Genomic DNA, 72,089 nt, shown 5'->3' on the forward strand with positions numbered 1-72,089 from the left:
TTTGTTTTGTTATTTTCAAAGCTCACAACTTATTCACGCATTCATTAAACCATGCAAATCGAGTCAAGGACGTTGAAAGGCAACAGTAGTATACCGCTGTTCGATTGAGAAAAATACAAATCCGGGTTACAAACTAAAACTGAGGGAAACACATCAAATATAAGAGAACTACGACACAACAGAAACACAACATTATAATGTAACACACACAGAAACGAACTTTAATATATAACAATGGCCATTTTCCTGACTTGGTACAGGACATTTTAACCAAAAAAAATGGTGGGTTGAACCTGGTTTTGTGGCATGCCAAACCACCCGCTTTTATGGCAATGTTAAATATAACATTAAAATGACAAGATTACATGAAAGGACTACAATACAAATAAATGGGAGAACATCTAGGTCAGAGAAACACACGAATAATGGCTAACAAAAGGTGCCAGGTTTAAAATTGTATACACCAGACGCGCGTTTCGTCCACACAAGACTAACCTGTGACGCTCTGGTGAAAAAAGTTCGAAAGCCAAAAAATTAAAAAAATATACAAAAAATTACAAAGTTGAAGAGCATTGAGGACCAAAAGTTCCAAAACGTTGTGCCCAATACGGCTAGGGTTTTCTGCCTGGAATAATAACATCCTTATTATTTAGAATAATTCAAACTTTTGCAAACAGTATTTTTTTTTTATAAAATGACTATATAATAGATATAAATGATAAAACCGGCGACTAACTACAAAATAAAAACGGATAGATAAATAACCTAAACCAGCATATAAAAATTCACAGCCGCCTTAGCCAAATCGATAAACGCACAAATTTAAGTGACGTCAAATATGAATGTCTAAAAATTTCCCAAAAATAGGATAGATTTCAAGATTAGGTTTGTAATGTTGATATAACATTTATTAATAACAATGAAAATTACAATACTAATTAATATCAAATTGTGGTAGTAATTAGATAATTAATTTATTATTTATCTATGCCGATATTTCTTCTAAATCAAACTGTAAACCAAGTATATCGTATAAATTTAGCTGAACGAAACTAAAATCTAATAAATGAACTGGATGATAAATTATCTTTACCATAACACACGAATACAACAGTAAAAATTAAGTTTATCAACTACAAACGATAAGACATTTGACAAAATCCGATGAGAATAACAAACATTACATCAAAACTAAATAGTTTTTTTACATGAATTTCGGATAGAAAAGTACCATGATGAATTCGAATTCACACTCGGCAAAACAGTCACAATCGGGAATAAGTCACGTTTGGTAATTAAAAGATCAGACGACGTAATGACAAATCACTATCTAACACGTTGTAAAAAAAGGTCCTTAGTTAGTTTGGACAAAGACACATCGTATGGATCAACCAATTCGTGATGGTGCTCGTAAAATTTACGGAGTGTCATTTTTAATCTGTCTTCCTCATACCTTTATTGGAGCGGTTTCTGCGTTAGGAGCACACTCCTGTATATGAAGTCCGCATAGTGTGAACATGCACGAGCATAACGTATCAATTGAGATATGTAGACACCATACAAAGGGACAGATGGTATGTTACTGCTGAGAAATGAGAAATTGATAATTGGCCATGGGAAGTTGAAATCGTCTCGTTTACCATAGATTTTCGTGTGAAGTCGTCCATCTGTGTCAATATTGAGGAAAAGATCAAGGTATGAAGCAGTCCTTCTGGTATCAGTAGTATCCTTAATTTCAAGTTCACTAGGATATATGAGATGTAAGTGTTGGCTGAAATAAGGGTTATTCAATGATAGGACATCATCATTATATCGGAAAGTAAAAATTAAAGAATTTCGCAAGATGCTTTTTCTTTTTTAGAAGGTTCTGAATGAATTCTGCTTCATCATTGTTCATACGAATACAAAAACAAATCAGCCAGAAGAGCTGCACAATTAGTACCCATTGGAATATCGACTGTCTGTTGAAATATAAATCCTCCAAACTCAACAAATATATTGTCGATTAAAAAGTCCAGCATTTTGATATCATCTTCAGTATATTTTCTGGTAGATTCAGTGTGGTTCTTCACAAAATATGAATCATTGTAACCCAAAACAAGAAATTTGTATCTACGATTCCAATTTTTATGGAAAAGCTCTGTGTAATGACATGTTGAAGTCGATCTTTCAACTGAGCATGGGGAATAGTAGTGTAAAGCGTAGAAAAATCAAGTCTTTATGTTGCTGCAAAATTGCAAAGATTGTGATTAAAGATTAAGCAGTGGATCTTTCGAATTTTTGAGAATCCACATCTGGTTAACACCACTGGTAGAATACATCTCATTACAATATTTTTGAAGCCCATCTTTAAGAATAGTAGTCAGTACTTTAGAAAGATGTTTAGTCGAACATTTTGATGACCCAGCTATGTATCGTTTTTAATATGGAGTATTGTGAAGTTTTGGTATCTAGTATAATGATGGTAAATTTTCTTCGTTTTCTTTGATGTTAATACCAAAAAGAAATGTATGACAGAAGAAACTTCGCAAGTAATCTGAATATGAAATATGGATTACCAAACTTTTGTTCCTTTAGAAATATAACGTTTTCTCTTTCTCTGGAAACCTTATAAACAATGCAATATTATCTGTTCCTGTGTGAACACATATTCTATAACCTTTATTCCGTTAGGAATAAATACCGGCATACTTGTTCCATTAGAAATAATAATACGGAATATTTCAATTTGGAACTTATATTTCGTGACAGACTGAGAGACCTGACTAAAAGCAGTTTGTACTTACATAAGCAACATGTGTGAAGCAGGATCTGCGTACCCTTCCACCTCATCCCAGGTTTTTGGTGGGGTTCGTGTTTCTATGTTTCGTTTGGTCTGTTGTTGTTTGTCTTTGGTTTTTTTTTCAATTTTGTTAGGCTATTTTCAATTTCCCTGATATATTTCACCTCCATTTAACACAAATAGTTAACTCTGTTCCTACCTTATTAGCCTTATGAACCTTGCATTCTCCAACATTTGCCAGACAAAACATGACGAGACTGAACTTAAAAGTAAATCAGTAGTTTTCATAGATTTTTCTTGAAATTTTAAAATGTCCTGTACCAAGTCATGAAAGTTGCAGTTGTTTTCCGAGTCAATTTCTGTGCATGTTGTTGTGTTTTATATTGTTGCAGTTCGGTGTTTCTATTGTTCAATTGTTTCGTAAATAAACTCATCATAGATACCAGGACTAAATTTTATATATACGCCAGACGCGCATTTCGTCTACAAAAGACTCATCAGTGACGCTCGAATCCAAAAAAGTTTAGATCAAAAAGCCAAATAAAGTACGAAGTTGAAGAGCTTATAGTTGATGTATTTCCCTTGTTTTTAATTTGTAACTTGGATTTGTTTTCTCTTAATCAATGTATGACCTTTGAACAGCAGCTGCAGTATACTACTGTTGCATTTATTAAACCATTTAGATTATCTATCAAAGATTCACTCTTCCACAAACTCTAAACAAAATTCTTTATTTCAACTCTTTTGACCTTTATAACACACCAAGAAAACTTCCTAAACCTTATGTTAAGGTGAAGAATTGAAAATTTTACAAAGCACACCATATCTTTTTCATTAAGGAAGCTACTTTTGAAGACTACAGAAATGAAAAAGCAATAATAGTTATCAAAAGTACCAGGCTTATAATTTGATTCATCTGCATAAGACTCATCAGTAACACTCAGACCAAAATTATTAAAAAGCCAATCAAGTATAAAGTTGAAGAGCATTGAAGACCAAAAATTCCAAAAAGTTGTGATCTCAGGATAGTTTGTGTCACCATAACATATTAATTGGTATACAGTATACAAAACATCACCAAAAAAACTAAAGACTGGGCAACAAAAAGCTGACAAAAGCCAGTTTCTAGAACAGTTATAAATTAGGAACAGAGATTCTGAAATTTAATTAAATCGAGTTGTCTTTCGTAACGTCAAACAAGACTTGCAATTCAGAAGGATTTTATATTGGGTATCAATTGGATTTCGTAGAGAAATAATGAAATCAAAAAGTATAAGCACTGCTTGATTTAATATCTAATAACAATAAATTTTATAAGCTTACAAGCATTTTCAATAAATTTAAGATAAGAAAATGTCCAGCAAGATATAACTATATCCTCAGTAGTTCTAAAGTAGACTACCATCATGCAAATTGGAAGAACTTAATTTGGACAATATAAATTCTCACTTGTAACAAACTTTGAAGGTAAAAAATGTAGAAAATTTTCAGTACAGGTAGTCATTTTGAGTATTTAAATTCTTGGATGAGAAATGAAGGCTTCAAGCTTTTTTTTCAAGATGATTTCAAACTGATGTCAAAATATTTTGAAAGAAAATTCATTCATGTACAACAGAAAAATGCAGAGCTTTAAGCCTGCATAACTTCTGTGTACAAATGAAAACAAAATTTGTTCTCTGGTAATTAAAATGTTTGTTCTAACCAATATACCCACAAACTCATTAACAATTAGTCATTGCATATTGTCCCATAATTAATTAACACTAAAATAACCTCAATAACAAAAATATGTGTATGCACCATCTTTATAACAGCCATTTATCATCACAACTTCTTTACAAATCAATACTGTTCCAATACACCTCAAACTTATTATGTGTTAACTTTTTATAGGTTCAAATCTTTTAGATAGAAATAACCACAATAATACTAAATACTAATTTGTTTGTCTATTGCACTCTTCATTCCAAAAAATATGAAAATTTTAGTTATGAGATATAAATCTGAAATGAAGCCTTTAACATGAACTGTTAAGACATTTTAGTAACATAATGAACTATCATGTCTTGATTCAATAAATCGAATTTCAGGCCAAGTACCAGGAATATGAAATGAGTCTACAAAATGCATTGCCATTGTTTTCAATGAATAAGCTTATTTGTTTTTTAAATCACAAGAAAACTTTCTCATTAAAGTAGTTTGAACTAAAAATATTTCATTGAATTTAATGCCCAATTTATATCTTACTTGAAATATGACAAACCATTATAGGATGGACTCAAAATCTACTATTAAAAGGAAAAATCCAATCAAAACATCTTCGTTATGTCTAGACAGAAATCAATTTTAATTCATTTAATAATTTTCTTTCTAATTAACCAGCAATTAGAAAAAAATCTGAATACAAACTTGAATTCTTCACTTTCTCTTAAATTAAAAATAAGAAAACAAACACTATTCAATTTAAAAAAAAAAAAGGTTATAGAACAGTCATGATTTAGGAACAGAGATTCTGCTTTAAATACTAAGAGGTCAGAAGAGGCAGATGAGACCTTACACATGTAACAATACACATATCTGGCAAAGGCACAACAAAGAACAAATAAAAATCATGTGCTCTACAGTATCAATAATATATAAACCTAATGCCTATCACAGAAAAACTAAAAGCAAATGTTGCATATAAAATAAAAATTGCAGCTACTTTATAATGTGTGATAAGTTTCAAAGGGATATGAAATTTGAATGTTTCTTTATCAATAAGATGATGTCATGAGCTGGTTACACTGAACTATGCAAATATAAATAAAATGATTAGCTTTCAATAACAAACCAAAACTAACTTTATCTTACAGACTACCATTTGACTTCAACTGACTCACAGTCACTTGAATGTTTGATGTTTATATCATGTCACTTTGGAACATATCACTAATTAAAAGAATTAGAAATGCATGATACACAAATTGGTTAAGTTAAATGTTATATTCAAGCAAGGTAGCATAATTTGTTTTATCTCCACCATAATTAGCGTTAACTGTGACCTTGACTCCTCGACCGTAGTGCTTATCCAGTGGCACTTTACCTTCCCAGACACCCGGTGTTGACGACTGTAGATGATTCCAGTCACTATCAGCTACAACAGCCACGGCTTCTGCCTTTGGTATTCCAATTCTGAAGTTGACAGTTGCAGAAGTGGTATCTTTGTGAAGTGTCAAAGGCTCCCACATGTAACATCCTTCCTTCCACTGGGCATACTGTTTGGGGAAAGGTACAGCTGGACGAGTGGCTTTCTGACAGTTGATCAAATAGTTGTATACCCCTGGAAGCTGTTGGCTGGGATCACGTGCTGGTATGGCATACAGTTGTAGTTTGTAGAAGCCTGTTGCTGGCATGTGGATAACAAAACTCACAATAGATCCTTGTGTTTGTGTGAAGACCAGATCTGGGTGTTCTTTCTCATCCTCGACTCCAATTAAATTGGCAGTCACTCTCATTTCTTGAGCAGTTGCAAATTGGATTTCTACAGAATTTGTTTCTAAATGAATGACAGAATCATGATGACTAAGAGTGTTCAAACCGAATTCATTAAATTTTGGTTGTGGCCCTAGATAACCATGTGGCAATTTTGGTAGTGGCACGGTTTTCACGTCTTCGTGACATTCGATCATATATTGGGCTACATGATACAAGGTTTGGCCTTCCATTGAAGGATCATTGGCGTAGATTTCCAATCCAAATTCTCCTCTGCATGGTGCCGTGATATTGAAGTATGCAGTATTGCCTACAACACGATTCATTATGTAACCTTCAAGTTCAGAGTCACTCATTTCATTATGCTTTAATTTTGCCATAAATTGCATTTGTTTAGGTATCCTAATTTGTAATTCTACTTTGCCTTCTCTCGTTAAGATTGTAGCTGTTGTCTGGTATGTCTGAAGACCATATTTGAAGAATGCAGTGCCAGGTCCCCAATTTAAATATGCACATGGTGGGAATGGTTGTGGAGGTGGTGATGTCACTTCCTCTTGAACGATCTTAAATTCACACACCTGTGCATAAACATTGTCCTTGTTTTCTTGTGTATCTTCTTTGGCATATATGTATATTATGTATGATCCTTTCTCAGGTAGCCGTAACCTAAATGAGGCAATTCCACCAACACTTTCTTGCATTCCGTATTTATTTAATTTAGTTCCCATAAATTCTTCTCTTCCATCTTCATATTGAATAGTGAAATTAAATGCCACTACAATTCTGTGTGCTGGATACCTCAAGCGGATATTACACTCTCCTCTTCCGTAAATCACTGCTGTACGATGGCTAACAAATTCTAAACCATACTTGAAGAACTGAGGTTTCATATGAGGCATACTTTCAAATTCCTCTAATGAAACTTGCCTCTCTAATAACTGCCACTTTGTGTCTTCTGGGAAATGAGTGTAGATGAGTTGATGAGGGTCTGGCAGGAAGAAATACTCATCAAGTTGGTAATGGAATTCTTCATGAGTTGTTTGTTTTCCAATGATGCGTCTGGCTGCCCAATGACAATCGATCAGACACCATGTACCATAGATGTAGACAGCATTCCATGAATGTTGATTGGTTCCAGGTGTAAAACTCTGACCAGGTTTGTAATCTGCTCCTTTGGCATATCCACTGATGATCTTGGAATGGAGACCTGCATAACTGAAATTATGAAATGATATTTTTAATAATTACACTAATGAAGATGAATTTAATATAATTTTAATATGCTGATTAAATGGTGAATAGATTTATATAAATAGAATGTTTTATGGATGTTGTGCTTTTATTTTCATTTCAGCTTTCAGATAACAAATTATATCAAATTAGCATCATGTTAGTTTTCTGACAAAAGTCTCAAAATGGAAGAATTTTCCCCCCATATCTGATTAGTTTTCTGACAAAAGTCTCAAAATGGAAGTATTTTCCCCCCATATCTGATTAGTTTTCTGACAAAAGTCTCAAAATAGAAGTATTTTCCCCCCATATCTGACTATATTTTGCTGCTTACAAATAAGTTTACCAGCTCAACAAACAAAATGCCATTTATGTAATTTGTAACTAGAAATAACTGCAAGCAAAAGACTAATACAATTGTCACCCTTTATCTATTTATTTCATCAATGTCTTAAATTCGTTCTTTTCAAATATGATTAACAACATATACAATGTATGTGTATTTTTTGTTGTATACATGCCACTTATGTGTTTGCAATATTAAGATATATAAATTTTATGCTCTTTTTCTCAATTTACTTCATTTAATTCTGGAACAGGATGCAAAAAATTGTGTCATTTTTAAAAGCTGTATAATGTTTGAAATTTGCAAGTCCTTTGTAAGGTTTTTTAAACAGCAGAAATTTTATGCTAAGTTTCAACTTCACTTATCTCCCTTTGTAAGGAAAACATTTTTCTTGATTTCCCTTTAATTATCTCCCTTTACAGTTTTACAGTTTTGTAAGTTTTTATCTGTTTTTGAATTTGAGATCTTTTTATCAAGTTTTTTTGTCGGGTATGTTTTCATATTTATTTGAATGCTTTGCTTTACTCCTACATACTTGCACATAGTGTCAAAAACCATAGCATATGTTGTCTTTCCAGTCTTTAATCCCAACAGTACTTCTTCTGGACTGCCTTTTTCTACATTGTCAAAATGCATTTCTTTCAGATTCTTGGTGGCTAACCATCTAAAGATAACTCTGTAAAAGTATAAAGTCAAACAAATTCTTATATATATAACCTATGTTTTCACTTTATATCTAATAAACTTATGTAAGGCATTGTTTCAAAAATTTACTGAACAAGTACACAATCATAGCACCTATTGGTGTATTTTTAATTGACATCTTTCTTATACTTCCTGTCCCTCATTACAATTTGATAATCAAATAGGGTTTAACTTAATTTTTATTATACATATCTATACTATTTTTTTGGTGATACATTAACTGAATAACTGTAAAATGTTCATAATAATTTTTCTTGTAAAAAAAAATGATCATCTGTATTTCTATTAAATAGATGTGTTGCAAATGTCTTTGGCAAATTTCATTTAGTCACCTATTTTTAAATGTTAAGATTTTAACTGCAAAGTTTAAGGAAGAATTACCTGACTTTTTCAATTTCATTTGTGATACTCTTTGAATAGATCAAATCCCAAACCAAATCTCTGAAACTTGAATGTTCGCTCTTGGATACCTGTAATAGAAAAACAAAAACTATTGGTGTGTAATTTTTCCAAGTATACCAAAAATGAAGTCCAACCTAATTTAAATATACATTTCTATTAATCTCAAGAATGTTATGAATTATTAAGATATGATTCAGTTTGTCTTGTCAAAATCCATTGGTCTCTATAATCTACTCCTTTCAAGTACTTAGTATTACCAATTGAAAAAATGAATGCAATTTCATTTTATTACTTGAAATGTTCCCCCACAATGAAAGAATATCAAATTTCTACCAATTTAAGAAAATAAGAATATTTAACATCATACCTGTATAGCATGGTCATCAACTGTATGTAGAACATTTCTGTCAATGGCATCTAATGTTGGTTTCTGTTTAGTGGCTGGACCTGGAGCTGGAGCAGCAGTTTTCTCTGCAGTGACTGGTTGGAGCTTGAACTCACTAGGTGGTGCTGGTGGCTCCTGACCAACAGCTCTCTTCTCAACTTGGATTGGTTTACTGCTGGGAGGAATGTTACTGACACCAGCTTGCTGTTGTTGAGGAACAATAACATTACCTGCCCCTGGGGTAAATTCAGGTGTACCCTGTCCCTGCTGGGATCCCAGACCTCCATACACACCCTGCTGTCTACTATCAGGTACTGTACCATATAGATACTGCTGTTGAAGCATCTCTGGAGGAGGTGGTGGGAGGTTTTCTAGATCAACAAAATCTTGGTCTCCAACATTCATGTTATTCATTCCTTGTGTTACCTGTAACAAATAAAATGAAAATTTGAAAATTAAGGTGATACATAACACTACAGGAAGTTAACTCTGTAAAAATCAGCTGAACCTTTTAATCACATTCTATTGTTAAGGAAATATAAAGCTTCTCAATGATCAAAATTTGTTTTTTGTTAACTGCCAAATATCAAATGATTTTTTTTACAATAAAGTGTGTGGTTCAAATTTCTTGATTTTTTTTTATATTTTTGTCAAAGGGTCAAAGCAACTATTGTCAAAATTTTATGAAAATTAAACGAGACAAATTAATTTTCATAAATTATATATTTTTTTTTAAATCATACATTTTTTTCTCTCAAAAAGATAGCAATTTTTTGTTTACCCCTAAAGAAAATATCACATTTGAGAATATAGAATGTTTTATACCATGCTATACTTTATTTACTTCAAGAATTATGTGTTTGTCTCATTTAAAAAGATCCCATGTTAGGTGGCTAACAGAGAGAATAAATTTCAGAAGCATACATGGTAAATCCGATTTTCTGTGAATCAGCCTCAGGAAATGTGTCTCCGTATTTAATACAACAACCTAATGCATGACATGACTTACCCCAGCAGTGCCTCCAGGATATCCCACCTGGCTAATAGTAGCTTGTTGTGCTGGTGCCACAGTACGCCTCTGTGGTGCCTCTTGATAAAATGCCTTATTCTGTTCATCAGGAGGAGCATAGTGAACAAAGTATTGACAGATATGTGTATAGGTGTCACCATCTTTAGCTGGATCATTCCCGTAGATTTCCAGTCCGTATTCACCCTTGGCTGGTAGTTGAGCTGTAACAAGCACCTTGTCCCCTTGGTCTGTTTCACTGACACATTTCTCCAATTCGTCATCTTTCATACCTGGTTTTCGTAGTTTGCAGAGAATATAAGATGGTCTTGTTTTCTTGAACTCCAAGCTGACCTTTCCATCACTTGTTGGTATGACAGCATCTTTAACACTGGGTTCCAGTCCCATCTGGTCTACTGGTATCCCTGGACCCCAGTTACTATCTGAACAGTTAGGAAGGGGAACAGCATCGGAAGAAGCCTTGTCAGCATTGACTTTATATTCTGCTGATGCTGTGAAGACATTCTTTATTCCAATATCTCCTGTTAAGAGCTGGGCAAAAATAGTAAAGTAATAAGAACCAGGTTTTGGAGCTCTGAGGATAAATGTGGCTTGGTTGTGCGAAGTTTCTTGCATGGCAAAGCTCTTCAGTTTCTGTCCCTTGTGAGTTTCTTCATTGGATCCACAGACAGTGATTTTGTAGGTGAAGTTTGTAGGTTTTACAAAGCCAACTGTTAGTGCTATTCTACCATTCTCTGTGCCTACAACCCCTTTCTGGTGGGAGATGAAGTACATTCCACATTTAAAGAAGTAAGATTTGACGAGAGGCAAGTCTTCAAATTCAGGCAAGGATAAAGGTCTGGTCAGAAGTTGCCACTTATCATTTTTGGCCCAATGACTGTAGATGAGTTGTTCTGGATCTGTCATGAAGTAAAAGTCATCATATTCATATACCTGAAAAAAAGAATAGATAATTAAGTCATAATCCAGAAGCATGGGTTCCTCAAAATTCTTTGGATGCATTAAAAAAAATCTATAACCTTTTCTCTATAACTTCAATTATTTTCTACATGAAGATGGCTTACAAACTTCAAAAGTGTTTATTAAGTCAGGGGGCCAACACTATGAAAAAAAGGGGGAATTTTCAGGGGATAAAGTTACTAAATTTCAACATTCATATGGTTCTATCTCTCTTTTTGTTAAAGGTTATTACATTATTTTTAGAAACGCTATACATAATTAAGAGGTTTTTTAAAACATTTTTTGGGAAATTTTGCATGCATTTTGAACTGAACCTATATATATCAAGAATTAATATGTTGCATCTATTACAGATAAAATCAATAAAATTGTGAAATAGAAGTACAAATGTATAAATGTATACTAGAACCCAGTGGTATTAATTGGTTTAAATTTATATTAATTATATACTAATTATATAAATATTATATTTTCTTTCTTCAATCATTTAAGGTATTACAACTTTAAAAAAGTGATGTAAACAAAAAACAATTAACAGTTTTAGTAATATTATGCTTTGGAAAGAATAAGGCTTGTTACTGGACAAAAAATTTCAATCAGGAACATTCAATTCTGTTTGCAAAGGTTAAATATTGACCATTAGTTTTAAGGATATGATAAAAATTTATGGCTGTTGTTCAATTTAATGATTTCAACCCATGTTTCTTCATCGTAGCTGGACCCCTGCATACATTGTGCACCTCATAGTCTAGAAGGCATTTGAATTATAATGAAATAAAAATGAATAAAATGATGAACCATTTCAATAATGTGAAAGTTCCAATCCAAGTTAGTTGCTTTCACCATTTTAACAAAAGAATGTGATTAACTGCTGACAAGCTAGTTTTTTTTTTTACTGAAACTTCAATTCAACCAATTTCTTTGTCGTTTACTGTTTAATGAATTGTCATCCATATTTTACAATGTTATTTGGTATTGGATAAAGCAGGGATTATATGTCCTTCCCATGAAGGGAAAGAGCCCATAAAAATAGTGCCCCATCTGCAGTTTTGATAGTGGAAATATTTGTCCTTTGAAGAGGGTATGACCAAAAATGAAGGTGCTATCAATGTGACAACAAAATGACCACTAACAAATATCTGACTGACCAAAAGGTCAAAACATTTAACTCTTAAGTTATTACATTGCCTAAGGTATAAAAGGGGTAGAAAAGCATCTTTCTTTGATAGTAAAGGTGATTTTATACAAAATCAAACTCAATTTAGGGAATAACTTAAAGTTTTTTTTTGAATTTCTCTTCTAATCATTTTTGTCATGGTTGAATCCTTCACAAAGTGGTTTAAGAAGCCTATGGTTAGCTGATATGATGATGAAAAAAAAAACTTACATTGTTCTTCATCTTATCAATAGCATTGGAAATTATGGATGACATTTTCTTTATAGACATTTATATGACATACATTTGGTTAGAAAAATATACAAATGAACATGTAAGCAGTTAATACCATGCTGTGTCAGTTACTGAACCAGCCAAAATAATTCTAATTCCATTTTTTTACTACTGTTGAAACTTCAATAACACCAAGTTTGGAAAACAAGAACTTTCCTCATGCAAAAGCTGCAGTATAGTTATCAACAATACTCTGATGTAGATTCATAATTTGGGAAGTAAGAATATATTAGTAGAAAGTAAATTGAGACCAATGATACAATGTGATAAAATTAGATATTATTTTTTTTCAGTTTTTACCTTGTGTAGACATTCCTGTACATAAAATGTTTTTGAGATGATTATACATGACAAACTTCAGTAAAGGCTTATAATTTTGCTCATTCAGGCTTCCATAGAAGAATTGGGCTGATATACTGATTAGACCCCTGTGCTCATGCTGTAATGTATTTGGTCCAGACTTTCAGGTTTGGAAGTTGAATGAACAAGAAATACAGTTAGTACATGTACAACATATTTCCTTATTACAAGCTTCACCTTAGAGAGATCCAAATTAAACTGTACCATCGCCAATTACAAATGCACTATCTGTATGTCCAGCATATGTAGTGGCTCTGAAACTTTTATCAGTAGACCTAAGGTCCCTTGTCTGCACACCCTCTCTTAATCTTTACACTTAAAACTTTCATAATAGTCGTTGAATCAATGGCGCTCAATTTTAAACATTTTGAAATGAAATAGGTTGTTATTATATATCCAATCAAATAGAAGTGACCATGTCTAACCGTATTTCTATGTCTAAAACAGAACTTTCCAACTTGTCTGAAGTTTTAGAGTTATTTCCCCTACTTTGTTAAAGAGTTAATATACTACTGAGCTATTCATGACAAACTCTGAACAGGATTTTATTATGATGAATGAGATGCAATCAAGGCATGCAAAACATAATTTGTTTGGAACATGGAAAATAAAAATTTTCCAAAAGAATTCATTCAGGTATAAAATGTGACCTAGTTGTCAAGGCGATAACTTACCTGTACTCGACGGCCCTAAAAGTAGCATGGGCAAATCAAATAATGGAAATGGACAAATCAAACAAGGGCAATTCAAACCAAACAATTCATTTGAACCAATCGAAGAAAATAGAAAATAATACAGGCAAATTAAAAATAACTGGTTTTTAAAAATAAAAAAAAAAAAGTATTCAAACACTTTTACCGTTTTGCGACCACACTGAAAGATGTTGATAAAAAAACAATACTAAACTAGGTGCTCCGCAGGGCGCAGCTTTATACGACCGCAGAGGTCGAACCCTGAACAGTTGGGGCAAGTATGGACAAAACATTCAAGCATGATACAGCTCTGAATTTGGATTGTGATCAAATTTTTGACATTACATGCGTTTTTTTTACACAAAACAAATGCCAAGATTTTACAAATCAATTAAAGATTTCTTCTTCAAACTTTTTAAATCTAAAATTAAATAGTTGACACAGCATAGGTTTCTGACACAGAATGAATGTGGTCTAATGAACTTAAAAGGTTTTTTTTGCCTTTGAGCAAATCACTATGCTGTTGAATATTAATCCTCTCAAAAAAATGTTTGAAGAAATTTTCTTTTTATTTATGAAATCTGAAATGAGAAAAATTTAACCCCCCCCTTTTTTTTCACATCCCCGTTTCCCTTTTTCAAAACTGATATCAATTCAAATTTCTAATGGAGTTTGCAACAATAACTACTCATTTAAATACATCATAAAATATTAAGATGTAAAAAAACTGCTTGTTATCACTGAATGGTAAAGATTATTTTAATTTATCAGTTGGTAGTAAAAAGTGTATATACATTATATATTGTATATAACAAAGATTTAAGTTGATTCTGGACAAAGAAAGATAACTCTAATTAAAAAAAATTCTTGCTATTGCACAATATTGTGCAATAGGATATTTCTTGCTTGCTATTCTGGACAAAGAAAGATAACTCTAATTAAAAAAAAATTAGCTATTTCACAATATTGTGCAATTAGATATTTCTTGCCATTGCACAATACTGTGCAATTGAAAAGACTTGCTATTGCACAATACTTAATATAATAATTTTAGATCCTGATTTGGACCAACTTGAAAAATGGGCCCATAATCAAAAATCTAAGTACATGTTTAGATTCAGCATATCAAAGAGGCCCAAGAATTCAATTTTTGTTAAAATCAAACTTAGTTTAATTTTGGACCCTTTGGACTTTAATGTAGAATTTGAAATTTGAAAACAGGACCAAAAATGAAGAATCTACATACACAGTTAGATTTGGCATATCAAAGAACCCCAAGGATTCAATTCTTGATGAAATCAAACAAAGTTTAATTTTGGACCCTTTGGACCTTAATGTAGACCAATTTGAAAACTGGACCAAAAAACTTCAATAATCAAGAATCTAAGTACATTTTTAGATTCAACATATCAAAGAACCCAACCGATTCATTTTTTGTCAAAATCAAACTAAGTTTAATTTTGGACCCTTTGGACCTTAATGTAGACCAATTTGAAAACGGGACCAAAAGTTGAGAATCTACATATACAGTTAGATTCGGCATATCAAAGAACCCCAATTATTCAATTTTGATGAAATCAAACAAAGTTTAATTTTGGACCCTTTGGGCCCCTTTTTCCTAAATTGTTGGGACCAAAACTCCCAAAATTAATACCAACCTTCCTTTTATGGTCATAAGCCTTGTGTTTAAATTTCATAGATTTTTATTTACTTATACTAACATTATAGTGCGAAAACCAAGAAAAATGCTTATTTGGGTCCCTTTTTGGCCCCTAATTCCTAAACTGTTGGGTCCTAAACTCCCAAAATCAATACCAACCTTCCTTTTGTGGTCATAAACATTGTGTTTAAATTTCATAGATTTCTATTTACTTAACCTAAGGTTATTGTGCAAAAACCAAGAAAAATGCTTATTTGGGCCCTTTATTGGCCCCTTATTCCTAAACTATTGAAACCAAAACTCCCAAAATCAATCCCAATCTTTCTTTTGTGGTCATAAACCTTGTGTCAAAATTTCATAGATTTCTATTAACTTAAACTAAAGTTATGGTGCGAAAACCAAGAAAATGCTTATTTGGGCCCTTTTTGGCCCCTTATTCCTAAAATGTTGGGACCAAAACTCCCAAAATCAATACCAACCTTCCTTTTATGGTCATAAACCTTGTGTTAAAATTTCATAGATTTCTATTCACTTTTACTAAAGTTAGAGTGCGAAAACTAAAAGTATTCGGACGACGGACGACGACGACGACGACGACGACGACGCCGACGACGACGCCGACGCCAACGTGATAGCAATATACGACGAAAATTTTTTCAAAATTTGCGGTCGTATAAAAACAAATTATATTTGAAATGTTTTTTTTTTTCGTTTCTTCATTGAAAAACAAATTGTTGAAAAGCACAAGAGCAAGAGCAATATTCCAACTCTTAACAATTAAACAAATGTTTCTTTAGGTGTTTCAGGTACCTTAAATTTGTGATGGCTCAAATCAAAAAAAATGGATTTATAGTGATCCTCATTTTTTCTATTTATAAAAATCCTCTATTAAAAAGTTACCTCTTTAAAATTTTCAAATTAACAAATTCTTTATCACACCCCGCCCCCAATGATATACAATTATTGTTCTCAAAGTATCATAATACAACACTTGTTACATCAAAATAATGACCTAAAAATTAAAAAAGAAGCCATACCTAAAATCTACATAATAAGCTGTGCTAAATGTTTGAGATGGTAGTGTATTGACAGTGTGTGGTGTTCCAAGTAAAGGAGCTTTTTCCAAATAATTACATTTTCAAAAAGAGATTGTATTTCTTAAAGTTTGCTATTTAATCTTAATTACATAAAGATTTAAAAATCATAAAATTATTTGTAGATATATGTCTGTGTCTGTCAGGTATATGGTGTTCTGCCATTAATAGTGCAATGAACTGTGAAAGCATCTGTATAATGGATAGTTTTGAAGGGATTCTGAGCGAAAAACTAAATTAAAATTACCAAACTGTAAATTTGCTAGAGAAAATACATTGTGCATTAATGAATTTGAATGAAATACAGAATATTAAATAAAAAATAATTTATGGATATAATTTACTTAGTTTTACATGGATTATCTCCCTTACCCCTTTGGCATTTCTATTTCTGTTATGATGTTTTAATAACTTTGATAAATGATTCTTAAGCAATGCTGGCAAACAAACAAAACAATGAAAATGATTTACTAGCTTTGACAAAAAATTCTCAACAAATACAAACCAAATTTTCTGGGTTATTTTTCTCTGAAATGAGATATCTGGTAGCCCAGTGAGAGTCAACCAGGTACCAATTGTCATCAATGTAGACTGCATTCCAGCTGTGATTGTACTCGCTTCCCTTGAAATTATCTCCTGGGCGATAGTCAAGACCTTTAGCAAAACCTGTCAGAACAGCACAGTATACACCAGAATACCTATGAATAAATCATTAACCAATTAAACATTTTTATATATAAAACTTCAAAGTATATTATTGTTTTGATACTTGTAGCAGCTTTAAACCCAAAAACAAGTAAATGTATACATGTTTTCCACTAAGAAGTTAAGGTAAATAATGCAAAAACATGAAGAGAGAGGACATTTGCCATCATTATCTAATATGAAGCAACCCTTATTCTTTTTTTAAAATAAATACCCTATTGATCTTCATCATTTAAAAACTTGGGTAGATAGTTGTCTCATTGGCAATCATACCACATCTTATTTTATATTTAACTCTTTATCTATATCTAGGCTGTAATGAGAACATTTTGTGAAGGCTCATATTACTTAGGTGTTTGTGCCTCTTTGGCCTAAAGTTAGAAACTTGATTTTTTACATCTTGTATTCCCCTTCTGGTTTGTTCTTCTTTGTCTGTATCTATAATTTGTACTTTTCTACAACAGTGCATTATTCAAATAAATTAAAGTCATCCATATGACTTGTAGGCAAAATTTTACTAATGAGCTTAAAATAAATATGTTAGTGTTAAAGTATTGTCAGTTAAAGGTGTATGTAATCCCTAGAGCCTGTTTACGATCAACATCTCCCCATTAATTAACCAGTGAGAAGAAATAATTCAGGCAGTTAACAGGTACAGTGTTATTACTTATTGAATTGTGGGTTTGATGGACAGATAAATAAATAGATTGGTAGATCTAATTTGATAATCTAATATTAGATAGTATCAGCTAATGTTCAGTCAGAAACAAAACTACAAATATATTTATTGTTTCTGAATGGAATGTCACCTCAATCATCCTTGGGTATAAGGGAAGAGTAATTATACTTCTAGATCATATATAATCAATATTGTAACCGTAAACAAATGGATATCTGTACATATCAGGGTGAAATATCACACATTAATCTCCGATATCAGATCACTTTCTTTGGTTTTATAATAAATATTTTTGTTGATATTTCTTTAAATGGCTTTCTCAAGGTTTGTTTAATCAAATCAACTAGCAAGGCCAGAAACTTAAACGATAATTTGTAAAATTTATAAAATAAAGTACAGATAATTAAAATTCCAATTTACAATTCCCTGTTCAGGAAATGAAAGTAATAACTATAAAGCAACCACTTTACAAAAATGGACCAAGGATTATTGAGAGGGGTTTCCAAGGAAACAGTACAGATAAATCCTTTTTTATGGTGTATACATTGCACTTCCACTAAGTCCGTAAGGTAGTAAGGTAACTAGCATGAAATCAATAAATGCATCTTTTAAGATAATCAGTGGCATTATTTAATCTTGTTTTTCCAGCTCTTTACAATAAAATCAGGGAAAAGCTGTAGAGTTGAAAAGAAAGGATTATTTATGTTAGATGAAGGAATAGATTTTCTTCAAATTTTTGTGGAGCTATTTTTTGTTCTTTCTATTGCATACATTAAGGGTCTAAAATGAAAACAATTACATTCAGTTGTGTATAAGAGGACTACAAAAATGATAAAAGTGCAAGTATTGGTAGGAAACTGTAAGCTGTTTTTCCTCATTTGCTATGTGATGTTCCATAATATTGGTTTATCCTAAATAACAACAAAATGCTTGAGAGGCTTTGTCAAATCTTACTTATTTCTACTCCATTAAATCATGTTAAGCATATAAAGTTCATTCTGAGTTTACAATCATAGAAATGTTTAATCTAATCTGTGATCTACTTCTATTATATAAGATTATCATGATAATGATTGACAAACTAGACCTGTTTTCCATTTACACCTACACTTTCAATGATATGCAACAACTGAAATATTTCTGATATCTAACAAATCAAAATTGTAACAAATATTTAAGAAACAGCAAATTGATTGAACGTCCACATGGAAAATCAATATCAATGAGAAAGCAACCTAACAACAAAAGAAAAGAAAGATATATAGAGGTCAATGAACAATTTTCAACAATAGACATCATCCTGGACATGCATGAAATATTTGCCACTGGACGTGAAGCAATCAATCAACAATAGACATGTGTCAATTTAAAAAAAATGATTCCACTTTTTCGAATTCAAAAAAAAAAAAAATTGGACTACTTTAACAGCGACTACAAATAAACATCAGCCATTATCACCAGGTTATATTTGCTAAGCACGGCGAATTGTAAATAATGGATAAAGTTAGATAGAGAAATCCATACTATTGACTAATAACTTCAAATGTAATGTCCTAATGGTAAATTACCCAACCCACTGATACATGTATTTCACCTATACAACTTAACACTCACAGACCACACAATAATTCATATGTTAAAATGTGTAAAATATGACAGGAAAATAATACATTTGTACAACTAGTGTTGCTATTACCATGTATTATAAAGCACATCCTGTTTTAACCCTACTACAAGTTTGATTGTACTTGTATCTTTGTTGTACACACCCTTTCAAGGACATATATAAACATTAAATTTTATTTGTGATTTTTAAAGACTTAAGCACTTGTTTGGATGCGTTTTGTTTAAGATTATTTTGTAGAATTGGCTTAAAATGGTCTTATTCTTCCAAAACCAACATTTATCCATCAATCTCAAAATTCAGTCACTAAAATATTTGCTTTCCTTCACACTATTATTCATAACATTTACCCGCAGAATGTTTCAAAGATTCTAGCATATGTGCCCTTCTTGTTTTTAAACGAAACCAACACCTCCTCAGGAGAACCTTTTTGGACATCCTGGAAACTGATTGTGTACATATTACGTGATGTCATCCATCTGAAGATTGCTCTGAAACAGAATAAATATCAAATTAAAATCAGATCATAAAAGGAATTTAAATGATAAAAGCGCACAAATACAATTTACTATGTAGGTTATCTGTTATGGCATTTAGCTGAAAAATGATGATTATTTAAATAACTTTATATAAAAGTGAAGCTAATTTATATTTTAACGTTGGACACACAGGGGTACATAATGATCTCTTCTATACAACAGAACATATTTTTCAACTTAGTAAAACAAACATTTGTAAATCTATTCGATCTATATGTAAACAAGAAATTACTTTGTGCATGTCCAGGTCTTTCAGGGCATTGCATAGTAAACTATTATTTGAAACTGCCTATGTTAAAATATTATGTTCAACATTTTATTGTGAAAATAAGAAATATAGGTAAGGAAACCCTGTTATGGTAGAGAACTGTTCACATACTTTTCACAGAGAGTTTACATTATACATAATGTTCTACATGCATTCATCTACATTTTACTATAAACGGAATTGACCTTGTTTATTTTAAAATCCAGAAAGTTTAAATGTTTTTATTTATGGGCACAAGATATTTGAAAGTTGCCTAAGGAAAAATGCCAACATCAATCACTTTTAAAACCTGAATACCACACTAAGTTCCTGCAACTTATTTGAGAAATTGGGCATTCACTCAATTAAAGTTAGTGCACTGCAAATTAAGAGGAGTTTGATATAATTTCATGAGATGATTTTCTCCTCAAAAGTTTCACAAGCACTGGTTGTGCTGTGTTCAAATACAAAGCTGCATATATACTAGAACTTGACCAATAATTAAGAAATTTTAAATGTAGGTGATTGCAGTTTAGAATGGCTGATTTATTTCTAGCTATTACCCTACTACTGGGTAAGTATTATCCTAGTGTTAAGTGACATGACTGCATATTTAACCCAATGGAGGATGAAGAATGTACTGACTAACACACAGACAGACACACACATTCTGGAATACACAATGTCCACAACTAATGTTGGCAGGGCATAACAGGAAAATGACAAAATTTCCCTTTAATATATCTTTTAATGAGGTTTGCTTTAATTAATGAAAACAATATATCTCTTTAAATTTCAAGATGTATGCATACTGAAAATTTACTGCATAAACAAAACATTAAAGCTCCCCTTGCTTCAGTAATCTATATACAGTGAAAGTCTACCATGACCTTGAAATATTTTATAACTGCTGTATAGCAATCAATTTCACAATAGGGGATTACTTGATGTGTAACAGCAGTATCTATTTTATTGTTGTACAATGGAGGAGAACTAATCCCATTAAAGTTTATAACATATACACCTGTATAAAAACTGCAAAAGGTGCTGCATACAGGTACAAAACTACCTGTGCATGAAAATATCAGTTTATTTCCCGAATCACAAGTGAACTATATATTATAGAATTATTCATTCATAAACTTTTTATTTAACCAATTTATGCAACACATAAAAATGGTGATATAAATTTTTCCAATAATTTAAGTAATCCTTTATATACCTTTTTTGTAGTCATAGCGACATTTTTAAATGAAATTTAGGTAAATAACATATACATGATATATGGGTTTTTAAAACATATTAAGACCTAAGGACAAGCTGAGCGTTCAGATCAAATTTCAGCCTCGGTCTGAACTTAAAATTCTACAGTTAATCAAAAATTGACTTGTATTTCACAAACAATGACTTGCTTTCTAATACATAAATGAATTATACTGAGCCAAAAAAGTCAAAATGCGGATATGAGTATAGTGTTATTCAAAATCAATTTCTCAGCCATACCTAAGTGTACCAATGAAGGATTGGCAGGCACACCAGCAGTTATCCTTAGTCAATGCACTACTTTTGTGGCCGGAAAAAAACTGGTCACGTGTTGACGTAAAGCGAAGGTAGAGCTCCTCCCTTGACAATAGTTTTTTTGGTCTATGAGATATCGACCTATCCTGTGCAGTTGCAATTTGTCGATATCTGTTTGTTAGTCTATAAACTGTTGCCTTATGCACATTAAATCGAGCCATGATGTCAGCAACACTCATTTCGGCATCAACCATTTCAAGAGCTTTCTGACAGTCATTTTTGGGGAGGCCTGGTTGACGCCCCATGCAATTTTTTCAAAGGTGTATGTATTTTTCTTACCAATGATGTGTTTCTGAATGTTAGTGAAAAAGAAATTTTTAATATTGTTTTAAAAGTACAGGTACAGAATGTAAAACATCAATTACACGTGTAAAGCTTAAATGACGCGAAATCAATCACCAGGAAAAAAGTAGGACTGTTTTAAATTACAGGTAAAACTAAGGATTATATCAATGATGTTTAAATATTTTTTTCCCAGAAAGAACAAAAAACAAATTTTAAAAAAAAGTGTTGCTAAACTTTTTTGGCTCAGTATATTTAAAAGATGTCACTTAGAATGCCTTACTATAGATATTACATAATGCGTTTCAGAAAAAAACCATTAACATGTACAGATACATTCTGTATGTATGTGTCTGTCCCAAGTCAGGAGCCTGTAATTCAGTGGTTGTCGTTTGTTGATGTGTTACATATTTGTTTTCCGTTCATTTTTTTGTACATAAATAGGCTGTTAGTTTTCTTGTTTGAATTGTTTTATATTTGTCATTTTGGGGCCTTTTATAGCTGACTATGCAGTATGGGCTTTGCTTATAGTTAAAGTCTGTATGGTGACCTTAGTTGTTAATTTCTGTGTCATTAAGTCTCTCGTGTAGAGTTGTCTCATTGGCAATCATACCACATCTTCTTTTTTATATATAATAACATAGCCATTAGCTAGCATTACTACATGCAAAATATTCTGTTATCTTCAAATCTGTGAATTACATCTTAAGATATGTTAGACTAATACTGCTTAACACCTACACCTTTGTATATGTTAGTCAGACAGATAATTTGTGAGAAATGTACAAGAACTGAATTTAATTACATTTCAAGAATTTTTTGACACATCCCTGTAAAAAAAGAAAGAAGTAATTCTTCAAGTAGAGAAACAAATTTCTATCATATCTTGTGTTGGGTTCAATCCAATTTTCTATTTCTGTCAATCTCAGAGAACCATCCACACTGTAGAAATGCAGACAGCTAATTATAAATTATATATAATGTAAAAATAATGTACCCTGCCACTTAATACAATAGAAATGCAATTAAATATACAAGAGTTAAACTGTTAAGTGTGACTCTGGATCTATCATAAAGCAGCTTTAGGCTAAATAGAGGAGATTTGTTTATGGTTTTGCTATATCCCCTACATTTCAAATGATATACACTATTACCAGAATTAATTTTTTTTGCAGTTAAGACACACTTTCAAACATATTTCTTACACAAATGTATATGCAAAAAACTTGTTGAAACCAATTTAATTTCCAAAACTACATGTATTATTCCACTGCATGTTGATTTTGATAGCAAAACAGTTGTTTGGTTGAAACTATCGCAATCTAATTAAAAACCGATCTCTCATTGCTCCCGTTTTCTGATATGTAGCGTGGGAGATCTAATGAAACCCATATTTTGACCGCTTTGAGGTCACATGTGAGTGACCTCGTAGGTGTGTCTTTTTTCAACCAATGAAAATGAGTCTTCCACGATCTTGAAAGTTTATCATAAGGTAAAGGGATGTAACTCATTTTATTTACGAAGAAATTGTCAGTTCAAATAATTCATAAACTTTTTTGATTGGCTTATTAATAGATCGTCAACTCATTGGCATATCATTATAAATTCATAACTTCCAGTTCACTCACATGTGACCTCAAAGCCATGCAGTTTCGTTAGATCTTCCACGCGACATATCAGAAAATGGGAGCAATGAGAGATTGGTTTTTAATTAGATTGAAACTATCACATATGACGTCCAACAAAACTTCATATTCCCCTCTGAACGTTGGGATTGCCTTGTGCTATAGTACCTGCGGTTAATGTTTAAATTAAACATTTTGATAGGGTTTGTTTTACAAAAGATTTGCCCCCCAAAAAACATAATGCCCATATAAGAGGGTCATAAAACATGGTTTAGATTGGCGAACTTTTAAATACATTTACTATTTTATAAAGCAGTATATATTTACAGCAACGAAAGAGTTCAAACCAAAAACCTTGATTGACATTATAAATCACCGATGTAAGCAATGAACATAATGAAAAAATTCCTGTTAACTAATTCTTCAGCTACATTGTACACGTAAACATAGAATGATGTATGATAATTGGATCATAGATCAAAATAAGGCAGAACCTAAACAGTCACTGACCTATACACAAGTGATTCACACTATCACAGAACACTGTAATACATGTACATTGATGAATACTTTGTCTAATTAACTGGAAATCTTGTTTTTGTACTCTCTTCACTTTCTTAGATATAAAGTACAGATCTAATGCCAAAAAATGCAGGAATTTAACAGTGCCTGAAATTTATTTCTGAAATTTGTGTGCAGCACTGGTTACATGTTATTGCAGCTTTGATTAATGGTACAGTGTAAATGTTAATTTTTTTATATTAAAATCAAATTACTGAAAAAAGGGTAATATATAAATAAGCACAAAGAGTTTATTCTCAAATAAAGACTCAAAGCTGTATCATATCCAAAAGTCAAGTTCAACATAAGGGGAGGATTCAGACTACCCCCATGAAAAATAAATGGGGAATGTGACCATGGGACACAACTGCCCCCACTTGTGTATCATATAAAGGGACATAAATACAGAACTATAAAAGTGACACAACCAAAAAATGTACTTGATCTGAGTTTTGCGGTAGAAAGTATTGTGTATAAGTTTCATAATATTTGGTTGAGGTAAACTTAAGTTAGAGAACAGAAACGAAAAACTCAGCAATTTTTTTCCATTTGTAAAGGGGCATAACTCTGGAATGGTTAAAGTAACCCCACTAAAATTCAAACTGTGTTTTGTGGTAATAAGCATTGTGTATAATTTTTGGTTGAGGCAAACTAAAGTTAGATAACTAAACCCAACTTTGGGATGTACAGACATACAGGCAGACAAGGGTAAAACTCAATGCCATCTCTGCCACAGCAGAGGCATAAAAACACTGATTTGAGATTAAGATTGCAGTATGACTATGAAAGAGAGCATTATGACCCCAATAACCCCCCTCAAAGAGATCCTGGCTACAGACCTGTGTATCAGGCTACTGACCATAACATATATCTTGTATATCAAACTGTGCAGTACTATACATGTTCTGATAAGGTATCTTGAGAGAAAATAATAAAATCTGGGAAGGAAAAGTAACTGATTCACAGCAAATCTGTTTCTCATTTCTTTTGTTTGTTTTCTTCAATAATAAGTTGATATAAATCTAGGAGATAAAGCTTTGTTTACTGATAATACCAATGATGGACCTGCAATTACACCTCTCTATTATGTTAAGACTGCAAACAAGGTTCAAGCCTAATCTTTCATTCATGACCAGAAGAACCATAGTAAAAGTCTAGGTGACTTTAAAAAAAAAAAAAAAACTTATGACATGTAAAGCTGCATGAGCAGTTCTTATGACCCTATTGTGACACTCAAGGTACATGTATCAGAATTAAAATAGGGTTACATATTACTATGAATTTTAACTCAAGTAATTTAAAGATATACAAGTATAAGATATGCCTCTAAGGGTGTTAGCCTGATGGCAATATCTATTTTACACCATGATATTATCATAAATCCAAAATTAAATTTTTCAATAATTGGGATAAGGGGAGTCTTTCTGAGGGTTGACCTTTTTGGGACAAAGCACAAGAAAGGCAGGATCCAGTTCTATCTAAAGCTAATACAGGTACTTATACTGATCTCATAACCAAGAAATACACCTAAATCAGAACATTGACAGAATATTCTGGTATAAGCTGCCACACATGTAGTTAGGTTTACTCTTTTACAGACTGAACAACATTTCACTTGAAATACAACAACATAAAATGAGATCAATCGAATTCCTACCAATTATGTTTATATCCTCATTACTGATCAATAAGACTTACAAATCAATTTCGTCAGCTAACATTAAAATTCTATCAGAACTTATGTTTTAGATCTACATTGTATATACAATTTATGTACAACAGAACTAAGCCTAAACTAGGTTCAAGGGGAAAACAGAAGTTACTGAATACATTCCAAAATCTATTAATTGTTTAAACATTGTTTGAAATTTGAGAGCCTTACGACCTCAGGTACAAATAAGTACTGCCTTGATTGTGTAGAAAGAATTTTCTGATAAATCAACTATAAATTGAGAAAGTTTCTATCATGTTATCAGATAAAAAGATGCTGATCATAACAATTTGGATCTGATTCTACTGATGAGGCCATAGAAATACATTTCTTCGTTTTCTAATTAATTTTACCTACAAAGTATTTCGAATAAACAAGATTCTAATCCAATGTTCATCACCCAAGAAATAAGATTTTATACTGCATTTTAGTCTCATACTTTGAAATAACCTTCATTCCTGACTGTGTAGATCAGATTCTATTGCACATTTGCAATGTACACTAATGATTAACGTGACGGTACCCAAATTGCACCTATTTTGACAGTTTTCTCAACTACATTTTTTTATAATCGAGACAAAAGTTTCCATTTTGTGTTTATTTTGAAGCTGTATCCTTCTTTATTTTATAAGTACACCAATTTGATTTTCAATTCATATAGAATCATAGAAAAATTGGTCTGAACTAACCTCCAAACCATCAATGATTCTGTAATGAGGAGTACCCAAATTGCATCCATGTTTAAATTCGCATCGTCAAAAGTCGAATAACAGAGCTTTTGTTTATTTTTTTTCAAATATTTTGAACAATTGGATATTTGTCCATGCTTACTCTTCTTTTTTTTAAGAAATGGATACTTGAAACATATTGTATTTGCTAATTTTAAAAACATGACGTTTTGATGACGTCGCATGGCGACGTTACGGTACATTTTGCTTTTTCAGTAAACACTTCATCTGTTGATAAATACTGTGAACGTTTTGTGCATATCTAAATATATTTATCTATTTAGAAAGACATGCATAGTATCAAATCATAAAAATACAAATTGTTTAGTCTCTAGGAGATCTTGTAAAATTTCCGCTGCTATTTTTGCTAAATAGGTGCAATTTGGGTACTCGTTGCAATTTGGGTACCGTTACGTTAGATAACTAAGGAGCAATAAACTGAATAAAGGTATCTATTCAAATCAAGTCAATGAGGATCCTACCTTGCTTTTTCTAAGTCTGACTGGAATCTTTGACTGTGTATTAAGTGCCAAATAAGATCTCGGAATGTTTTGTGTTCTGTCTGGGCTACCTGTGAATAAGAAAAGTCATTTTACCAAGTGAAAATATAAGGTTTCTTTAATTTTGTATGTAGAAGATCACTAATTCCCCAGATTTAAGGTAAAAAAGGAAAATTTTATACTGAATTAAAAACTTTTATGTTATCTTTAAGGTCCAAAGATGAGTTGAGATTATTTTTTAAGGTGAATGAAAAAAATCATGTTAATCATGCAAGCCCTGGAAAAATGTTGATCAATCTTTAGTTTTCTATGTCGTGTGTACTGTTTGTCTTTTTCTATTAATTTTAAAAATCCATAGCACTGCCACTTAACTTTGGACTTGCCACTTTTTAATCTTTTGCCTCTCTTTTATCCTTATGATCTTTGCAATTATACCCCAGAGGTTTGTTGAAAATTTCTGAATATTGATCTTTTTCAATCAAGTTTTTACCTGAACTGCATGTTCATCAATTAAACGAAACTGGTTAACATCTCTGTAGATGTCAAACTTTCTGTATCTGGACCGTATTGGTGGTGGGAGTTGTTTCCCTTGTTGTAAGATGTTGACAGGATTAAAATCTCTAGGGGCTGCCATCTTTATAACTCAGATTACTGAAAAATAAAATAATCTAAAATAAATCTTCATATTGGATACATACAGTTATATATTCCCTTGGATGAATGATTGGAGAGTGTTTATGACTTATGGGTAAATATTACTTTCAGGAAAAACACATGTATGAATATATATAAACCCTTTTAAAAACAACATGAAATGCTGGGGGTGACCATGGTTACGATGGAACCAGGATATACAATTTTTTTCATGGTCCAAGAAATTAACATGGCTGTAATATTTTAGGGCTGGTGCAAATGTACTGAAAAATGTCATCACCTGAAACTTGCAGTGAAGAAGGGTAATGAAATCTTGCTTCATCTGCATGATCTGGTTTCTTTAAAAGCAAGAAATGTTACCATATCTTCAACGTATACCATCCAATTTAATGTGCATTGCATAACATTTAAATTCAAATTATGTGGTACCAAAGTACAGTACACAAATAAAAGCAAATTCAATGTTATTGTACAAAATGCAGTGTAAAAATAACGATAGAATAAGCAAATGTGAATCAAGTGATATAACTGCCAATTTGAATTCCAACTACTGACTACAAAAAGACAACCAGAAACCTGATGTTCATTGGTTGTCATTTGTCGATGTGGTTCATAAGTGTTTCTTGGTTTTTATATAAATTAGACAATTGGTTTTTCTGTTTGAATTGTTTTACACTATAGTAGTCATTTTTTGAGCCCTTTATAGCTTGCTGTTGGGTATGAGCCAAGGCTCAGTGTTGAAGACCGTACATTATTTTGACATATATTGGTTTACTTTTACAAATGTGTCATGGATGGAGATATGTCTCATTGGCACTCATACCACATCTTCTTTTATCTAAGAAAATGAAATCTACATGTCAATGTACCGAGTCAGCAATCTAAGACAAATAAGCTATAAATTGTATTGGCAAAAAAATGTAAGTATCTGTACCCACACTTTCTTTATTCTTTTTCAAATTAGAAAACAAGGTTAGATTTAATTCAGTGATTGTGTACTATTATAAAGTACTTGATAAGTTTAAAAATCACTTCCTTTTCGTGTAAAGTTCATTATAAATGCTAATGTAAACTCTGACATTGTTGAATGCTATACAAACTTGCATAATTCAATCAGTAAACATTAAATTTCAGTATGAAAATGCAGCATTGTGTAACTTTTAGCCCAAAGTAATAACAAATATTACATGAAAATGTACAATCTGAATTTGTCACATTGAAAGGATAAAATTTAAAACATTTCTGTGTAACATTTTTCTGGTGGTGTCTGTACATGTAATGCTTTAAAAATTTGATAAACATGTTTGGATAATAAAGGAAATATCAATAAATAAAACCAAGCAGAGCCACAGCTCTGTGTTGAAGACCGTACTTTGACCTATAATGGTTTACTTTTACAAATTGTGACTTGATTGGACAGTTGTTTTATTGGCACTCATACCACATCTTCTTTTATTTATGTACATGTGTATAATGTATATCCTGCTACTACAAAAATGTACATTGTTTTTTGCTTGGCCTAACTTACTAACACATAAACAAAAGTGAAAATGATCTATTAATTCCATCAAACCATGCAAATTTCTTAGCCATTTGAGTAGCATTGGAAATACTGAGAAGTGTCTAACAATAGCCAATCTCATTACAGACAGTGAAATTACAAGCTAGTTTTTCATAACATTCTTAAGTATGTAGTAATGATTGATTTACCATCCTATCATGTGAAAGTATAACCTTGATACTGACTATCTTTCTGATGTAGTATTGAACATGTTCAGGATAGAACACTCTAGAGAAAGGTCACTTAAAATAGTGGCTTATCCAAAAATAAAAGGGTGTGTTAAATGATAAGGCTTTGATCTTTGTAATTAAACAAATGCAATAGTCCTTATCAAACAAACAATCTTATTAAGCTAGTAAAAAAACATCAAACAAAATTAATTCATCACAGAAATAATGTGTAAAGGTTGTTTAAAAATGCCCTTCACACTCCCACATACATTTGACAGGCAAATATCGAAAAAATGACTACCTCTAATCTCAACCTGATTCTCCATCTTACATTTTGTTAGGAGATATTTTCGGTTCTAAAATTATGTCCTCAACGGTTTACAACGGTTTTATATTTTGTTTTTCAAAAATTTTGGTCTTGGGTATACCTGTACCTGAAAAAGGTTATTCCAGATATAAGGGTGGAGAGAGAGCACAAGAGTCAAGTATCGTATGATTTTAATATGAATACAAAGATTGGTAAGATATTTGGTCTTTTTGTTTGGTCTTTTTGTTAACTCAGGGGTTAAGAAATTTTGTAATAGCTCACTAGCCCAAGGCTAATTGGTAGCAGGATTTTACTAGCCCTGTCGGAAGAACTAGCTACTAGCCCAACAAAACTGACATGCTAGCCCTAATATGCCTTACAAATTCAGAGTTTGCTGCAATAACCATGAATTCTATAAACTTAACAATTTTTTATCCATTGTACAGAAGATTTTTGCAAATTGGATACTCAAAACTTATTAGCAGATATATTCAATTAATCGATAATGGAATATTCACTGAATATTCTGATATAAGAATTGACCAAATCCGGACATGATATAAGTCTTGACCACTGCTATACATGGGTATATAAAAGGATTGGAGGTACATCATCACGTTTGTGTAAAAGAATTATCAGCTGGTTAATTATGTAATGCTCATATTTGTTTTCAGTTTTAAAATTCTATTTATTAAAATAAATTAAACATGTTAAATGACCTCAAATATTTATGTGAATAAATATCACCACCCATACGGCATAGTTTGTCTTTTATTATCAAGATTATAATTGTTTTATAAACGAAGTTCTGTAATGTCCAAGCAAGGACCGAAGCTCATAAACTCGGCAATCAATCCTTGCCGTCACCGGTATTTTGTATTTTCTGCGTCGCTGATCGTTTATGCGGACTTGCTATTATTGCATCAAGTTAAAGTTTTCTGAAGACTGTTTATGTTTAGGTCATGGTTCTGGAGGCTTCTTCATAGTCAACTTCCAAGCAAGGACTGAAACTCATAAACTCAGAAATCACGTTTCAAATTTATATCTGACAAAAGTCAGGTTTCTGCTGTCAAAAGGGATTCACATTTGTATTACAATAAATTAATCAGAAAAGGTACAATCCGGTTGCATAAGCAATGTACAATATCACACCCTGTACTGACACATCGATATTGAAAGTACGGGATCCACCCAAAATATTTGTTCTATTTTAAAACTTGTACAAAATCAGTACAAATTCTAGGAATCACAGATGACGTAGTCGAATCTGATTGGCTAAGATAGAAAAGTGATGAGGGGATTTTCCACTTTCTATTTTGGAAACGCCAAGAATTTTTTGTTACTGTTCCGTCGGGCATATTGGATTTCAAATTTTGGTTGCCCGAGGTCTAAATGTTGTAGCCCCGGGCGTCGGGCTAGTGGATTTCTTAACCCCTGGTTAACTATCATCTTGAAAGTCAATAGACAATGATAGTGATCATCTGAACAAAGTACTTGTATAATCAGTTTGATGCAGATGGACCAATATGCTGGCTGTTTTGTCTTAACAAGATTTTGACCTGGACCCTTGGACCCTTTTTATTCTGATCTATAAAATAGATAGAGGGTCTTCATGGTCAGAGGGATATTGTACATGCACAATACGTCAAATAATGTACCGATACCAAGTTTGATGAGGTTTGTCTGTATGATAGATTTGACACAAACACTTGATCTCAGCTTGGTCTATCAACTTGGACTTTAAAACATAATCCTCTTTTCATGATAATTATGATTATTAAATATGACAATATCATTTCTTTATCCTTAATCTCCCATAATGTATATTTTTGGAAACTGTCAGATATGACATTTGAGTTCTTTATCCTATACCATTATACTATTATATACACCAAAGAATTCAAATGTATACATGTAGTCTATTGATCATCTACAACATCGACAAAGACTATTTTTACACCGCTAGACTTGCCATAAAATTCTTTATTTGTAGAAGAATTATGAATAATCAATTTTTTATATCAGTCTCAGTATTTATAAAGTGATAAGAGGTGTGGGCAGCTAAAAACATTCCTTTTAAACCCATAAATCTGGAGGTGGATCCCATATATGTATTTAAAAAAAAAAACTTTATACAAAAAAGTATAATCTGTTATGTGAGTTTACATAGCAGGGGAAAACTTTTAAAGGAAAGATATATTGTTTAAGATGAATAAATGAATATAATTAGCTGCACACATGTGACTTGCATATTTTTACATAATTTTATAATGTATAACATTGTACAAGGACCTTAAATACTAGTAGGTGAAAAATCAAGGATTAAAATACTAATACATGTCCATAATTAGGTCTTTCCACTTTCCTGTGGAAAGACCTATTGTATTTCTTCTGATTATTATTATTTTTTTTCGTCACATTCTGAAATTTTTGTTTCTCAATATGTCGCTTAGATATTTCTCATATGGTATCGTATAGTTCATGTGCTTTAAAATTTCACCCTGCTAAGACGAACAATTTTCTCTGTAAGAGTTATCTCCCCGAACACTGTTTTCCTTGTGCCTACATCTCCTCTGTAACCGTAAAAGAAAGCGACAAATTTATTTTATAAAATTGCTCGTTATATCCTTCGCATGATTTGTCCTAGTTTGACCGAAACAATATGAACGCTCCATATGAGAGTTATTTCCCCTTATGCATTTAATATAAGTGACATGCATTTCTATCTTATAAACCATAGGTGATACAGACCTAGGATCTTTTGATTTGAGGTCCTTGGTACAAAAAAATTAAAAATAGGGCAAGGTCAAAGGTCAAGGTCATATTCCAAATTTGAATTTGGCTTATTTTCACTTATTTCCAAAAACCGTATGACATCAACAAATTATTTTTACTAAATTGTTAGTTATGACATGTCGTAACATGTAAATTTTGATTGCAAGAGTACGCTGAACATAAAAGGGAGTTTTCTCCCTTCTTGTATTTAAAGATACACGTATGGTGATATAACTCATTAACCAAATATAATTAAGACCTACGTTCTTTTGATTTAAGATCCTTGGTTTATGACCTTCAAATTGACCTCAAGGTCATAGCTTAATTTGATGTTCTAAATTTTGACCTTTGCTTTTACCTCATATGAATACATGATAAAGACATGAGACTTTTGGCAATAGGTATCAAACCATTTAACCTTGAAAAAATAACCGGAAGTGAACTTGTGTAAACCGGAAGTAGCTTTTTTTTTGTACTTTATTAGTATAAAAGTATATAGAAAAAAGATATTTTTGGAATCAGTGTCAAGTAAATAATCTGAGTTAACATTTTTCAAACTGGAAGTAACAAATTATAATCCTCCATATTTAACAATATTGTATAGAAACCATATATTTTTGGAATCAGCTTACAATAAGCTATCATTCGACAATTGAAATGACATTTTAAACTTAATTTTACTACTTTCATATGAAAATGCATTGTTTTGTGTGGAAAGACCTTCAATTGTTCTCTGAACAATTGGTTTTTAATTATTTCTAGGAATTTTTTTTAGTATATCTTGATAACGATGCTTGTTGAGAGTAAAATATCAATTTTTTGTTTTGGTAATTATTCGTAGATCTGCCCTGCTTTCAATGTATTTAACAAGGAATAACTTTACTGATGAATATATGTACATACTTTATCCTGTAAAAACACAGTAAACAACTTTAATATGTAGCCAGGGGATAAAAATCTAAGCTCAAATTCTACTACAATCTGAAATGCACTAGTTAAAATTTGCAATGATGCACAACATATGGATTTATAATCAATAAGAATGCTGACAGCGAGAAAATCAACAGCTGTTCTAAAAATAAACTCTGATGCAGCAATAACTTTTAAAGTACATGCAAGCATATATATAAATATATACATTTCATCTGGTTTTATGGATGCATGTACAAGTACTTATGTATGTAATTTGCACTGGTTAACATGGTTTCCATGTAAAGATGCTTCTGGTAGAGATCTAAATACAATGAAAATATATGGACTGACTCTGAAGAGAAAAGGGGTGATTTTGTAAGTCCCCCAATCCATTCTATTCCCAATCCACACAAGTTCTGTCTTTGAAATTGAGACCTTTCACATTTTGATGAATGGATATTTTGTAACCTGCCAAGTTTTACTATAATTAGCTGTGATGGTCAGACCATAGAGGGATTAATATTAGTGTCAGATAAATATTACAAAAGTAATCAATAACACCCAGACTTATTACATAACAACTGCATCACTCTTACTAATGGAAAATGATAATGATCAGAAAGTATCTGCTTGTCCTCATATACATGTAGTCCCACAAAAACAGAAAATGCACATACATATCATAAAACATGAAACAAAATAGGATAAGAAGTTAGTAATTGTATTAAATAGACAATACAACTAACTTTGGGGGGGGGGGGGGCATAACCAAGTAGTTTCAGTCAAAGCTGGGTACCCATTGGGCTCATACATGTACATGTAGATACCAGTGTTTTCCTTTGATTGGACACATTCTTTCTTTCATTTTGTTTTTTATTTATATGACTTAAATACATTGTCGATACCCTTTGAAGACATTCTCATCCTCCCCTAAAAAAAAAATCTGGATTTACACCTGCTTTAATATTTGATCAGTTCATCTTCTTGCCATAGGGTAAGGAAAGGGATAGTGTAAACCATGATAATGATGAATCCTGCAACAATGTTATCAGAGACCTCAAACCCTCTTGCAAACCCTATTCCAGTAGAAGAGTAGATTAAGTACAAAGTTCAAAGTTCAAAGTTCTTTATTTCCAATTAAGGGCCCCTGACGGGACATAATGACAACAATAAACAATACATTCTGATTCTTAACACATAAACATATAATGAAGATAAAATTAAAATTTTTTACATGTACCTGGGATAATGTGTGAAAGTTATATCGTATACATTAATTTGTACATTCAATTCTGTTTAGTGAATTTCTTTCAAATCCATCATTGTGGCACTGTACATCAAACACTTTTCTAATACTAAATATTTGCAATTAAAGATTGATTCAATTATAAGTGACGATAAACTGATGCATTAAAAGAAATGTGTAATAAAAGTTTTAAATCCTCCATTTTACATTTCTTTTCTCATTTTAATGTAAAATCAATGTCGTAAGAATCTTGTAACACCCCCACATAAATCTTATTTTAAACAGGTTATCATATTATAATCTTACACACATAAAAAACTTCAAAGTTGAAAATTCAAGTTGAAGGTCAAAAGTAATGAATTGAAGGGTGGAGATTTTCACATTATCAGCACTTTTTACTAAGTATGAATTTCCTTTCAATTATTACTGAAAATGTTTATAACAATCAAAAATCAAAGTAAGATTATAAATATCAAGAGTATGACTCACCTTTAAAATGTTAACCGATCTGATAAAATCCTTTATCAAAATAAAAAAAAAACTTAGAAATGCATGGTTAAGCGACACTTGTTTTTACAATTTTTTCACTGACACAGTATGCGACAATTTATTTGAAAAAACAAGGACAGAATTTTCTACACAATTTTCACCTATGTTATCTGAATTCCAGACTGCCTACTTGCTATTTACAATATTATTCATCATGTCAGAGGAAGCCTCTCAACCACAAAGTTTATTTGAGGTTAGCAGGAGGTGTGTACGTGTACGTGAAGGTTGGGTACAAGGAAAACAATGTACAGTATTATTGTGTTGTCTGCATTTTTACCTATTGTTGATTTTGTTTTCTATATCATCAATTACATTTTGACACACCTTCAAAAGAATCTTGGTGTAATGTTTATCATAATATGTCACCTGATTACAAAACATGTAGCATTCTTGTAATGTATGAAATGTAACAGTAAACACCTTTATAATTTGGTCTCTTTTACAAGACTTTCTTCAAAAGCTCATCAATAAAAAAATATATTTATAATCCATTTTACATAGCAAAATATTTGTTTATTACATTTCTTGTAAGACATTATGATTACTATGATTACTTTTTGACAAGGTAATTATAATAACAGTTTCAAAGTGTATTCACAACAAAACTAGAAACCTAGGTTATCTGCAAAATCAGCTGGTGTATACATGTAGATATTTTTTTAAAGTTCACATTATACATGTATGATTGGGTATTGAAATATGTTAGTTGTACTGTTTTGAACTTGTAGTAAAACAAACCATTCAATCAAGTAAATGACATGCATGTGCATATAATGATTTTTAACAACTTACTGAACTTTAATACATTCTTGTTGATATTGTCATGCAATTTAAGATACTAAAGTGTGGATGTACTGTCTTTTTTTAAATTCTTGGAAATCTGCATTACCACATTGAAAAAAAAATGTGACAACAGAAGGTAAAGAGATCTCGGGTATGTCACATTCTCAGTCATTAAAAATTAATAAATACATTTATGCATGTCATGATGATGTATAACATTACACCTCCCTGTTATTATAAACGTACCTGCAGATTCAATACATTTAAATTGTACATTTTAACTTCAGTTGATAGATGCAAACTAAATGTACATGTTGAAAATAAATTGGCATACAACACCAACTTTTGCTTATAAAAGGTATCTTTAAAGGTAAATGGCTTCATTTTCACCATGCTACCAACACTACATTTCTAGAATAAGATATTACAATTTAAACTTCTAACTTTCCAACTACATGTAATCAATTAATATGTAAGAGTACACACAATGACATATAAATGCATGGAAGGAAAAGCAGTTACATGTAGCTACAAATATACATGTGTTTATTCTTATGATCAGATTGAATAGAATGGATTTCCTCGGACTACATTTATATTAAGGTTGAAGCAATATTGACTTTTAAAGGTGGTTTAACTGATGTACAAAATGTAGTGGGCTTTTAATAATTTGTCGACAAGAATTAGGTATAATTTAATACTTAACAATATAGCTTATTCAAAGATAAACTGAAACTAAAATATATGTGCAAATACTAGGAGGTTGAAGTTACATTTGTCAATGAGACAACGACCTATGGTCAATGGCACAAAAAATCAACATAATTCTTGAGACAAAATGACAAGCTCTACACTGCCAAGAGTATAGAGAAAAAGTCATCAATTGTAGATTATCAAAAACTTGAAATACAAATAACATTTAGATACAAGACCAGTGAAAAGGTTAGTGGAGAGGCTTGTGAATAAGTATAAGCTCTTTTTCACCCAGGGTTTGTAATAAATAATTCTGGATATTAATGTCATGCAAAAACACACTTTTTTTTATCTTTAGCTACATGTACATGTATTCATCTCTCTTTTCAAATCTAAATATTTACAATTTTCTGGCTGTGTTACAATTGGCTTGTTTTAGCATATTTGCATTTTAATTGTTACTGTAACATGCAGCAGCATATAATGCATGTACTCAGATATTTACTGACAATTCTGTTTAGTTTGATTTGATTTTGGTTTATCATACAAATTTCCCAGGAAAGTACATGACATGTACATGTACCTATGCTTCAGTCAATATCTAAATTTAAAAGCAGAGAAAATCTGGGAACACTGATACAGTTACTACTGGATATCAATGAATGTTTCTTAATAGAATAGATTGTTGTGAAATAGAACTGCTCACAAATACATGTAATAGGAACAAGAATATTTATCATGTTTATTATTCTAATCAAGGCCCTTATAGCTCTTGATATTAAACATTTCACCATGATAATAGGTAATGTAATTGATAATAACAGTATATATACCATATGCCTTAAACTTGTTGCATTTGATCATGAATGATTCAACATGTACATGCATATGTAAATGATTGTGCATTATACATAAATTTACAAATGCATGGGACTAATAATAAATTCAAATTGTAACCAGCAGCATTTTGAAAGATCAGTGCTTTTATTGCTATTCCTCATCTTGACAGTTAATTGAATGAAGTTTCACACTGACAAAAAAAAATCATAAAGCAAGATCAAGACAACCCTGAGGAGATGAACTCAAGTGTATAGTATAAATGTCTATAGATCAAGTTTCAGCAATTACTTTACCAAATTTATATGCAATTGAACAATTGATAATTGATAAATGCCATGTAAAACTGGTACAGTTCTCTTCATTTTGATCTACAAAGGACTTGTATCATAATGATTATAAACATAATTATGAAACTTGTACATAGGGAAACTAGACAGATCATTAATAAACTACAAAATGTAATACATGCACTTTACAGAAAGCTATGACACCTCTCTGCAATAAAGGATCTATCAAACTCTAACAGCAGATGTTGTGCTTATCTACAAATGTATTATGTATAGATCTTTTCATTAGGGTAAGGACTGAAGACAAACCCCCCTTTTCTTCAATATTGAATAATTATAACCAACGAACACTGATTGCATCAATTGCACCATGTATTAACATTTTAATTGCATATATAACACCTAATTTAAACGAAAAGTTTATTCAAATTATATATTAAATGTCATAAATGAGTAATGTGGAAACTTGCAAGATGCCCAAAACCGGAAACTTACGTTTGTTCCGAATGGAGGCCGGCCGGTCCCATATAAACTGTTTTTCCCTCAACAACATTTATGCAAGATTTGTGTAGTGTCACCTTCTATATGTTTTAAATGTTAAAAATGCTTTGCCTACCTTAGCTAAAATTGCAAGTAATCAGGTTAAAATCACTGGGACAGGGTGGAATTCAGCTGAGGTATCCTTTCGGCTTCTGTTTATCCCCGCATGCGCATTTGAAAGATGCAAAAACAGGTGCTCTAAGGGAAATAACTCTAACTTACCACTGATTTTGTCTTGCGTTTTCAAGGTTTTGTGTTAAAAAAAAATCAAATATCATTACTCCTAATCGAAGGGCAAGGGCATCTAAATCAACAAAAAATACAAAGTTCGTACAATATCCACATAGACAACACATGCAATCTAACATACATACTGATTGTTATTAATTAAATATGTATATGGAAACATGATAAAAAATAATAAAATGTTCATGATAGGAGAGAGCCAATACAAAGAGGAATAACTATATTTATTTATCTTAACTTTTGTCTTTTTTTACCTGCTTGATCTGGAAATTTTTATGGACTAAAATCTGTATTAAAAAGTAAATCTTCATTTGTCATTATCCAGATAAAGAGATTTTCTAAATTCATCTTTTTCAGATTTGGAAACTTTTGAAAAACATTTTGTGCATAGTTAGCCTAGAATTTTCGCTTCATGTATACCTTGATGGGCATTCGCTCATCATTGAGCTATCATCCCAGACTATTAATTCTGTTGCAAATTCACAATCGGAAGATCGTCCGACATCTCCGTTTTGGATATAATTATGAACGAAGATTTTTTTACATGGAGGCCAAATTAAGCCATACAATATCATTTTCGGTTGTCATGCTCAAGGATTTTAATAGTTTACTATAAAAATCCTTGATAAAATATATGTATGTGAGAATTTCATTTTGAATTTTAATATGAACTATTGCCTAATGGAGCAACCTTTCAACCTCAAGTGGAGGGGTGATGTTTTTGTATGAGTCAGAAAATGATAAAATATATATATCCAATATAAGGCTATTCATAAGAGCAGAGTATATAACCCCATAGCCAAACAGAACTGACGAGACAATTATTTATTTATTTATTTATTTTCGTTTTACGAACGACATTTTCGGCCTTTAAAAATGCCTACCCCAGAGATTCTTTACCATACCGTTGTAGTTCTATCCAATAGCTATCCATTCAAGCAGATCATATAACCCCTCGCTATACAGAATTATTGAGACAATGGTTTGGAAAGTGTGTGCCCCAATGCGTATTTCATGGATTTTTTTTTTCGTGTTACGGACGAAATTTTCGGAATTTTACAATGCTAACCACAGATATTCTTTACCATCCCGTTAAAGTACTATCAATTCAAGTAGAGTATATAACCTAACGTCATACAGAACTGCCGATACAATTGGTTGGAAAGTGTGTCCTCGTAATGCGTATTTCATGAAACTTTTGCTTTTTTTCCATGTTACCATCCCGATGTAGTACTATCAAATAGCTATCTAACAAAGTTGAGTCTATAACACATAACTACACAGAACTGCCGAGTCCATGCGTTGGAAAGTGGGTCCTCGTAATGCGTTTTATATGGAATATTGATTTTTTTACGTGTTACGGACGAAATTTTCGGCCTTTAACAATAATTACCCCAAACATATTCTACCATCCCGTTGTAGTACTATCTGATATCTATCCATTAAAGTAGAGTCTATAACCAATTACTATAAAGAACTTACGAGACAGGGGGTTGGAAAGTGTGTGACCCAAATGCGTAATTCATGGTATATGGCTTTTTTTTTCGTGTTACGGACGACATTTTGGGCCTTTGACAATAATTACACCAGAAATATTTTACCGTCACGTTGTAGTACTATTCAAGATCTATCCATTAAAGTAGAGTCTATAACAAATAGCTATACAGAACTGCCGAAACAATGGGTTGGAAAGGGGGTGACCCCAATGCGTATTTTATGGAATTTTGCTTTTTTCCGGGTTACAGACGAAATTTTCGGCCTTTAACAATGATTACCCCAGAAATATTTTACTATCCCGTTATACTACTATCTAATTTCTATCCATTAATGTAGAGTCTATAACCATAAGCCATACAGAGCTGCCAAGACAATGGGTTGGAAAGTGGCTGACCTTTATGCGTATTATATGGAATTGGACTTTTTCCGTGTTACGAACGAACTCATTCTACTTTAAGAATGCTTATTACAAAAATTCCGTACCATCCCTTTATAGAACTATTCAATAGCTGTTCATTCGGGCAGAGACTATATTATCTAGTCATAAAGAACTGCCGAGACAATTGGTTGTAAAGTGAAGTACCCCAATACGTTTTTTTAAGGAATTTGACTTTTTCCGAAATTTTTGTACCTCTGGAATGCTTACTTCAAAACTTCCGTATTATCCCGATGTAGAACTTTCAAATGTATAGCTATTTATAAGAGCAGAGTATATAAACCCGTGCCTTACAGAACTGCCGAGACAATTAGTTGGAAAGGGGGTGATCCCATGCGTATTTTTATGGAATTTGGATTTTTTTTTCGTGTTACAGACGAAATTTTCGGCATTTAACAATGCTTACCCCAGAAATTCTTTATCATCCCGTTGTAGTACTATACAATGGTTATCCTTTCAAGCAGAGTATATAACCCAACGCCATACAGAACTGCAGAGACAATGGGTTGGAAAGTGGGTCCTCGTAATGCGTATTTTATGGAATTGTGCTTTTTTCCATGTTACGGACGAATGTTCGGCCTTTAACAATGATTACCCCAGAAATATTTTACCATCTCGTTGTAGTTCTAGTCAATATCTATCCATTAAAGTAGAGTCTATAACCAATAGCCATACAGAGCTGCCGAGACGAAGGTAGGAAAGTGGGTGACCTTAATGCGTATTTCATGGAATTTGGCTAATTTTTCGTGTTACGGACGAACTTTTTCGGCATTTAAAAATGCTGACCCCAAAAATTCTTTGCCCTTCCGATGTAGTACTATCCAATGGCTATTCATTCAAGCAGAGTATATAACCCAACGCCATACAGAACTGCCGAAACAATGGGTTGGAAAATGGGTCCTCGTAATGCGTATTTTAAGGATTTTTTTTCACGTTACAGACGAAATTTTCGGCCATTAACAATGATTACCCAACAATATATTTTACCATCCCGTTGTAGTTCTATTCAATATCTATCCATTTAAGTAGAGTCTATAACCCATAGCCATTCAGAAATGCCGAGACAATGGGTTTGAAAGTGTGTGTGGCCCAACTGCAAATGCGTATTTTATGAAATTTAAAATTGAGAATGGAAATGGGGAATGTGCCAAAGAGACAACAACCCGACCATAGAGCAGACAACAGCAGAAGGTCACCAACAGGTCTTCAATGCAACGAGAAATTCTCGCACCCGGAATCGTCCTTCAGCTGGCCCCTAAACAAATATATACTGGTTCAGTGATAATGAACACCATACTAAACTCCAAATTGTACACAAGAAACTAAAAGTTAAAATTATACAAGACTAACAAAGGTCAGAGGCTCCTGACTTGGGACAGGCGCAAAAATGCGGCGGGGTTAAACATGTTTGTGAGATCTCAACCCTCCCCCTATACCTCTAGCTAATGCAGAAAAGTAAACGCATAACAATACGCACATTAAAATTCAGTTCAAGAGAAGTCCGAGTCTGATTTCAGAAGATGTAACCAAAGAAAATAAACAAAATGACAATAATACATAACTAACATCAGACTACTAGCAGTTAACTGACATGCCATCTCCGGACCTCAATTAAACTGATTGGCTTGTTTTCCGTGTTACAGACGAAATTTTCGGCCTTTAACCATAATACTCCAGAAATATTTAAAATTCCAATGTAGTACTATCCAAAAGCTATCCATTCAAGCAGGGTATATTACCCCTAGGCTTACAGAACTACCGAGACAATGGGTTGGAAAGTGGGTCGTCGATATGCATATTTTATGGAATTTTGCTTTTTTCGTGATACGGACGAAAATTTCGGCCTTTAACAATAATTACCACAGAAATAATTTACCATGCCGTTGTAGTACTATCAATAGCTATCCATTCAAGAAGAGTATATTACCCCTCGCCATACCGAGACAAGGGTTGGTAAGTGTGTGGCCAAATGCGTATTTTATGGAATTTGGCTTTTTTTCGTGTTGTACATAAAAGATGTCAGATGAACGTCAATGGAACAGCAACTCACATTTAAAGTTTATAAATTCTAAACGGAAAGTCCCTTATCTAATGGCAAAATCACAAGGTCAAACACATCAAACAACTAGATAACAACTGTCTTATTCCTGACTTGGTACAGATATTTTCTTATGTAGAAAATGATTGATTAAACCTGGTTTTATATCAAGCTGAACCTCTCACTTGTATGACAGTCGCATAAAAAAATTGATGCAATCAACATCAGCAACGTTAAACATCACAAGGAGGTAAAATTAAAAATTCCACTTTATTTTCAAATCAGTCTGTTGCTATTGCAATCTAATTAAAATTAAATCTCTCACTCGCTCATTTTTAATGCTTGGTCGCTGCTTATAGTTACAACAAAACTGTTGCACCGAGAGTACCGGTATCTGACTATAAGCAAGCATTGCATGACCTGAATTAAGAACAATACAAAAAAACTTTGACATGTCACTGTTCCCACGTGCCTTATATTTACAGTCCATCTGGCCATGTAATTATTTGGGAATAAAACATAATTCAACATGAACATATATCCGAAAGGTGATATCTCATTGTCCTAAGTTTAGTGAACTCAATACATCTACTGGAACCATATTCCAAAAAAAAAAAAAAAAAAAATCCAGTGGAGACTACGTCAGAGCATGGGCTAAACGAGAAGAAGATGATCTGGACAGTTTGCAGAATGAGTCAATGTGAATAGTCGAACTAAGTCCGTTTTCAGAGACAAAGAAGCTGTGAAATGTCTCATCATCTCTTCACGATTAGTATGTTGTTGTTCCTGTGGAGAAAGCTTTAAATAATATTGTCTTGTTAAAGGATAAGGAATACATGAACACTCAATTAGCCCATAACTGTCAACTGTCACTATTTGGATCCCCTCCCCCCAATTGAAAATTTGAAAGAGTAATTGTCCACAATTTTAAATCAAACCAATCAATTTTACTATTGATATGTGATTGTAAAGTATGAAGAAGAAGATAAACATTAAGATAATTAAGATAAATTTGAAGGCCCCTCAGCTTTAAAGGTTTTGAAGGACTACGAGAGCCATCTTGCACGTAAAACCCCCATCATGACAAGGATGAGATTTTGGCAAATCGTTAGTCTTTAATGGCTTTAATGATCTTAAATAATAGCAAATCGGAGAACTTATCTGGTTTGTATTGGATACCTAAGCTTCACAAAATCCGTTCAAACAATGGTACATGTTCAGCTCATCTGTATGTTCGAAGAAGGAATTGTCCATTATATTGACAATTAGTTCTGTCCACAGTGTAAGAGAATTATTAGAAATTATTACATTGGTTGCAATAAATTACATTGATTTCCCAGTTAGATAAAAACCGATAATTTCACATGTGAAATAAACGTGGTTATTTCACTCTCTGACGTCATACAACAATAGGCGTTGTCAAGACGTCGATAACGTCGGATCAAAACAAATTGTAAATGCGTAGGAAAAACATATAGTCCCTTACATTTTCTACATTAATTTCATAAAAAAAAGCCATTTGACAATGTAATAAAAAGTATAACTAATCGCCGTATTTGAATATCAAAAATAAGACAACTTGTGACCGAACGCCGCTATGGATTAAACTCGTGCTGCGCACTCGTTTAATCCATGCGTCGTTCGGTCACGCGTTGTCTTATTTTTTGATATTCAAATACGGCGATTAGTTATACTATAACTCTTTTTACTCATGTTTTTGATATGGTGTTGATTGTTTTTACCAACGGTTTTCATTGCCACAATATGAACTTCTCTCCCCTCTTAACAAGTATAAAAGACTTGTTTTTCCACAATATCAACTTCTCTCCCCTCTTAACAAGTATAACAGACTTGTTTTTTTATAAGCATTCAGTCCTCTCTTTGTAGTATATTATAAGTATCAGCTGTCATGTTGTAAGATCGACAGGAATATTGGACATACATTATGTAGTTTGAAAACTAGAAATGACAAGAAAGGTGTGTCAAAGTAAATTGTAGTTTCATGTAGCTATTTTTTGTTTGTTTTTCACAAATGTTAATATATAGTTTCAGAAGGTTTACAAAAGCTGATAATAAAACTTTCTTTTTTTTAAGCTTTAGCAATCGTCTGTATTTAATGGTGTCAAGTTAATTTCTAATCAGTGTCATACATTTCTTTTCTTACAATTTGAATATTTCACTGATTTTCTATTCAGTCTAATATTTTGTATTTAGACAACTAGGGTGCAAAAATGACTTGATAGGTCTGGTTGCAAGATGTTTTTAAAACTGCCAGTACAAGACTTGGACCAAAAAGGTCAAGTTTTGTATAGTAACAGATGGTAAAGTTTAAATAATTCCTAGAAAATTTTACAGACCTATCACAAGTTGGATGTTTGTAACAGAATATCTGTTTCACAAATGACAACAGATGTGTTCCAATCCTCGTAAACACTATCCTTCCCTTCCTTTCCCGGAATGTGACCTACCAAATAAGACTTATCACTGGGGATTGTTAGTGCAGACCCTCTTTTATTGCCATGCCATTGTCAGTTTATTTTCAACTTATTAGTTCGAATGTTCTTTAGGCATCTTAAGCCTCTCTTTTATTGCCATGCCATTGTCAGTTTATTTTTAACTTATTAGTTCAAATGTTCTTTAGGCATCTTTAGTCTCTCTTTTATTGCCATGCCATTGTCAGTTTATTTTTAACTTATTAGTTCGAATGTTCTTTAGGCATCTTTAGTCTCTCTTTTATTGCCATGCCATTGTCAGTTTATTTTCAACTTATTAATTTGAATGTTCTTTAGCCCCTCTTTTATTGCCATGCCATTGTCAGTTTATTTTCAACTTACTAGTTTGAATGTTCTTTAGGCATCTTTAGCCTCTCTTTTATTGCCATGCCATTGTCAGTTTATTTTCAACTTATTAGTTCGAATGTTCTTTAGGCATCTTTAGCCCCTCTTTAATTGCCATGTCATTGTCAGTTTATTTTCAACTTATTAGTTCGAATGTTCTTTAGGCATCTTTAGATTCTCTTTTATTGCCATGCCATTGTCAGTTTATTTTCAACTTATTAGTTTGAATGTTCTTCAGGCATCTTTAGTCTCTCTTTTATTGCCATGCCATTGTCAGTTTATTTTTAACTTATTAGTTCGAATGTTCATTAGACATCTTAAGCCCCTCTTTTATTGCCATGCCATTGTCAGTTTATTTTCAACTTATTAGTTCGAATGTTCATTAGACATCTTTAGCCCCTCTTTTATTGCCATGCCATTGTCAGTTTATTTTTAACTTATTATTTCGAATATTCTTTAGCATCTTTAGCCCCTCTTTTATTGCCATGCCATTGTCAGTTTATTTTCAACTTATTAGTTCGAATGTTCATTAGACATCTTTAGCCCCTCTTTTATTGCCATGCCATTGTCAGTTTATTTTTAACTTATTATTTCGAATATTCTTTAGCATCTTTAGCCCCTCTTTTATTGCCATGCCATTGTCAGTTTATTTTCAACTTATTAGTTCGAATGTTCTTAAGGCATCTTTAGCCCCTCTTTTATTGCCATGCCATTGCCAGTTTATTTTCAACTTATTAGTTCGAATGTTCTTTAGGCATCTTTAGCCCCTCTTTTATTGCCATGCCATTGTCAGTTTATTTTCAACTTATTAGTTTGAATGTTCTTTAGGTATCTTTAGTCTCTCTTTTATTGCCATGCCATTGTCAGTTTATTTTTAACTTATTAGTTCGAATGTTCTTTAGCATCTTTAGTCTCTCTTTTATTGCCATGCCATTGCCAGTTTATTTTTAACTTATTAGTTCGATGTTCTTTAGGCATCTTTAGTCTCTCTCTTATTGCCATGCCATTGTCAGTTTATTTTTAACTTATTAGTTCGAATGTTCTTTAGCATCTTTAGTCTCTCTTTTATTGCCATGCCATTGCCAGTTTATTTTTAACTTATTAGTTCGAATGTTCTTTAGGCATCTTTAGCCCCTCTTTTATTGCCATGCCATTGTCAGTTTATTTTCAACTTATTAGTTCGAATGTTCTTTAGCATCTTTAGTCTCTCTTTTATTGCCATGCCATTGCCAGTTTATTTTTAACTTATTAGTTCGAATGTTCTTTAGGCATCTTTAGCCCCTCTTTTATTGCCATGCCATTGTCAGTTTATTTTTAACTTATTAGTTCGAATGTTCTTTAGGCATCTTTAGCCCCTCTTTTATTGCCATGCCATTGCCAGTTTATTTTTAACTTATTAGTTCGAATGTTCTTTAGGCATCTTTAGCCCCTCTTTTATTGCCATGCCATTGCCAGTTTATTTTTAACTTATTAGTTCGATGTTCTTTAGGCATCTTTAGCCCCTCTTTTATTGCCATGCCATTGCCAGTTTATTTTTAACTTATTAGTTCAAATGTTCTTTAGGCATCTTTAGCCTCTCTTTTATTGCCATGCCATTGCCAGTTTATTTTCAACTTATTAGTTCGAATGTTCTTTAGCATCTTTAGTCTCTCTTTTATTGCCATGCCATTGCCAGTTTATTTTTAACTTATTAGTTTGAATGTTCTTTAGCATCTTTAGTCTCTCTTTTATTGCCATACTATTGTCAGTTTATTTTTAACTTATTAGTTCGAATGTTCTTTAGGCATCTTTAGCCCCTCTTTTATTGCCATGCCATTGTCAGTTTATTTTTAACTTATTAGTTCGAATGTTCTTTAGGCATCTTTAGTCTCTCTTTTATTGCCATGCCATTGTCAGTTTATTTTTAACTTATTAGTTCGAATGTTCTTTAGGCATCTTTAGCCCCTCTTTTATTGCCATGCCATTGTCAGTTTATTTTTAACTTATTAGTTCGAATGTTCTTTAGGCATCTTTAGTCTCTCTTTTATTGCCATGCCATTGCCAGTTTATTTTCAACTCATTAGTTCGAATGTTCTTTAGCATCTTTAGTCTCTCTTTTATTGCCATGCCATTGCCAGTTTATTTTTAACTTATTAGTTTGAATGTTCTTTAGCATCTTTAGTCTCTCTTTTATTGCCATGCCATTGTCAGTTTATTTTCAACTTATTAGTTCGAATGTTCTTTAGGCATCTTTAGCCCCTCTTTTATTGCCATGCCATTGTCAGTTTATTTTTAACTTATTAGTTCGAATGTTCTTTAGGCATCTTTAGCCCCTCTTTTATTGCCATGCCATTGTCAGTTTATTTTTAACTTATTAGTTCGAATGTTCTTTAGGCATCTTTAGTCTCTCTTTTATTGCCATACCATTGCCAGTTTATTTTTAACTTATTAGTTCGAATGTTCTTTAGCATCTTTAGTCTCTCTTTCATTGCCATGCCATTGTCAGTTTATTTTCAACTTATTATTTCGAATGTTCTTTAGGAATCTTTAGCCTCTCTTAAGGTGGTACCTAACACTACAGGGAGATAACTCTGTAATATCAGCTAAACGTTTTAATTACATTGCGTTGTGAAGGCAATATAAAGCTTCTCAATGATCAAAATTAGTGTTTGTCAAACTGCTTTATAACCAGTGTAATTTTTCTGATAAAACGCTTGATTCAAATTTTTTCATTTTTTTATATTTTTGTTAAAGGGTCAAAGTAAATACTTTGTAAAAATTGTATGAAAATTAAACGAGCCAAATTAATTTTAGTGAAAGTGTTGGGTACCACCTTAATGGTAATTTAATTTTACTTCCCTGATCATGCAAATAAAATAGAATTGCAAGAAAACTTAATACAAATCTTTGATAAATACTAAAGCATTTTCAATTTAACATGTAACAAATTTATTTCTTTCCTAGGTACACATATTCAATAAATATCACAGCTCAATATATAACAATATAGACATTTACAAATCATGTAACAAAAAAAAACATCATGCAGCTATAAACATTTTTAAAATTAAAAAAATAATAATTTTTTTTCTATTTTTTTTTCTTTATAACAATAGTTGATTACCGTAAACATTTTTTTCATAGTTATCAAAATATTTGTTCAAAAATCAGGCATTTGCAATACTAATTTCAGTTAACATTTATACCCTGTACAGTCTATCCAACTCAAAGTAAGGGTTTGGTATGTGTTTATACATGTATGAGTAACAAACTATTCCATGGATAACGAATCAATTGTTCATTTAATAATAAGATTTACAGTACCTGTCCATGTATACACTTCTAATAAAGTTGTTTCAATCAGAGTAAACAAGATTCTGAAAACACAGCTTTAATTTATTTTAAGAAAGCTTCCTTGTCAAGGAAAATCTCAAAACAGCTTTTTCTAATAATTTTTGAAAAATACAGAAAAAAACAAATGAAAGTTGAAAATAAAACAAAACTGAATAATGGGCATTTGATGAATTGACAAAGTCATTGAAGCATAACTCTTCATAACCAGATGCTCCGCAGGGCACAGCTTCATACGACCGTAGAGGTCGAACCCTGAACGGTTGGGGCTAGTACGGACACAACATTCAAGCTGGATTCAGCTCTAAATTTGGATTGTGATTAAGTAGTTGACACATCATAGGTTTCTGACACAGAATGAATGTGGTCTAATGAACTTAAATTTTTTATTGCTTTTGAGCAATTCACTATGCTGTTGAATATTAATCCTCTAAAAAAAAAATATTTGAAGAAATTTTCTTTTTAATTTCTGAAATCTGAAATGAGAAAAATTGACCTCCCCCCTCCCCCCCCCCCCAATTTTTTTTTCTCACCTCCCCCTTTCCCTTATTCGTAAAAATATTCTTAATTCAAATTCTAATGGAGTTTGCAACAATAACTACTCATTTAAATACATCATAAAAATATTAAAATATAAAATGTCATACAGTCTATGGTCAGGTTGTTGTCTCTTTGGCACATTCCCCATTTCCATTCTCAATTTTATGGTTCAAATTAATATTAATTAATAGTAACTTCTAAAAAAATAAATGGGGAATGTGTCAAAAGGGACACAGATGATGCCCCCACTAGCGTATAACGATATAAAGGGACATAACTAAAGAACTGTAAAAGTGAAGCTGCCAAAAATTGAACTTTAACTGATTTTAGAGGTAATAAGCATTATATACACATTTCATTAAATTTAGTTGAGACAAACTTAAGCTGAGGACAGAAACTAAAATATTCTTCAATTTTTCCATTTGTAAAGGGACATAACCCTAGAATGGTAATCAAAGTGTTTGTAATTACTGAATGGTAAAGACTGCTTTAATTTATCAGTTGTTAGTAAAGTGAATATTGCATTGTACATTGTATATGGCAGATTTTACAATAAGAAGGAAATATTGTTTTTTTGTATCCATCAAAAAAGCAATTGCTGAAACTGTGAAACCGACTGTGTAATGGAGTAATGCATTATGTTATTGAATAAAATGTGTCTTTCTGAGTAAATAAATATAAAAATTACTCTGTGTTTGTGTTTTTTGTTAGAATTAGAGGGTTTTCAATTTCAAAATATTGGACATGGAATAGACATCATGACCTACTTTACTGACATCCAGCTTATTTGGAGTGGAATTTTGAAGTATTATTTATAAGTGGAGCCTAATAACATGGACTTATATTTTAATAAAAAGTGTTCTTTTGTGTTTTAATCATAACTTTAAGGCAGTTTTTTTATTGGTAAAGGCTAAAAAAGGTAATTTGATAATATTGTTGCTAACGTCACGTCTTTTCCGTCCATTGTGGTATGTCACGATCGCAATTTTCTTGATGGTTCTCAGACAGCCCATTGTAGTTATTTTTATCCCGGGTTTTATAAATAATTGAAAATAGCAATCATATTAAATTTGGATGACGTAAGGGGTTCAAAGGACTTGAGGAATCAATATCATTGGCTGTTTTATTTTTTGCGAACGTTACTCTCGACGTTTCCGTCCAAATCAGTGTCACGTGAGCAACATATATTTAGATCTGTAACTCTCCTGTATAGGAGTTACGATATCGCCCTTTGCAGAAATAGATTCGGAGTCAGTTCCTTCACATGATGGGGAAGCAAAGATGGGAAGTTGTATGTAATATCGTTACAAGAGGACCTTAAATGTATTCCGTCCACCAAAAAGACGTTCGCAACAAAACGTAATGTCATGATAGTAGATGTTGCTAATGTTACTATTACGAATTGGTTTCTTGTGTATTCAGTTGATATAAAGTACACCTGCAAATGACATTCTGTATATTTAGAAATTCTAAACCAGACTGTACAATTTTATTACTCCAGGCGTATATTAAACATCACTGTGTGCATACATTTTAACTTTTAAAGATGTTGTTGCTCATGTGACATGTCCAAATGTCGCTAACGTTACTCATTTTTTGGTTTCTTGTGTATTCATTTGATATAAAGTACACCTGCAAATGACATTCTGTATATTTAGAAATTCTAAACCAGACTGTACAATTTTATTACTCCAGGCATATATTAAACATCACTGTGTGCATACATTTTAACTTTTAAAGATGTTGTTGCTCATGTGACATGTCCAAATGTCGCTAACGTTACTCATTTTTGTCTCTGTCACGTTAGCAACATGAAAGTAGGAGACAGAACACAATACTGTAAAATCTGCCATATACAGCATTGATTTAAGTTGATTCAACTACTATACTGGACAAAGAAAGATAACTCCAATTCATTGTCTTGAAACTAAAAAATGCTTGTTTTTGACCCCTTTTTGGTCCTTTATTTCTAGACTGTTTGCCCCATAACCCACAAAATATATATCCCAATCTTCTACTTATGGTATTTAACATTGTGGTACAATTTCAGAACAATTGAAATACTTATACACAACTTTTTGTACTGACACTAGATAAATGCTTTTTTTGGGACCCTTTGGGTCCTTAATTCCTAAACCTTAGGGACCATAACCCCCAAATTCAATCCCAAGCTTCCTTTTGTGGTAATAAACATTGTGTTAAAATTTTATTGATTTCTGTTTACTTATACTAAAGTTATCCAGAAACCATCCGTCTTTGGACGAGGCTGACGACCACGACATGATACCAATATACGACCGCAAAAATTTCAGCGGTTGTTTAAAAATTAGTCCTCTCTGTTTATGCTGGATGCGTCTAACATGTAAATGTTATGTGAATTGAAACTTGAACAAAAACAATTATATACATATGAAAACTATCAATTATTTCAAAAATAAAAAATTTACAAAGTACACAAAAATTAATAAAATTGATATCTGTTATATTTCATGAACATGTGCACCATAAATAGCATTTTCAGAAGATAATGTATAGTATTATTATTGTATACACCATAGACATGACATTTAACAAATAATATATTGGAAATATAATTCTGAAAAACAGCTATAAAAACTAAATAATACTGTCGCAAGAGTAATGCAATGTTGACATTTTACTCCAGACTTTCATTTCAACAATAATATTATTTTTTGCAATTTACAATAACTCTCGCATCATTTAATAATATAAATATATTTTTTCCTATTTTCAAAAACTAAAAGGCAGATATGATGTGCAAATCATATTTGCATGATATACATGATATATATGATGTGTGCAAATCATATTTGCATATACAGTTTGTCACCATAAACACATCTCTAGATATGACACAATTACATGTACAATGTAATTGTGATACCTGTAAGGCCATTCATATTTTCAGGTACACAATGGAATTGTAAAAACTTTAATCTATAATTTCAATAACGCTTAATTCAAAAAACATGAATACTATGGGATATTTGTAAATTTTCATACTTCCCAAAAAATGGCTTACTAATTTCATGTCTTTGAGAGAAAAATCATCAAAATGATGGACAAAAACAATTTATATCACTGACTTTATTTGAGGGTGGCAAAAATCAACTTTTGAGAAAGGAGTAGAGGACTAGTGGTGACAAGTTATTTCTCAAGTGGCAAGCATGTATGGTGTCATCCTGGTTTGCCCACTTTTAATTACATGTATATGTAAACATAGAGGGAATTGTTGTTTTAACAATTATAGTTTATTTCTGAATTATAGTCATATTTTTTACCTTTTATTTTACCTGTAAAATTAAAAAATAATATTTTATTCTGCTATTAAATCAAGGAAAATGTGCAAAAATTTTCTATATTTTATATGTACATGTATTTGGCAGGATAATGTATTTTATTAAAAAAAAAAAAAAATGTGTACGTACTTAAATGAATAAATATTTCAATTTATCAACAAATATTTTTAATTATTGGTACATTCTGAAAAAAAGGTGAAAAGTAAAATAATGAAACTAAAGATTTAATAGAATAAATCTCATTTGAATATCTTTTAATTTATTCAACTGAATTTTTTTTATGTTCAATGCAATACGCTGTTTCAAAATTTTGTAAAATATAAAATTATCCAATTAAATTTAACAACTAGAATATAAATGCAACTGTTCAGTAGCCATTGATCAACAACACCAGTTACAACTTCAACCAGAAACACTATCTATTGACTACGAGACAGCAACCAACAACGCAACACAGACAGTATGTCCAGGGGTAACCGTGAAAGGCTGCTTCTTCCACTTCACCCAGTGTATATGGCGAAAGGCACAGAAATATGGACTACAGTCCTATTATAAAGAAAATGAAGACATTACTTAACTGATACGACGAGCTGCAGTACTACTGGTACCTCTTGTTCCACCCACCTTGTTGACGATGTTTAGCTAAACACTTTAGAAGACATTGGAGAAACTGAAAACATACCCGCTACAACTTGATTTACAGATTACGTGACAGGGTTTTGGGTTGAAAACTACCGCTTTCTATAGAACCACTATTACACAGAAGGACCCTGCACCATGCACAAATCACCTGGAAGGATGGCACAACAAACATAAGAAGCGACTCAAACACGCCCACCCAAACATCTACGAGATCATTGAGCTACTGAAGAAGACAAAGGCACTAACATAATGCAACATTATCCAGTATGCAGCAGGAGGAACCCGCCCACCTTAAAGACGACCATACAGAGTAATAGACACCAGACTCATATACAGATACCAACAAGGACCCATCAACGTGGTAGAATACTCTGACGCAACATCCCATCTTCTCCATTTGAACTGAACAATGAAGTGAATTATTGTTAATTGTGACTTTGTAAATATATTAAATGTTTTGTTACTTTTGATGTTTATATAAAAGATTGTATTTCTCATCATTTTACATATAGTGCCCTCATTACTGTTTTGTGCTTAATTATTTCCTTTTGCAATGCATTTATAAAATTAATTAATTTATTAAATAAAGTTTGCAATAAAAGAGAACTCAGTGTATAAATATATTTCTATCATGAAAATCATTCAGAAACTAATGAACATAAAGACAATTTTATAACTGAATATCATTTTTTAGTTATTTGCTGTATATGTATGTTGAATTAATTGATTGAATTGATATTAAATTTCTGAGAAAAAATATTTGATTTTTTTATTATTTTTCTATACAAAAAAACAACCTGTATCTAGAAAAACACTTATAAACTATATACCTAAGTTGGAACAGACTATACAATTGTATGCTTATTAAACCTTTTGTCTTTTTTGTTTTCTTAACTAATAGATAATTGGTAGAATTAAAAGTGGGCAAACCAGGAGTAAACCGCATGTATAATGGCAATAAATTTAGGCAAACATGGCTATTTTATATATAATAAAATTGAAAATGGAAATGAAGAATGTGTCAAAGAGAAAAAAAACCCGACAAAAGAGCAGAAGACAGCAAAAGGCCACTATTGGGTCTTCAACACAGCAAGAAAATCCTGCACTGGGAGGTAGGCTTTTTTGTAATTCTAAAATATTGTCCAACAGTCTTCCTAAATGTTCTGCAGAAAGTGATGGTTAATAAATAGTTATAATCCTCTGTCTTTTTAATCAGGACCATCATAGATAAAAGCACAAACAGTTTCTAACCAGTTGCTAGACAGAGGTAAACTTGTCTGTATTACAGGCATTCACAAGTAACAGGCTAGTAGTTAACATGAGAAATACCTTCATAAAAAAGCGATTTTAGATTTAATCTAATCAGTACTTTCACAATTGCCATGCTTCATGTTCATAAATGAAAAAGTTGGGGGGGAAATGAAACGCTACCCTACAGACTGACCCATAGTGTTTATATAATTGTAATGGGGCATACAACATATTTTTCGTGGACTTATATATTTAAAGGCACATGCATATTTAAATAAAAAGCTTTAGTTCTTGCAAAGTTCTCAGAATCAAAATAATTCATTTCAATCGCCATTTGTGAGTCATTACTTAACAATTAATCAAATAGTTTAAAACAATGAGATGTGTTCATACATACCTGACAACATTTCAAAATGCCTATGTTTTTTTGTGCAAGATAGCTCTCATAGTCCTACAAAACCTTTAAAGGGGCCTTCAAATTTATTTTGATATCGTTTATTTGCATCTTAATACTTTTTATTCCTATACCCATGGCAAAATTTATTGTTTTGTTTTAAATTGTGGACAAAGATTCTATTTGGGATGCTCCATGGGGGAAATCTCCCACAAATACTGACAGTTGGCAGGTATGTCAATCATACATCAGAGATATTGAACATATATAAATTATGAAGTATAATATCATTATAAACATATGCATTTTGTTTAAGAAATGAAAAAAGATGACAGGCTATATACAGTCAATATCAAAGAGATAGCAATAAAATCATAAGAAATGCCAAAAAGACATCTAGAGGACAACATAAAACAATCTTCAATGATAGACAGTTATCAATTGATGTAATTTGAGTCGGAGTTATTTCCCTTTGTCAAAATGTTGGAAAGTCAATCTTGTTGGATTTTAGTTGATTAACCAAAGTCTAAATATTTGGTAGAAGCAAATCTATAACAGATCCCTAATAGAATGTAGCAATAAATTATACAAGGCTTAAACAAATGTTTTTATCCAGAACATTTTTTTTAGCCTAGTAGTCAGTAGAACAAGGTTGAATGAGGTTGATTTTGTAAAATAATTTTTGCATGTTGCCCTCAAGCATGGTGACAAAAGAAAATAATTTAAGGTCAAATTAAGTCAATGGAAACAAAATTGTAATATGATCTTTGTATCAGACTCTAAATTGGCCATGGCCAGAGACTAGAAAAGTTGTGGATACATTAAAATAAACTATATAAAGATTTGCCATTATAACAAAAGTCTCTTTAAGAATAAGAAAAATATTAAGATATACACTTTTTGGTTGGAAGAGGCATATAAATGTATAATGGATAATAAAAGCACAAATTTAATTCAAAGCTATCAAAGAATGCTTGCATTACCTGAAATCAAACTTCAAGTACAAATAACATGCCACGACAGTAACATTTGACTCTCAAAAGTTGGAGCAAGAAAAATCACCAGCTGCTATATTTTGGAGACTGTTTTTTAAACTTTTAGCCAACTTTAGAGCCAGCTAGAATTTTGCCATTGGCCAATATATAGCAGCAAAAATTAGCCTCTGTTGAATTCTAACACCATCTTTTTAGAATACTTTTACAAACTTATTTATGTTTCACACAGTCACTAAAATAAAGCAAAACTTCTTTACAAATACAGTGTATATGAATCTATCATTTGTTTTCTCATTTAGTACAACGAACATTGGAATACCTTTAAAATTTAGCACAATTTTATATGCAACTTCTTATACATGTAAGTATGACAAAAAAATCAGCAATTATATGTTTAACAAGGTCGTGAAATACAAATGTACTTTGGATGAAAAGATAAAAGATAATATATATGAACCCTGCAGACATAACATTTCAAATTACTCAAAAAGTACTGTTTGTTTAAAGGTGAATTTATAAAATATATTTAACAAGTATGATCTGCCATGTGATTTCAATCATTTGTACCTGACTTAATTATTGTAATAATTATTTTTTTTTTATATTTTCAAATTTTCTAATTTTATGACATGCAAAAATTGTTTAGATATAAATATAAGATATTATGTACCTACATGTCCAATTCAGACAAACCATTAAAATATTTTCACACACTATACAACTGAAAAATTTGCTTAATGACCAAATATGACAAAAAAATAGTGATAATGAATTAATTTACAACAAACAAAATTCAACATATTCAACAGCATAAGTATAAAAAAAGCCTGTGATAAAAATAAACAATATTATGACATATCATGTTATCATAGAAACATGCCTATATAAATCTCTTACAATCACTAACTTTTGAATCACTGATTTCATTTCTAATTCCTATTAAAGTTTTGAAGAAAAAAACCCAAATGATCTGACGATACTGTGACCATGGTGACTGAAACTTATTACTCTAATTTAAAAAAAGAAAAGCTCAAAACTCATTTTGCTGAATATTCAATCTTGCATCATTAAAACATTTTGTACAAATCAATGAAAAACATATGCATGTATATGAAAACTGGCATACAAAATGTATGTGCACCATGAAATATGAAACTACAAAATATTCTTGATAATCTTGAAGAAAATGAAATAAAATCTGAGTAAATCAACCTAAAACCTGTTTATAAGACAGCTTATTTATAATCTTAATACAAATTAGTTAATAATTCAATACATGAATGTTTTAACTCAACTCAAGCAACACATACATGACATATTTGAAACAATAATCAGCTTTTTCTTTATAGACTGACTGTAAAATTTTATGAAAATGGAATAGTAATATAAATATCATATCAGTCTACTATTCTGCAGCACCATCTCTATCCAGATTCGGAACTTGCTGTTCTTCTAACTCTTGTCTTAAAGGTTCTTGTATTTGTGGATTCAGCACCTGTTGTTCTATGTTTTGTGAAGAATCTGTTTTGGCTAAAGAACTACCTTCTGGCTGATAAATCAGTTTATGGCAGAGTGGACAATTGTCCTGAACATAAAGCCACTTTCTCAGACAAACATTGTGGAAGTAGTGTTTGCAGTGAGTAATTCTTGCACTTGTTAAACTTTGATAACATATGGCACAAACATCGTCTAATTCTTCCAACTGTTCTTCTGTTGCTTCTGGAAGTGAATTTATTTTATGAACAGCAGTTCTCCTCTTCATGAACACTTTCCAGCCCTCTTTGGCCTGGCACCATATATTAAAGTAAGCATGTATGCACATCATTACAGCTCGAACAATACCACCTGATTCAAAGATAATTATCCAACCTCCATTACAGAATAGAAAAATGCCGAACATAAATTCCATTGTATTTCCAGTTGCTTTGATGTAGTAGACATAGTCATCCAACTTCTCCCAAAACACATCCATGTATGCATCAACCATAAATAAGATGTAAGTCAATAAGGAGAAAAACACTTTCATCATAACTTCAATACTAAATGCAGTAACTGCTAGCAGCCAGGTATTAGCAGTGTAATGGCTCCAAAGATATATAAGTAAGACTATTGGAAAAACAATTAAAAAAAGGCACATTGACAGAACCCTGACATGACTGAGAACATTCTGATTCTTAGATGCACTCAAAGACATCAGAACAGGATGAATCATACTGTGAACAAAATGTGCCATTGCTGTAAATAGTAGGCAAGTATTTTTGGCCAATCGAATTAGGCGACTGTCAGGATCAAGTCCTGTGAGACCTGTTTGTAAGGCTAGGATGAAAAACAAAATGGCTGACACAGTCCCCATGCTTCTATCCTCTTCTGTATTTGATCCCACACAAAATGCCATAAAGAGACCAATGTAATGAGCAATATATGAGATAATACTTGTTAGGCCTAATAATGATACAAATGTGTCACAGCTATCTGCCAATAACTTCTTCAAAAAGAATTTCCCTAAGTTTTCCTGATCTAGTTCATCAAAATCATCCCGAGATATTCTTGAGTACAGGAGGCTTATTTGTACTGTGAGACGTAATATCCAAAACATACGAAGGACTCTTGGTACTTGAAGACGAATCCATTGTTCTTCTAAAAATGTTTGTATCCCTAAATTATGTATTCTTATTTTAGTAAGGAGAACAATTCTTGTTGTAAATCTACGTAGTGTTGACAATGAATCCATAATGTGCTTTACTAAGATTGCCAATGGAACAATCATTGACAGTACTGGCGACCAGAGAAGAACAATAAAATCTTGATAAATAGCTCTCACAATAATTGGAAATATCATTGAGAATGATACAGCTGATTTCAGTAAAGTATTCAGGATGTCACCTTCTATATAGCTTCTTCTTACACTAGTCTGACGGAACTCCCAAGCAGTCAAAAATGCAACAGCTACACAGATTTGAATAATGATATTTTTCATTATACCATTGAAGTCTGACTGTAATATATCATATAAATCTTTATGATATGGCTCATTTTGTTCCACTTCTGCTTTATAAATGGTGACGACAAAGTTTAGATTCCAGTGATACGACACCATCAGAATTACACCCACCAATACATAGTTGTAAAGTTCTATCAAATGATTCCTGGCTGCGACAAACAACATCACTGCTAATACTAAAACTGCAAAGATAAATAAAGAGAGATTTTCAAAACTAAATGCAATACGACTATGAAACCGTAAAAAGATGTTTAGTTTACTAAGTTCTGATCTTTTAAATTCTACACTCATTACACAGTACAAATGTATGTATATTCAATAATAAAAATACATGTATGTGATAAAATGTACCAATATTCTAAGTTTATTCTACTATATACTGTGTGAGGATACACTAGTATTTATGGTAGGTCTTTGTTTTATACAATCCAGTCTGTGTTGTTTTATAAGTGCCTTAAAATTTCATATTTATACATAATATATAAATTCTTGCAAACATTTTGAATCATATTCAATTACATGCATCTACAAATGTATGCTATCAGTATGCAATCAACTAAACATGCCTCCATTCTAAAGTTTACTCATTCAATCAAATTCATTTTCTTAACATCAGAAGTAAATTAAATGAAACAATGATGTACATGCAATTTTTTCCAATGTAATTTAAATTTTTTAAACAAAAGTGCATGACTGTATTGTCTGCTGACCTTTTCTACTTAGCATGATTGATATAGGGTACACATCTATAATACTAAAATAACGAGGTCCAATTTGTCAGCCGTCATGGGGTAAAAACGACAAATCTAAGAATTCAACATTATATACAGCTAATATAGGACAATGGTGTAGATTCAAAATTACACCCTTCCAGACCCCTTTGTTTTCCACATAATTAATATTGCCAATAATTAACAAGTTCTGGGTCGAATTCGATACAGATACCAATAGTATATTCACCTGTTACCTATTACCTTATATTATCTGTACGTTCTGCATCGGACAGGTGCACCACCAAACGGTGTATTTAGGATTTGCTTTATACACGGGTCATAATCACAGGGTTGACTCTCCTAAATTCAATCATTGTCAAATTGTTCCCTATTGTAGTATTTTAATCAGAAAGACTTTCTTAGATAACAATATGAATACTAAAAATCTGGACTTAAGATAATGTGTATAGGTACAGTTTTCAATTTTTTAGCGGGCATGACGTAAAACAGCGAATAAAAGAACTCAACTTTATTTATAACTAATATAGGACAATGCTGTTGATTAAAAAATACTCTATTCCAGGACCTTTTGTTTTCCAAATAATTAATATTACCAATAATTGATAAGTTCCAGGTCGACGGGTTTAAACAGAAAGTTTTGAAAGCAGAGAAAACTGTGTATCTTATTATCGGCATGACTTCATCAGATGACAATACCAATACTTAAATAAGGCTTACGCATAGATATATACTTAAATCAGTCACAGACCTGCGATATCACGGGTGTGTTCTAGTATATACTAAATCATTGATGTTTGTAAATAAGGTCACGATCAGATGAACCCTATCAGGTACATGTATGTAAGCACAAATGTAGCTGTTCAAAAACTATATTGGTCCTATTATTGTACACGTAGTACTCCTTTATATCTTTTTCAAAATTAGTTGTCAAAGACAGAGTTGATGGTGTTTTTAGTAAATCTGAATAAAAGAAGACATGGCCTATACATTAATGAGACAGGAACCGTACACACCTTATTGCTTTATACTTCAATCCAGAATAACAATTACTTAGACAACTTTCTGTGTGTTGCAAGTGTGACAAAAATAGAGGTCACCATTAACATGATTAAGCAGCTGAGGGAGAAAAAATTAAGAAAGAGAACATTTTAATATTTTGATTAAAGAAAAACAAGTAATTTATAATTATTGCATTACATGTACATGTATATAGATTGATCTACTCAAATACCAAATGTTTGTGTTTGTTCTATACAAATTGTCAACTTAGCCTTTTATGGGGAGATAACTCAAATGTTGAATATTTTTTTAATCAAGGAATGACAGTGAATGTTGGAAAAATTTTCATTTTTTTCATTTAGCAAGAAAAAAAAGGTGACACTATTTTTTTCTTTTTCTTTTCTTAAAGCATATTTTAAAACCTATCAAATCATAAGTTATTTCCAAAATTTTATCTCACAACTTTCTTTTAATTAACAAAACAAGTGTTTTGTCATAAACAATCTTTGCAAATTTGGGCAACTTTAAAAGATTTGTAGCTTGAAAAACAAGACATGACCTATTCTTTTAATAACATTTTTGAAAAAAGCATAGAAATGCCATAAAATAAACAATCTGGTGAAGAATAAGAACTATTATCGAGGAAATCTATAATATAACCATGCAATGAACCACCTTAAATAAATACCATTCCTGATTGGATTAAAAGGCAAGAAGATGTCCAACATAAATAACTGAAATTTATATACAACCTATGATTGCTTACTTTTCTAATCTAATATTTGAGCATAGAAATACAAAGTGAACTTTATAATGTCATTTATATTGTATATACTTTCATGGATGCTTATATTTAATCATGTTCATGTAACGACTTGCTTTTATTATGTATTTCTTTGTTTTAAATAAAATTGAGAATAAAAATGGGGCATATGTCAAAGAGACAACAACTCAACCAAAGAGCAGAAAACAACCAAGGCCACCAATGGGTCTTCAACACGGCAAGAAAATCCTACACACAGAGGCAGGCTTTGTCTGGCCCATGACAAAATGTGTACTAGTTCAATGAAAATGGAAAATCACACTAAACTACAAAACATATAAATGATAAATGTTTTTAATAAGATGATATAACTGCTCAATAGATGCTATGTTTTTCTGTTATTTATATCAAACTACAAATATTGAAATTAGGCACGGACTACTTTAGACTTGGTGTGACTAATTTAAAGATGGACAAAATTGGTTTAATTTAACGTCATTAAGTATTATTGCTTGCTTCTTTAATTTTTATAAAGACATCCAAGCTTTAATTTAAGTAGTTTTTAAATTTCCGTTTCTGTTTTTACTTAAAGATTATTTTTAAATCTCATATGGATATTTTTCAAATTCAGTAAAATTTAATTCTTTAAATATGCAATGTTCTACATTTTATAATAGTATTAATTTTTATCATGTTTTTCTTTTACATGGACTGTATAGTTTCATTTTCCATCAGTGTACATTTAATTTGCAATGTTTATTGTGTATCATTATCTAATAATTATTTGAAAATATTATTTTTCATTCATTTCACTCGTTGTACATGAAATCCCCATATTATCGAAAATTATTGTGCACATTTCATTCCCAATCCAATGGCATTTTATTATAACACCGGATGTGGGTATGCATAGACTACGAATGGCAATTTGACTATTCGTACCCACAGACACTGCCTTGAAAGAAAGCTTTTAAACTTGAACATATTTTTAAAAGATGTTTACTTATCTCCAAAGAGATTTTTTCCTTAGAGTATTTTCAAAAGAAACAAGGGATATATGAAAACATCTTTTAAAAAAATATATAAACAATAGATAACTAGTTGACATTGTATTACAACTGTATAAACATAATAATTTGTATAACAGTATAAAGTTGTACGCACTGGTGAAAGACGTAGCTAGCCATTGAAACAACTGTGTCCATGTGGTTATTGGATACAAACTATACTCTGGATGAACACTCTGGTATACAACTTTCAACAATGAACCATTCAACAAACTATCAATAATAAATAGAGGTGGTATTCGTATCAAAACATTGGAAAAATGTTTAAATTTTCCGAAATACGACATGATCGATCTGTCAAATGTTAACTTCCGGTGTTTTCTTGCTCGTTGTAGTGATGATTTGCAGCACTTACAAGACAACACTTTTTATTAATCAAGGCTGTTTGTAATCAAATCAGATCACTTACTATTATTTTAAGATGAAACAGTTGTTTATCAATGTTAATTGTTAAAAGAAGATTAGTTTGTTTTACAAAATCGAGCCGGAGGTTAGAATAAAAAATGAATACAAAAGATAAACAGGTCCTCCTCCGTCATTTGTTTTGTATATTAATGAAAATTATAGATCAAAAGCAGACAGCAGAATTCAATCACCTGAAAGTATCCTTAGGCCATAATATAACAACAGTAACTAGTTTAAAATTCCTACATTACATCATATGATTTTGTTTCATATCAAATACCTAAACGACAGTGCTTGTAAAATGTTGAAACTAACTGACAGCTGGCATTGTCCCCATGGATTTAGTCCTATATTCCTGGAAGAGACAATAACTTTCTCTGTTCAATTTATTCTTAACTTTTCTTAGTCCAAATAATTTTTAAATTTTGAAAGGCTATTTAATTTTTGTCTGTGACACCTTCATAATTATTGTGACTAAACAATTCTATGCTTGGGTAGCTGTGATCCTAATAGCTCCTTATCTTCTTCTTCTTCCAAGTAAGGAACCATATTTATACTGAATGTGTATGGTCCCAAGAAAACTTAGCGCATTGACGGGCAAGGCAGCAAGTTCTCTCAAAGTTATATATAGGTCGTTATGATACGTTTTTACTCTATGTTCCTCAGATAGTAAATCAATATCATAAGGACTAAAGAAATCCAGTTACACAGCTAATGCTAAGGATAATTTTGGGTTTTGAAAAGTTAAGAAAGTTATTATCTTTTTCTTGTACAATTTTGAATTTATAACTTGTGTTAATTTGTTTCTCATATGACCTAGCTTCCACTTTTGAAAACTGCAGTACCATATAGAGTTCAAATTTCCCATCCTTCATTCCTATTAACATACATTGCAGAACCTACCCATTCTATTTTTGCAACTGTTATTATTTAAATTTTTCCTGGTAGCAGGTGGGGTCTTAGTTTTGTCAAATTATTTTGGTTGATATTTCTGTTATCTTTTTTGAGCATGTTAACCTGTTGCCATTACTTTGCATCCTTTTGTCATACATAAACTTTTATTTAATAGTCTTCTCTGAAACTTCAATGGATTTAAACCAGAGTTTGTCTGCTTCTTCTTAGTTTGTGATTTTTTATCAACCAACATGTCAGACCATCATCAGATGACTGTCATATAGGGCCAAAGAATAGTCTAGGCTAATATTTACAAATTTAAGCAATTCGAGAAATAGTACTGTTAAGCACATTACCACAAGTTCTAATATTATAATCTATTATGAATAATTTTGAAATATTAACACCTATTTTGGAGTTATTGCCCCTGAATTTTTAAAGTTTTAAAACTTTTTACATTTACTTTTGTTTCAAAAACTATAGGATCTAGCTTAAAAGAATGAATTGAAAATATTATAAGCATGACAATATGTATCCACTCTGTTGATTAAAAAAAAAAATGGGTCCTTAATCAGTATTGACACAAAAAAACAACAAATCAAAATGAAACACTCCAATTAATAATATTGAAAAATATTAAGGACTGCAGTGTTGACTTTTATTTTTATATCAGTATTACAGATAATAAAAAAATTAATATTTTGCTACATACTTGTTAAAACTTGATACAGTCCCTCTTATTCTCTACTTGAATAAGTGACATTTGTAATTAATAATTTATTGTCCTTATTCAAATTTTATCACAGGATAAGCCTGTTTAACAAAAATAACATAACTGAAATAATTTTATAAATATAAGACCTTATCATGCTTATAAGTAAGATATAAGGTAACAAACGTAACTATTTAACTTACAGTTATTTTATTTCTAGATTTGATGATGTGGCAGGTGAAGGTTCAGAGAGAACAAGTTGAGGCTGTAGTTGGAGTTATTCTGAGGATTCCATCATTGGTTTTGGCAGAGTTATGGTTCAGAACTAGTCCAGAAAATTTGACAAATCAACCTGATGATGTTACTTTTATCATCACAGTTATTTATTATCTAAGTAAGTATTAAAAATACCAGCTTGATGCAGCAACCCTTAAGCTAGAAAGCATATCATTTATTTACTTTCATATGATATTGTTCTTCCCCAGTTGTTTTATTGGTTGTTTTTTTTTTAAGTTGTTAATTGGTAAATTAGCTGGCAACATAGTCCTTGTTTATCATTAGTCATGACATGACAATATTTTTGCTAAGGAAGTTCATTTTTTCATTACTCTCAATAGTTAGATTTAACATTTTAAATTCTAAAATTGAATCATCTTCAGTGGAGAAACTAACTGTCAACAGCAGAATCTAAAAAAAATAGTTCCACATTAACACTGTGTACTGTTGAAAAATCACACTTAACTTTGAAGGCCATATGGGGAGTTTCAATTGTTTGTTTTTTATTATAGATATTATTTTAATGTCATTTTAAATAGAGGGGCAAAAGATAGCAGTGGGACATTCACACTCATAGATCAAACATAAACTGACAACGCATGGCTAAAAATACAAAAGACAAACAGCAACAAAATAGTACACAAGACACATCATAGAAAACTAAAGACTTAACTCCACAAACCCCACTAAAAACTGGGGGTGATCTCAGGTGCTCCAGAAGGATTAAGCCAATCCTGCTCCACATGTTGCACCTGTCGTGTTGCTCAAATTATTTCAAATCGGGTAAATAGATTTATTCAGTAGGTCACATTTGTGAAAAGGGAACAGGATTGTAGTTACTACATAAGGAACATATCAGATATCATCTGTGAAAGGTATATTCCATAACGGTCAACCAACTTGTGATGGCGTCCGTAAAATTAACATTGAGATGTTTTCAACTTATTTAAGAATCATCCTCATATCTGCAAATTAACAAATAGTTTGCCGCTTGACATCAAGTAACACATATGTATAACTAATTATGCTCCATTAATTTCATTGTTACATTTAGAATAGAATTTTTGAAAATTGAATTTTTAAAGAATTTTATATAATATTTATACATAGTTTACCTATTTTTTACAGGTTTATTTTTTGCACTAGCGCTAGCTGCACTACCATTGAAGAATCTGGTTTACCTGTACATCTATACTTTGAGTGCAGGGTTAGTTTGTTTTAATTGGTACATGTCTCATCTGTTCGTGAATACAGAGTTATCTCAAGAAAGTGAAAGTTCAATATTCTTGACAGATTCATCAGAAACTCAGAGAGTACTTCTCCACCTATTAACACAGTGTATAACAGCAGCTTTTATTTGTTACCTACTTGAAATTACCAATTGGACAAGGTTTGTTTTTCTTGCTTTTGTACTGCCAGTATTAGCCAAAATCATGGGAATGCCTTCTGATGTTATCTCAGGGGTACATAACTTTTCAACAATTTTCACAATTTTACTCGTAGCATTTACAGTGTTTAATAACCTGAGTTATACATTTGAGACAGTGAGAGTACTGTTACGGAAGTTGTCCGAAGCAGTGACAGAGTTTGGATGGATTCCAGTGATCTTAGCTTCATGGAACACGCTTCATGTTGGAATACAACTTTTGATATTTTGGCTTTACATGTTCATTTCACATATTTACGTCTTCATTAAAGTTGGAAACAGTGTGATTATACAAGAAGGATTTAGTATGATAATTCTGGCAGTGGTTGGCGAATGTTGTGCCACACCCATCAGCCTCCTGGCTTTGAGTGTTACTGTATCCTACTTTTCATACTTCATATTAACTTTCACCAAAATATTTCTCCAAGGATGGAGAGGATACATGAATGATAACGATACCTTTCGTGGGTGGACAGAGGGCGGTACAATGTTACTGATTGCATTTCAGACTGGTTTGACCGACTTGAAGCCAATACAGAGAACATTCTTAATGAGTATACTACTGTTCATTGTGGTTTCTTCATTGATTGAATCAATGTATGAAGTTGCTGATCCAATATTGTTGTCACTTAGTGCAGCACATAACAGAAATATTTTCAAGCATTTCAGAGCTGTGTTACTGTTCACTTTCCTATGGATGTTTCCGTTATACATGACGTACAGTATCTGTCAGTACTTCACGTTAGATTTTTGGTTGTTAGTTATCATATCAAGTGGAATCCTTACAACTTTCCAAGCCTTAGGTTCCTTGACTGTGTATAGTTTATTTATATATGATTCTCTGAGAGAGAACTCTTGGGAAAAACTGGATGATGTGATATACTACACTCGCGCAACTGTTCGTGTCTTTGAATTTCTCGTTGCGCTTTTTGTTGTATGTTTTGGACTGAAGGAAACCTTAGTTGGACATTGGAGCTTGATTAATTCTGCAATTTTAATAGTTCATTGTTATTTTAATGTTTATAAAAGATTAGAGACTGGATGGAAGACATTTTTGTTAAGGAGAGAAGCAGTATCTAGAGTAGAATCATTACCTCAGGCAACGGAAGAACAATTGAATTCATTAAGTGATGTATGCCCTATTTGTTTTTCTACCATGACGCAAGCCAAAGTAACTTCTTGTAATCATTTCTTTCATGCGACATGTCTTCGTAAGTGGTTATATGTTAAAGACACCTGTCCAATGTGCCACAAGAAAATAGAAGTGAAGAAAAATGAAGATAATCAGACTGGCATCGTTGTAGAGAATAATTATGTTCATAATTTAATGGAAAGAGACGATGAATTATCGGAAGAAAGTGATATGAGTGAGTCTGAGACTGAATCTGATGCTAGTACCGAGATCCTTGAGGAGGACAATGATCAGATTATTGACAATGTAGAGGCAGAAAGAGCTGCATTGCAAACAATAGAAAATAATGCAGCATAAGACATGTATCATGTCTTGGGGATTCAAAAGGTGAAGGTTTAAAAATCAAAATATCAATGTTTTTCAGGGTTATCTGGAGTTATTACTTTTGTTTTATTACATGTTTAATACAGATGTTATAATATGATACATTGTACATCCCCATATGCAATGATACATGTATGTACACAACAATGTATGAACTGCTAAATGTCTATATTTTTGCATCCAAAACAGTATTAATTTAAAAATAAATGTGTCCAAACCATACAATATTCAGAAATTCACAATTAAAATAATGAAAACAGCTTATTTTATCTGGTATATAGACAAAATGAATGACACATATATGCCTTTTTAAAAATCCAGATGCTGACATAACACTTATTTGATAAAAAAACAGATGTTAGTGCCACATCTTTCATTCTATGTTTTATATATTACATGTACAATGTACATGACCTATGTTCTGAAAATTTCTATATTATTGATGCAACATTTGAAATAAGTCATTGAATTATAATTTTTTTTAGTATAATAGTTGAATCTTCTGTAAATGTCAAAATACAATAAAAAATTCACATATGTTGTGACTGAACTACATTTGTATGCTCAGAAATAAGATTTTTTAATTGGTTCTAGGTATATATGCATACTTGAATGATTTATACAACAAAAAACAAACTTGATGATCCTATATGAAATTATATATATAAAAAAAAAATTTATGGCAATAATATACAAAAATGTACCATTTAGAAATAAAAAATTATAGGGCAGATAAATACAAAGTCAAGTTATTCAATGTTTTTGAGACATTTACATTCATACTATACATTTGTACTTCTATCTGTAGGATATTTCATTTGATTTTTCTTATATTGCATAAAAGTTAAATCTTAGAATTGTTGGATAATTGATTTGCAGTTCTTTATGCTTAAAAATTAAGTGGATTGCAATCTATCACAGAATTCAGTGAGATTGACCATTTATATATATACCTGTTACTTGCAGATAACTAGCTCATCCAAGTAGAGGGCAATATGTTTTTTTTATCTATATGTCAGTGCAATTACGTTATGTGTATGTAATACAAAAAAAATAATAATATGTATAATATGACACTTTTAAACACCAAAAAGAAAAAAATAACATTTTTTTTGGCACAAACATCTACTGGTTTTTGAAACTTTTTCCAAGCTGCAGATTGAAAGGCTTTCAGATATAAAATATCATTTATTTTTTTCTTAGGTAATAGAAATCTTTAAAGTGCTTTCATATCAAGTCAGTAGACAGACAATATTTGTGGATTCTAAACCACCTACCTTATCTTCACCATGTCTACACAGTGTATAATAATATGTCTCATGTTCAAATGCATACACGCAAAAACCCAATTTCTTTTTCAGTTCGAGACAGTGTCTTACCTCCAGCAAAAAAATGACAAAAAAAGTATTTGTTTAATATATTATTGCCATCATCATATAAAAGATAAAAAAAAACAATTGCAACAATTTGAACCCTATTTTACCTCAATCAGACACATAATTGGTATTTTTATATGTCCCTGGTAGAATGAACAATAAAGTGTAGCTGTGAATAACTATGTTTTGATTGGTTATTGGAATAATTCCCTTTTCTATACGCAAAGGGGTGTTGAAAAACCATTTCCAGAAATGTATTTAACAAAACAAGTAATGCAACATTTCCTTCAATAGTTTTCAAGAGAATAAAAAAAACCAACAAATAAAGACTTGTGCATTTAATCAAATTTCAATATTCAATTTGCCATAAGAACCGTAACACTTTAGATTTATCATTATATCTATAACATACTTGTATATCAACAGTTGTAATATTGAACTATAAGAATAAGAACACAGTTGTCACATAAAGTAATTAAAATGCCTAAAAGTCGTCATTGTATTTTGATTAGAATTTCTACTCTGGATAAATAATATGGTTGTTATTGTAGTTTTTTGTTACACAATTTTGAGTATGAAAATGCTAGGAATGTTTGAAGAAAAACTTGAGATGGAAATAAAAATTGATTTAACAAACATCAGTATTTTATTATTCAATATTCCTAAAACTTAGATTGTAAGAGAGGGCCGAAAGATATCAAAAGGACATTCAAACTCCAGTCAACAATAAACTGACAACACCACGGCAAAAAAAGAAAAAGACCCAAACGCACAGACAATCAGTACACAAAACACAACATAGAAAAGTTGAGCAACAAAAACTCCACCAAGAAAAACCAAGGGTAATCTCAGGTGCTCTAAAAGGACAAGCAAATCCTGCTCCAAATATGGCACCTTTCGTGTTGCGAGTACAAACCAGGTGACAATTCTAATTTGGTAGGTCAAATTAAGGGTAAATAGGATGGGATTGTAGTTTCGATAATTGGAACAATGCAGGACCAACTCTTTTAATTTTTCTTTTAGTTTGGAATTGGGAATACTTGTTTAAAGTCTAGAAAAGTCAAATGTTTAACTTTAATGCAAGATAAAAGAGTCTTAGAGTATATGAACTGTAAAAGATCTTTAGATTTATTTAGTATTCACATCTGATCGATCATTCACGTCACCTCTAGAATAGGAAGATATTAAGATGTGGTTCTAAGATGTTATTAAGAATTTAAAAAAAAATATTTATCTACCTGATTATTTTCAAATTCAAAACCATCCACATTATTGAATTTTTATGCATCTGTCATATAAGGGAGAGGTTTATCTAGCTATAGAAATAGGTTTAATGACTGAAAACCAGGTTTAATGAATGTAATGTACCACTTGCTGCATAAATAAAGGCAACAGTAGTATACCGGTGTTCAAAAGTCATAAATCTATTGACAGAAAACAAATCCAGATTACAAACTTAAAACCCGAAGGAAATACATCACTACAAGAGGTTTAATGACTGTAATCTACCACTTGCTGCATAAATAAAAGCAACAGGAGTATACCGGTGTTCAAAAGTCATAAATCGAATGACAGGAAACCAACTACAAGAGGAAAGCTGAAATGCAACAAAAACAAACACAAACATACATAGAAACTAACAACTGCCATTTTTCTGACTTAGTACAGGACATTTTCAGAAAAAAATGCTGGGTTTGAACCTGGTTTTATTACTAGCCAAACTTACGTTTTTATGGCAATGCAGGAACATATACTGTTAGGTATACTGTTCCCAGGGCAATGATAAAAACAAATCGCTAAAATGACAACACTTTGTGACAGAAATACAACATAAAAACACACAAGAACACTCATCACAAAGAAACGCACTTACAAATAATATAATAGTCGACACAACATGCAAACCACATAACAAAAATCATATATCTTCTATCAACAACAGACGCCACACACAGTGACGTACTTGTGTAACGAATATGTATATCAAACGAATATGTATATCAAACTTCAGTCAGTTATAATTACAACACCAGTCCAAAACATTTTCACGACAATGATGGTATTGAAAGGCTATTTTATAATTATTTAGACTACAAACGATGAGACATGACACATTATTTACCCGAAACCATAAAAGAAACATAAAAAATAAATACATGAATGTTGGATATATAAAATACCGAGACACACCGTATAGCAATGCACTAGGTATAACAGTCATATTCGGGAATATGTCATGTTCGGTATCTAGCAGATAGACGACATATAAGAAATGCTTGTATGATGTATCAAGTAAAGAACATGACAGTTGTTTTCCATTTTTTGAGTATTTCATTTTGCCATTAGTATTTTCTTTACCGTGATGATCGCGTGTCAAATACATTTACAAGTTTCTTTGGAAACATGTGTTGGTTTGATACACCACTGGGCAAGATGAAAGACTTCAAAACTGATATTTGTTGCTTCTCTGCAAAGCACGAGGGACTCATGAGTAAGAGCAGAAAGATGTGTCAGGTTAGGTTGACATGTCTTCACTGCAGTGAATGTTATCTCGTGAGGTAGCACATTCAATATCGGGCTCATCGTGAGCAATCAAAACCCTTTGTGTTAAAATTAAAAATCATTGATTTGATATTTTTTTGTAAATTTATTGTGTATGCATGTTGACTTGTTCGAATTTCTAAAGTTTGTCTACCTCCAGTCAAAGATTGTCGTACAAGTTTTTGGCATA

The 72,089-nt window shown here is 31.7% G+C and overlaps 3 protein-coding genes across 8 annotated transcripts; 1 reads left to right on the top strand and 2 right to left on the bottom strand.

Annotated features, from left to right (window-relative positions):
* Positions 1-4,053: 4,053 nt before the first annotated feature.
* LOC143072906 (uncharacterized) lies at positions 4,054-38,876 on the bottom strand. 6 transcript variants are annotated; one of them, XM_076248065.1, is made up of 11 exons: positions 38,740-38,876; positions 27,837-27,997; positions 27,329-27,417; positions 19,926-20,066; positions 17,073-17,265; positions 13,062-13,076; positions 10,334-11,284; positions 9,307-9,750; positions 8,919-9,007; positions 8,368-8,508; positions 4,054-7,471 (listed from the first exon to the last, which is right to left on the bottom strand). In XM_076248065.1, the coding sequence occupies exons 2-11, from the start codon at positions 27,978-27,980 to the stop codon at positions 5,758-5,760; spliced, it is 3,921 nt and encodes a 1,306-aa protein (XP_076104180.1). In that variant the 5' UTR covers positions 27,981-27,997; positions 38,740-38,876; the 3' UTR covers positions 4,054-5,757. The 6 variants fall into 6 exon arrangements, with proteins under 6 accessions (XP_076104180.1, XP_076104178.1, XP_076104182.1 ...); XM_076248063.1 differs by lacking the exon at positions 13,062-13,076 and adding an exon at positions 13,796-13,810; XM_076248067.1 differs by lacking the exons at positions 13,062-13,076; positions 38,740-38,876 and adding exons at positions 13,796-13,810; positions 35,622-35,729.
* Positions 38,877-51,702: 12,826 nt separating this feature from the next.
* LOC143072907 (protein TRC8 homolog) lies at positions 51,703-63,067 on the bottom strand. The gene is made up of 2 exons (XM_076248070.1): positions 62,851-63,067; positions 51,703-59,372 (listed from the first exon to the last, which is right to left on the bottom strand). Exons 1-2 carry the CDS (start codon positions 63,038-63,040, stop codon positions 57,595-57,597), a joined length of 1,968 nt encoding a protein of 655 aa, XP_076104185.1. The 5' UTR covers positions 63,041-63,067; the 3' UTR covers positions 51,703-57,594.
* A 242-nt stretch (positions 63,068-63,309) lies between these two features.
* On the top strand, positions 63,310-69,994 carry LOC143072908 (RING finger protein 145-like). Its single transcript, XM_076248071.1, has 3 exons — positions 63,310-63,382; positions 64,985-65,158; positions 66,169-69,994. The coding sequence occupies exons 2-3, from the start codon at positions 64,990-64,992 to the stop codon at positions 67,953-67,955; spliced, it is 1,956 nt and encodes a 651-aa protein (XP_076104186.1). The 5' UTR covers positions 63,310-63,382; positions 64,985-64,989; the 3' UTR covers positions 67,956-69,994.
* The last annotated feature ends 2,095 nt before the right edge of the window (positions 69,995-72,089 follow it).

This window comes from Mytilus galloprovincialis, chromosome 4, assembly GCF_965363235.1.
Source record: "Mytilus galloprovincialis chromosome 4, xbMytGall1.hap1.1, whole genome shotgun sequence".
Classification (NCBI taxonomy): domain Eukaryota; kingdom Metazoa; phylum Mollusca; class Bivalvia; order Mytilida; family Mytilidae; genus Mytilus; species Mytilus galloprovincialis.

Coding starts and splice junctions, on each gene's coding strand:
- LOC143072906 (XM_076248065.1), bottom strand. CDS start 27,980: ATGGCAGCCCCTAGAGATTTTAATCCTGTCAACATCTTACAACAAGGG. Junction 17,266..19,925: donor ATCTTTGAAACATTCTGCGG/GTAAATGTTATG, acceptor ATTTATTCATAG/GTATTCTGGTGTATACTGTG. Junction 9,751..10,333: donor ATCCTGGAGGCACTGCTGGG/GTAAGTCATGTC, acceptor TATTTGTTACAG/GTAACACAAGGAATGAATAA.
- LOC143072907 (XM_076248070.1), bottom strand. CDS start 63,040: ATGTCGTATTTCGGAAAATTTAAACATTTTTCCAATGTTTTGATACGA. Junction 59,373..62,850: donor GCTAGCTACGTCTTTCACCA/GTGCGTACAACT, acceptor TTATCTTTGCAG/TTTTAGTATTAGCAGTGATG.
- LOC143072908 (XM_076248071.1), top strand. CDS start 64,990: ATGATGTGGCAGGTGAAGGTTCAGAGAGAACAAGTTGAGGCTGTAGTT. Junction 65,159..66,168: donor CACAGTTATTTATTATCTAA/GTAAGTATTAAA, acceptor TATTTTTTACAG/GTTTATTTTTTGCACTAGCG.